At 44.5% G+C, this 72,089-nt stretch overlaps 1 protein-coding gene across 1 annotated transcript; it reads left to right on the top strand.

Moving 5' to 3' along the window:
* Window positions 1–25,975: 25,975 nt before the first annotated feature.
* LOC122922862 (zonadhesin-like) lies at window positions 25,976–46,017 on the top strand. Its single transcript, XM_044273617.1, has 4 exons — window positions 25,976–25,983; window positions 31,325–31,387; window positions 32,041–32,079; window positions 45,569–46,017. The coding sequence occupies exons 2-4, from the start codon at window positions 31,351–31,353 to the stop codon at window positions 45,949–45,951; spliced, it is 459 nt and encodes a 152-aa protein (XP_044129552.1). The 5' UTR covers window positions 25,976–25,983; window positions 31,325–31,350; the 3' UTR covers window positions 45,952–46,017.
* Window positions 46,018–72,089: the final 26,072 nt, after the last annotated feature.

The raw sequence follows: 72,089 nt of genomic DNA, 5'->3' as shown, positions 1-72,089 counted from the left end.
TGTCTCCTCACTGCTGTGCAGCTGAAGGGGTTAAGAATCCTAGCAGAGAGTAAACGGCAGTGAAGGGGGGGGGGGCGTGGCCAGCACAGTGACGTCTCGTTTACAGGCTTGTAAACGACCTTTATTAGAGCAGGGAGAGAAGCTGACATCACAGGTCATGTGACCCTCTGTGAAATCTGAGAAACCAGCCACTGGAGATAAAGTGAGTGAATTGGAAAGCTATTACATTTGCTTAGTTAGGAACATAGAAAGAACAAAAAAAATAACTCGGATAACCCCTTTAAGTCCTGGCCTCGGCCAGAGCGAAAAACAGCTGAGCAGATTCTGGACCGACTCAGTACCACATTTGAAACTAGGACCGCATCTGAACTTAAAGGAAACCTGTCACCTCCCAAACCATCCCAAGCCGCCAGCAGTACCTGTCTGTAGCCAGCAGTGTGTTTCTGATGATGCCTTTCGTCCTAAAGTCAGATTCAGCAAAAGTACTGAAAACGTAGTTTTTTCCCCTGCCCGGCGTGCTTCTCCACACATGCTTGAAGTTAAGGAGGCAGCGGCCTCCTTGCTTCAAGTCACGTTAACCACGCCAGTGGCGGATCCAGAGCCTGGTCTCGGGAGGGGCACTTTCAGATTATTTTCTGTCCGCCGGCACAAAACAATGGTGCTTATAGAACAGACTACACAGTGTATGCTATATGTGTATAACAATCATATTTCACATGAACACTCACAGTTACTTGGCTTGGCCCTTGGGGATCTCGGACGCCACTTCCACACTTTGGCCGGGGGCTCGGCGGAGCTGATGTGTTTTATCCTAATGAGAAAGATTTCATAATAAGTATTTGGAGAAGGGGCAGAGGGATAGCAGAGCAGGGAGAGGATGGTGCTGCTACTAGGGGGCTCATACCATAGGGGAGTAATAAAGCCCACCATAATGCCCCCCCCCCCCAGTAGAAATAATTCTCCTTATAATGTGACAGTGCAAAAAATACCCCCTTGTAATGCCCCCAGTTGAGCTAATGTCCCCATAGTGCCCCATAATGTGCCAGTATAAAATACCCCTATATAGTGCCCCTAGTAAATGCCCCCAAAGTGCTCCACACCCTCCTTCCTCCTAGTGCCCCCCATAATGTACCAGTATAAAATGCTCCAGTAGATGCCCTCAGTGTCCCCCATAATTTGCAAGTATAAAATACCCCTTCTTAGTGCCCCCCGTAGATGACCCCATAGTACTCCTCTCCCCCTTCCCCATAGTACCCACTATAATGTGTCCCAGTATAAAATTGTACTGTACAGAGAGCCCATATAAAATACCCCTTCTTTGTGGCCTCAGTAGATTCCCCTATAGTGCCCCCAATAATGTGCCAGTAATAATAGCCCCCCTGTGCCAGTAATAGCAGCCCCCCTGTGCCAGTAATAGCAGCCCCCAGTAATAACAGCCCCCCCCCTGTGCCAGTAATAACAGCCCCTCTGTGCCAGTAATAACAGCCCCCAGTAAAAAGAGCCCCTCTGTGCCAGTAATAACAGCCCCCAGTAATAAGAGCCCCTCTGTGCCAGTAATAACAGCCCCTCTGAGCCAGTAATAAGAGCCTCCAGTAATAACAGCCCCCAGTAATAAGAGCCCCTCTTTGCCAGTAATAACAGCCCCCCTTTGCCAGTAATAACAGCCCCCCCTTGCCAGTAATAACAGCCCCCCTTTGCCAGTAATAAGAGCCCCCCCCTTTGCCAGAAATAAGAGCCCCCCCTTTGCCAGAAATAAGAGCCGCCCCTTTGCCAGTAATAAGTGCCCCCCCTTTGCCAGTAATAAGAGCCCCCCTTTGCCAGTAATAGCCCCCCCTTTGCCAGTAATAGCCCCCCCTTTGCCAGTAATAGCCCCCCTTTGCCAGTAATAGCCCCCCTTTGCCAGTAATAACCGCCCCCAGGTGCCAGTAAAAGTATTGTATATAAGGAAAAAAAAACTAAAACACATACTTACCTCCATGTCAGCGATGCGATGCAGGCCTCTTCTGGCCTGTGTCCCACGCTGTATGGCTCAGGCAACGCGATGACATCATTGCGCCGCCTGCGCCGGCCTCTGATAGGCTGCAGGCACTAGGCCGGCAGCCTATCAGAGAAAGGGAAAGGGACACGCCTCTCCCTTCCCTGCCGCAGCACAGGCAGGCATCTGTATCGCTGTCCTGAGGACGGCGATACAGATGACTGGAGATGAGCGCTTCCACAATGGAAGCGCTCATCTCCCTGTGCCCCGCTGCCGCCGCCGCCGCCAGCTCGGGGGGGGGCAATTGCCCCGTTGCCCCCCCCCCCTGGATTCACCACTGAACCACGCCCCCTTCACTGCTGCCGGCTTGGGAAGGTTTTGGGAGGTGACAGGTTCCCTTTAAGATGCGCTTCTTTGGGAAAGGACAGCAGTCGGAGAAGACTTTAAGATACTTTGCCCTGTCCCTGCAGGAAGCCCTGCGGGCAGTTATTCACATAGATCCCCGTGAAGCTGAGGGACAAGAGTAGATCCTCAGAGAGCAGTTTAATGAAGGAGTCCTCGACAAATCCCTCAAACGTCAGCTGAAGATACCGTCAGCTCAGCACCCAGATACCCCTTTCTTGGATTTTAAGGAGCTTGCTATCGGCATATTGGGGGAAAGTCCCAATTCTGAATCTCCTGAAGATAGGAAGGCATGGCCTGTCCTACAACCTGCTGCACACAGCCAGATAGTGGAGTGTGGGGCTCAGGCACCTGTCCTGGATGCTGTCACAGCCCTGAAAGCTCAAGTCTCCCTATTAGCTGGGAATTTTTAGAGGATGAGGAACCAGCTAGAGTGACTGGAACAGCAGTCCAAGGCTGAGAAAGAGACTACTACACCAAGAGTACGTCCTACACAGTCCACGAGAAGATCGATGGCGACCGACTGGTTGGTTGTCAGACCATGGCTATTGAGATGCCAGAATGCGTGCATGCCGACATTGTCAGAGGCCTAGACACACTGAAAGGGACTGCTGGCAGTTAAACGGGTATCCCCTGAGTCTAAGGACCTTTCCTCAGGAGGAAAAATAGTAGGTCCTGAAAATCTGGCTTTTATGCATAGATACGTGCGTGCCCGCCCTGTGGTTGAAGTAACCATCAATGGAGTAATGTTTTCTGCTTTGATAGATATGGGAGCTCAAGTGACTACCACCCGTCAATCCGCGTTTGAAAGATTCCGGAACGGAGTCAAGCTGAAGCAACCCCTCAAATCCTGGCTCCACATCATACCTACCAATGGCCAACCAGTGCCTATATTGGGCTATTGGGAACCTACCCTATAGATCGAAGATACCGAACTTCTACACCAAGGGGTAGTCATGATTCAGGTTCTGGAAGATGACAATTGCCCTGTGGTCCTAGGGATGAATTGACTCAGCAACTGTTACACTGAAGTGCTGGAAGCCTTGAGGAAAAGCCTACACCGCACCCTGTGTGACTCAACGTGTCATAAACCAGACTATACAGGTGCTAGCTGCCCAACAAAAATTCAGCAACCGACAGGGTGAAATCTGCTGTGTCCGCATCAAGGATATTCAGCGTATTAGACTCCAGCCTGGAGCAGAGACCCGGATATGGTGCCGGGCTTGCATTGGTGTCTGAGGTCATGGCCCTCGTGGAACTCCTGCAGCTACAAGATCATCCCCTTGTCCTAGTTGCTAGGAGCTTGGTCACTGTGTCGCGCGGAAATATACCCATACACTTGGTCAATCGAGTCTGTATCATGTCCGTCTGCAAGATGTCCTGGATCCCCCTACTGCTGCTGCACAACAATCTCTGCAAATGGTGGATGCAGCTAAAGACCTGCCTGAGTAACCCTGGTGGGCCAAACTACATATTGGAGATGCCACCACCTCTGCAGAACAGATCAAAGGTGTGCTGGACTTAGCCAAGGAACACCACCAAGTCTTCAGCAAACACCCCCTGGACTATGGTCAAACCACCCTAATAAAGCACACTATTTCAACAGGCATTCATCCTCCAATCAAAGAAAGATATAGGCCAGTGCCTCCAGCCCAATACCAGCAGGTAAAAAAGATGGTTCACGATATGAAGACAGCTAATGTCATCCGGGATAGCCACAGCCCATGGGCTGCCCCTCTGGTTCTGGTAAAAAAGAATGATGGAAACATCTGTTTCTGTGTGGATTACTGCAAGATCAACATTACACACAAGGATGCTTACCCCCTGCCACGAATTGAGGCGTCTCTAGAAGCTCTGGGATCTGTTGCTCATTTCTCAACCCTGGATCTAACCAGTGGCCATTGGCAAGTCCCCATGGCATCAGAAGATAAAGAGAAAACAGCTTTCACTCCCCCAACTACATGCCTTTTAGGCTGTGCAACGCCCCTGGGACATGACTTATGGAGAGATGTCTTGGACACAAAAACTTTGAGACTTGGATAATATGATCGTCCACTCAAATACCTACGAAAAGCATTTAACGCACTTGGCAGAGGTATTCCAAACTCTGACCCCGTATGAATTGAAAGTGAAGCCTTCAAAGTGCCACTTACTAAAGCCCCAAGTGAAATACATCTGGAAATGTGAGTGCGGAGGGCGTGAAAACGGACCCCGATAAGATATCTGCAGTACAAAGCTGGCCCGCTCCTAAGACTGTCAAAGAAGTCAAGAGCTTTCTTTGATTTGCAAGTTACTACCAGAGCTTTATCCCACACTTCACTCAAATTGCGGACCCTATCCAGGAGCTTTTGAAGGTTCATCCCAAAGGTGGTCAGACTGCTAAGATACCGGTAGAGTTGAACGAAGAACAAGAGACTGCTTTCCAACTGTTAAAAGAAAAACGTACAGAGCCACCAGTTCTGGGCTACCCTGACTATAGCTTACCATTCTGACCCTATACTGATGCAAGTAAGAAAGGCTTTGGAGCCATACTATCTAAGACACAAGCTGGAACTTAAAGAGTCATCGCCTACGCTAGCAGGTCTTTGCGAGGACCGGAGAGAAATGACCAGAATTATAGCTCTTTCAAATTGGAATTCCCAGCTTTGGTATGGGCTGTAACTGAGAAGTTTAAGGATTATTTGGCAGGCACACCTTTCACTGTCTACACCGATAATAATCCACTGGCTAACTTGAACACTGCACACCTGGGTGCTCTAGAGCAAAGAAGGGCCTCTAGACTGGTGAACTTTAACTTCATCATTAAGTACCGGAATGGAAAAACTAATGACAATGCCGACACCTTGTCCAGACTACCTGCCCAGAAGGAACTAATTTCTAAAGATGATCAGTGGGAAGATGTGGAGATGCCAATGTTCTACTCCCGATTTGCCTGACAGAAAAGCTCTATGCACTAAGCATCGGATATCCAAAGCCACTAGTTCTCCAAATACCTGTGGTCCCTCACCTCCAGTTGAGAAAAAGCTTTGGCTCAAACTACAAGCAGAGTCATCGGAAAACTGATGAATTATTTTTCCAGTAGGCGTGTACAGGAGAGAATTCGGCAGCGGAGAGCCGATTCAGAATTAATTCGCCTCTGGCAACAACGGAAAATGCTTTCTCTACAGAGAGATCTACTCCTCAGGAGAATGCTTGATCCAGTCAACTGTGAGCTCTTCTATCAGATAGTGGTGCCCCGAGGAGATGCTAAGATGGTAATGGACATGTACCATAAAAGGTCTGGTCATTTTGGAACCCATAAAATGCGGAAGCCACCATCAGGCGGCGTTTCTTCTGGACTGGCATGAGAAGTAATATTAAAGCCTGGTGCTGGGAGTGTCCTACCTGTGCTCTGGCCAAATGAGAAAGACATGATCAGCGAGCCCCCCTTCATCCAAAAGTTTAGTAGGAGTCATCTAGAAATCATGGCTATCAACCACGTGAAACTAGAACCCAGCAGATCCGGATACACTTATGCTATGACAATCATAGACCACTACACCAAGTTTGTCGTGGCTGTACCTGTAAAGGAGTTAACTGCTAAAACTATAGGAGCTTCCATATGGAACAGCTTTATTCTGCCATATGGGTGTCCTGACAAGATACTTACTGATCAAGGATCTGCATTCAAGTCTCAGTTGTTCTATGAACTTTGTGCACTGTACAACTGCAAAAAACTTAGGACCACCGCATATAACCCACAGGGAAATGGACTGTGCGAAAAGATGAATCAGACACTGATCAATATGCTCAAGGCTGTGCCATCTCACAAGAGGGCCGAGTGGCCTTTGATTCTCCCTGAATTAGTGTAACTGTACAATAACACCACTCATTGCTCCACAGGGTACACCCCTTACTACTCATGTTTGGAAGACAGAGCCGTTTGTGAGCAGTCCTCGCCCTCGACATCCCTGTGCCAGACTCTGAACCACTCCTTCCCCAATATGAGTGGGTCGAAGAGAATCAGAAGTGCCTAGAGGATGCCAGAGAAATAGTGGACCCAAAAATAGAGAAGGCCCAGCAAAAACAAAAACAGGACTTTGATCTGCATGCACATGCTGAGCCCTTACAACCAGGAGACAAGGTTTGGCTCAGAAACAATCCCAAGTGAGCAAGCTGGATATTCGCTGGGATCACGAGCCATATCGTGTAGTGGCTATACCCTCATCGGAAGTCTATGAGATCCAAAGAAGAGATAAAGGTACTCAGCGAGTACACCACAACAGGCTCAAAAAAATGCCTGCAGGAACCTGTTCAGGAGCAGTCAAGAGAAGTGGATAAGGCACCCGAACTGCCATTGTCTTCAGAAAGTGACACTCCAACAGAATTGCCTTCTGTGCTTGACCCCTTCAGTGGTTACTCCAGACTCAAATTCGAGTCCTGATGCCAGTTGCTGAGATTACTCCAAGTCAGACAGCTGATCCCCCTGCACAAGTCCAGGACTCTACCTCTACCCCTGGAGACTTGGAACTGTTCTTGCGGAGATCCAAACAGACCAATAAAGGTAATCCACCTGCCAGTTATCGGGAATTTTTTGAAACGAGTGTTTAGCTACAGAGACAATAGGAGCCAAGGCATGGACATATCTTGAGAAACTTCCCTCTTGTTTTGTGGTTATATTTTGACAGTTTTCTTTTCCATCTGCCCTTTTGTGCCTGGACTTCATGGACTCCATTCATCATCCTATGCAGTTTGACACCATACCTCATATGGATTACAAATACCAGTTGTGATTTCTACTGTCATATTTTTGCATTAACGTTCTAAAGATTCTGCAACGTTTAAGCACTTTAGCCCATTGTGTGTATTTCTTTTGCAGGTGCTGCAATGTGACTTCGGATGCACTTTTTATATGGCCTTTATACTGTCCTTCAGATAGTTAGCACTGTATTGCTTAGTTATAATAGACTGCCTCTAAGTACGTTAATATACGTCACAAGCGGGTCTAACAACGCCAAGAGTAACCCGCTGCTTATATGTATGTTTAGAGGGAGTAATTAACCCTCAAGGGAGTTTTGGGAGAAAACCGGTATCTCATCCTCCTAATTGATACCTTGTGCTTTGCCAAGGTTATTTGATGTCCTAAGGCCGTGTGCACAGCCATAAGGAAATTTTGTAGCTACCTGTACATATATCAAGCCGTTGTTTTATCAGTTAGTAATAGTGCAAAGTTTAATGCAGCACCTTAACTATTATTCAGTACCCTTAGAGTACCTCCTAAGCCGAGGATGGCTTGCCTCTTAAGTAAGGTAGAATGTAATCGCCCGAGTGGCATTACCTCACCTACGCCCTGTTTATATTTGGATATTCTGGCACCTTAACTATTATTTGGAACCCTTGGATCACCTCCTAAGCACAAGTCAAGTTATATCTGGGTATGCAATCTCAATATCATTTTGTACATTTATTCCAGGTCCCATATATTGTGCATTTCCTGTTATGCATCTGTTTATGTTTAAATGTAATGTGCCTGGCTTACCAGCAGGTGGCAGCGAATATGGCAGAGAAGTATATAGAATAGAATGGAACCTTCCAGTCTATTCTACCCCCCCCCCCAATGGAGCAGTGGGCGTGTCCTAGGTCCTGCAGGAAGGATGGGGACCAGTTAGTTGAGTGCTAGCTGACCCCCTGCTAACGGAGAAGGTCTGTGGTGCTGCGCCCCTCCTGGATGTGTGCTACCCACACCAGCCAGAACACCTCCAGTTCTGCTGGAGCAGAGAGAACAGTTCAAGAAGTCTCATTAGCCAGAACTTGCCCTGTGCCTTGCCATAGAGTTAGACAAAGAGAGAAGTTGCAGCAGAAAGCAAAAGGAAAAGTTCATATTTAATTCTGTCAGCACAGCAGAGCCACAGAGTAGCAGTGCCGAGAGTGTTAGCCTGCCATTTTCATGCTAAAGCTTGCTGGAAACCAAGACCAAGTCTGTAAACCGTTTGAAGAAACGTTTATGCAAAGTAAAGATGCTGTTGAACTATATACAAAGTCTGGTCTCAATCTCTTTCATCATCTTCTCCACCACCTATTCGCCCTATTTGCTCTGCTTCGTCCAGCGATGCCTGTGGTTCCCCGATATCCATATAGGAGCACCGTGACAAGTACACAGCCTCAACACCTAAAGGGACATTATGGACCACCCTTACACCACTCTGGCATTTCTTTACATGGGTTCCACCATCACATTTGAAATGCAACTGGCGTCACAGAAAATTACATTTACCACATTTTAAATGGCCACTATGTTGACTCCTCATGCTTTTGCACCCTCACCACTCAGTCATGGGAGCACTACTTGTTTCATCATTTAACAGAACATGTTCTGTAGAAATCTATGTGGAATCAGCTGATTGCGGTGAAAAAGGAGTGCGCTTCTTATTCACGCTAACATCGACCAATAAAGCTAAGTTTACACTTGAGTTATTTGGTTAGTTTTGGTCTCGTAACTGACTAAATAAGTGAAGTGTACAGTGATTATGAGAGCAACACGGTCATGGTCCATATTGGAACCAATGACAAAGTTAGAGGTAGGTGTAGAATCCTTAAAAATGATTTCAGGGAATTAGGTCAAAAGCTTAGGGCAAGGACCTCAAAGGTAGTATTATCCGAAATACTGCCTGTACCTCGAGACACACAAGGGAGGCAGCGGGAGATTAGGGAGATTAACAAGTGGCTCAAGAACTGGTGTATGAACGAGGGGTTTAGGTTCCTGAAGAACTGGGCCGACTTCTTTATCGGCTACAGGCTCTATCGTAGGGACGGGCTGCCCCTTAATGGGGAAGGGGCAGCTGTGATGGAGAAGAAGATGGCTAGAAGGTTGGAGGAGTGTTTAAACTAGGGATTGGGGGGGGGGGGAATTACATTATAGGATGGGAAGGTAGGGCAGATAGAGACCGGAGGCAAGGTAGTGGGACCTGGGGAGGAATGGAAGGAGGGACTAGAACAGTTCAGAAGGAAAGGTGTAGTGTAAAAAATATACATAAACCTCTCAAATGTATGTATACTAATGCCAGAAGCCTGACTAATAAAACTGGGGAGATGGAATTAGTGATGTGTGAGGAGGACTATGACATAGTGGGAATAACTGAGACACGGCTGGATGATAGCTATGACTGAGCAGTTAATGTACAAGGTTACAGTCTGTTTAGAAAGGATCGTCAAAATCAGAGAGGGGGAGGGGTCTGCCTTTATGTAAAGTCCTGTCTAAAGCCCATTGGATAAATATGTACTCTGCACACCTTGGATCCAGTGTGGGTGCCTGTGAGAGTGGTTTAGACAGTATAAGTTAAATCCACGGCACTCCGAAAGTTGATGCAAGATAATCTCATTTAATTCTTAATAAACAGAATGCTGTTTAGTATACATCCAGTGCAAGTTCATTTACATATTTACAGTTATAACTGCTTTGCTCATTTTTTCTTAATTTAAAACAGCATGTCTATTTTACTCAGAAATCTGTATGATTACATTATATGCATGTTATATATCTCTTTAGACCCCGCTGAAGAAGGTCGCACAGACCGAAACGTTCGGGATATTTTTCTATCTGATATGGCATAAATACTATATGTAAATGAACTTGCACTGGATGTATACTAAACAGCATTCTGTTTATTAAGAATTAAATGAGATTATCTTGCATCAACTTTTGGAGTGCCGTGGATTTAACTTATATTGTCTAAAGCCCACACTCCGTGAAGATATAAGTGAGGGACATGAACATATAGAGTCACTGTGGGTAGAGATACATGAAGCTCAAACCAACAATAAATTACTAATAGGAGTTTACTATAAACCACAGAAAATCTACTACTAAACGAGATAGACGAGGCGGAAAATCATAATAAGGTGGTTATTATGGGGGACTTCAACTACCCAAATATAGACTGGGAAACTGAAACTTGTATATCTCATAAAGGAAATAGGTTCTTGGCAATAACCAAAGACAATTACCTCTCCCAACTGGTTCAGGATCTGTCTAGAGGGACAGCCATACTGGACTTAGTATTAACCAATAGGCCTGACAGACAACGTGCAGGTTGGAGGACACCTGGGAAATAGTGACCACAAAGTTATAACCTTCCAATTATTATTCAAAAGAGCGTTTCTACAGGGAGGAACAAAAATACCAAAACTTCAAAAAAGCTAAATTTAGCCAACTAAGAGAGGCCATAGGCCTAACTAACTGGGACAAAGTCCTCAAAAATAAAAATACAGCCACAAAATGGGATATCTTTAAAAGCATCCTAAAATCTCATTGTGAGAGGTACATACCGTATGGGAATAAAAGGTTAAGGAACAAAAAGAAACCAATGTGGATGAATAGAACTGTAAAGAAACCAATAAATTTCAAAAGGAAAACATATAAATCACTAAAACAGGATGGTAGCACGGAAGCACTGAAAAACTTTAAGAGAATAAAATAGAACATGTAAAAAACTAATAAAAGCGGCCAAACTAGAGACCGAGAGATTAATTGCCAAAGAAAGAAAAACTAACCCTAAAATGTTTTTCAATTATATAATTGGCAAAAAGTATAAATCTGAAGGTGTCGGCCCTTTAAAGATTAATGAGGGGGGAATCGCAGAGAGCGACGAGGAGAAAGCAAAGCTGTTAAATATTTTTTTCTCCAATGTATTCACAGAGGAAAATAAACTGTCAGATGACACGCAGAATGTAAAAATAAATTCCCCATTAAAAGTGTCCTGTCTGACCCAGGAAGAAGTACATCAGCGACTTAAAAAGATTAAAATAGACAAATCACAAGGACCAGATGGCATACACCCCCGCATCCTAAGGGAATTAAGTAATGTCATAGCCAGACCCTTATTTCTGATATTTGCGGACTCTATACTGACAGGGAATGTCCCACAGAATTGGCGCATGGCAAATGTGGTGCCAATATTCAAAAAGGGTCCAAAAACAGAGCCTGGAAACTATAGGCCGGTAAGTTTAACATCTGTTGTGGGTAAACTGTTTGAAGGTTTTCTGAGAGATACTATGTTAGAGCATCTCAATGGAAATAAGCAAATAACGCCATATCAGCATGGCTTCATGAGGGATCGGTCATTTCACACTAATTTAATCAGTTTCTATGAGGAGGTAAGTTCTAGACTTGACAGCGGCGAATCAATGGATGTCGTATATCTGGACTTCTCCAAAGCATTTGACACTGTACCACATAAAAGGTTAGTACATAAAATGAGAATGCTCGGACTGGGAGAAAACGTCTGTATGTGGGTAAGTAACTGGCTGAGTGATAGAAAACAGAGGGTGGTTATTAACGGTACACAATCAGATTGGGTCACTGTCACTAGTGGGGTACCTCAGGGGTCAGTATTGGGCCCAATTCTCTTCAATATATTTATTAATGATCTTGTAGAAGGCTTGCATAGTAAAGTATCAATTTTCGCAGATGACACTAAACTGTGTAAAGTAATTTACACTGAAGAGGACAGTATACTACTACAGAGCGATCTGGATAGATTGGAGGCTTGGGCAGATAAGTGGCAGATGAGGTTTAACACTGATAAATGTAAAGTTATGCACATGGAAAGGAATAATGCAAGTCACCCGTACATACTAAATCGTAAAACACTCAGTAACACTGACATGGAAAAGGATCTAGGAATTTTAATAAACAGCAAACTAAGCTGCAAAAACCAGTGTCAGGCAGCTGCTGCCAAGGCCAAAAAGATAATAGGTTGCATCAAAAGCGGCATAGATGCCCGTGATGAGAACATAGTCCTACCACTTTACAAATCACTAGTCAGACCACACATGGAGGACTGTGTACAGTTCTGGGCTCCTATAAACAAGGCAGACATAGCAGAGCTGGAGAGGGTCCAGAGGAGGGCAACTAAAGTAATAACTGGAATGGGGCAACTACAGTACCCTGAAAGATTATCAAAATTAGGGTTATTCACCTTAGAAAAAAGACGACTGAGGGGAGATCGAATTAATATCTATAAATATATCAAGGGTCAGTACAGAGATCTATCCCATCATCTATTTATCCCCAGGACTGTGACTGTGACGAGGGGACATCCTCTGCGTCTGGAGGAAAGAAGGTTTGTACACAAACATAGAAAAGGATTCTTTACGGTAAGAGCAGTGAGACTATGGAACTCTCTGCCTGAGGAGGTGGTGATGGTGAGTACAATAAAGGAATTCAAGAGGGGCCTGGATGTATTTCTGGAGCGTAATAATATTACAGGCTATAGCTACTAGAGAGGGGTCGCTGATCCAGGGAGTTATTCTGATTGCCTGATTGGAGTCGGGAAGGAATTTTTTATTCCCCTAAAGTGGGGAAAAGTTATTTTTTTGCCTTCCTCTGGATCAACTTGCAGGATGACAGGCCGAACTGGATGGACAAATGTCTTTTTTTGGCCTTATGTAATATGTTACTATGTAACGCTTGTCATCTATGTGTCATACTTTCTCAGTATTGTTTCACAACCACAGCAGACTCCCTATTCGTGTTACTGCAAGGCACAGTGTTCTACATCACTATACAGGCTCTAGCAATTTTTTTAACGTGATTCGTCAGGAATAAATTCGGATCAAATATAATCTTTTTGGGAAATTTGGTGAACCGGTGGAATTTAATTTTTTAGAAATTCTCTCATCTCTTGTTGTAATTTGTAGTATACAAGAAGAAAAAGATTGTTCCACCACTAGGAGCAAAACAGTAACAATGCAGTTACATTACAAGAATCTGCAGAAGTAATCATATGCTAGATAGTTGCAAGTCAATATATCTATGAGATAGCCAAGATGATTGTCTATAAAATGATGGTTGCTTCACAGTCGAAGCTGTAGTGGACGGTGAGATATGGGGCCAGAAAATCAAAAGTTCAAAAATTGTTTTTCTCGTCATGTATATTGGAGGTGCAAGGCAGTAAGCAGTAAGAAGAAGATTAGATGGAGGAAGTGCGAGGAGTGAGTCAGTGAAGTGCAGTATACTGGAGAGCAGTGCAGTGCGGTCAGGTCAGCATATGCTTAGTCTGAAGCCAACAAAACTAACCGCAGAGTCAGACAAAAAGAGCCGGCTAACCAAAGCTAGAGCTGGACCTGCTGCACCCAGAAGACAAGTAAGCGGACAAGTAGAGATGGCCTTGCGGTTTGCCCAGAGGTCGTTTCGCAGTGAACTTTGCGTGTTCGCGATTCGCCCAACATGTGAACATATGGAGAAATTCGCGCCCGCCATATTCTTTTACAATATGAAGAACTTTGACCCATGATGACACATCCATCAGGTGGTACAGGATAGCCAATTGAGACATTTCAGCACATGGACATACTCCCTACCTTATAAATTAACCTGATCTGGCCGCCATTTTACATTCAGTGTTTTGCCAGTGTAGGGAGAGGCTGCTGTGTGGAGCAGGGACAGGCTGTTAGGGACACCAAACGCTAGCTTATAGGGCCACAAAAGTAATTTTAAGGACTAGTATAGGTGCTATCGATATGTGTGATACACAGAGGGGTGCGATATACTTATACTTTTATAATGAGTCAAAAACACATAGATCAATATAGTGATCATCTGGAAGTCAGGGGCCTAGGGTCTAGGAGTTTACTATGGCCATTTTTATATAGGGTAAGGATCCGGATGGGGTCGCTCTTATCAGGGCGGGTGGTTTGTGGTTAGGCTATCAGGGCCAGAATAGCACCCCCTGTAGGGCAATATCAGGGACAGTTCTTTGCCCACCCTGTCCTTCAATACCACATCATCTTCTAGCCCAGGGATGGATGTTTTTTGCTTTCCCTCCAGGATTCATGGATGTGCACTGGAACCCCCCGGATTGTGGTAGGACATATGGTTTCTGATTTGGTGCCGCCGTGCACTTGTTATTGCCTACCACATCTATGCTTTTTGCCTAAAGGTGGTTCTGCACTTTGTTTTAACTGATGATCTATTCTCTGGATAGATCATCAGCATCTGATCAGCGGGGGTCCGACACCCGGGACCCCCGCCGATCAGCTGTTTGAGAAGGCAGTGGCGCTTCAGCAGCGCCGCGGCCTTCTCGCTGTTTACCGCTGGCCCAGTGATGTCACGACTAGTATCAACTAGCGTGGGCGGGGCTAAGCTCTGCTCACAGAGGATAGATCATCAGTTAAAACAAAGTGCAGAACCCCTTTAACTTTCATAATTTAATTTATTTTCATTTTGAGGGATATCTTTTCTATTCACACTTCCGCAAAATGGGTCCGCATCCGTTCCACAATTTTGAGGAACAGGTGCAGACCTATTCATGTTCAATGGGGTGGGAATGTGCTGTCTGCATCCGCATTTGCGGATCCGCACTTCCACATCCGTGCTTCAGTTTCCGCAAAAAAATAGAACATGTCCTATTCTTGTCCGCAATTGCAGACAAGATTAGGCATTTTCCATTATAGTGCCGGCGATGTGCGGTCCACAAATCGCGGAATGCACATTGCAGGTGTCCGTGTTTTGCGGATCCGCAAAACACTTATGGACGTGTGAATGGACCCTCATAGTAACATTATTAAAGGTTACGTTTTATCTTCATGTATATTCTAATAGATTGCCTTCCTTGTACAATGTTATAATACACTTTCTATGTTAGACAGTATATTATAGTGCATTTGTATTGTGCGGCAGGTGTGTGCGGTTCTGCTGCGATACTGCAGGTATATAGAGGGACAAGCGTTATTGGAAGAAATCATTTCTACTGTTGTGATATACCAGTCGTCCCCCCAAAAAACTGATTGAAGCGGGGTGTTATATACTAATATACTTTCTTTATAGTGCATTTGGGACTTGTATAGTGCATTTGCGCATACGCGTACGCGAAAAATATATTGCCGATATTTCGCATTGAAAAAAATTATAAATGGAGATCGCAAATTCGAATACATCTGGTACGTCACTGTCCATGTTGTGGGACTATTTGTGCACTTCTAGAAATTATTTCTTGGCTGCAAATATGAGCTAATGGTTTTTCAGGTTCGCCTGCCAGTAAAATGAATGGGGCCCGCCACAAACTTGCGGTTCGCGAACATTTGATCGTGAGTGGTGGCACAGATTGTGGATTATGTAGTTATACTGGGAGTACTACTGTTCCCATGTTATCAGCTGTGTATACTAGCAACTACCTCTTTTCAGCGTTGGCGGCGCGCGCTGCCAGAATGCTTCTTTCTCTAATCTAATTTTCTCTTAGATGTAACCATAAATCTGTGCCCCTAACTGTACTAAAGTGAAATACTCAAACTCTGCCCCCCCCATCGTGTTTCGCCAAAATCATGCCCGATCCCCTGAAAACGCTGCGTCTCTGGCAACCAATGTGAGACATGAGGTAGCCTACGGTGCCTGTTCACAGTCTTCAGTGAAGTATAAGCTGTGAGCAGAGCCGCTTTCCTATGGACAGTGTGGACAATACTTATGGAAATTGTAAGTAAGCCAGGAAGGTAAGATATATGTACCGGCCGTGTGAAGCAGAGAAGTTTATTAATGTATACTCCACACCTTGAAGATAGACAGTCAGCCAGAAGTTACAGTAACCTTACCCAGGGGTCAAATGGACTCCTCTTTCTTTTACCACTCCATTTGCACCCAAAGGTGATGGCATCACAACATAAGGGACCCTGCATTCCCTGCACCTTAAACCCTATACCATCAAGGGCACCTCAATCAACATCTGGCAGGAGATTCCTTAACACCAGAATGTGCCCCAAAGTAATTTCTTCTCATCACTGCACGCCGGCCCAGGGAGCTGCAGAAACGTGAGTAACAACCACTACACCCATCAGACGACCACACTCACACATTGCCCCTGCGGTCAAGGTCACAGCAATAGGGCTCTGCTTAGCTGTGACATCACAAGGGGATGGCAACCTGAGTACTGGCTGGCCGCACGGCATTATTTGTGATTTTGCGTTATGAGGCTTCTCTCCTCTACACTTACTTTCAATTTCTAACACGTGCAGCCGCCATTTAGGAAAAAATTATTAATTACCCCAAAGTCAGAAGAAATTTGGATTAACCCCTTAAAGACCCATGACGTACATGTACTTCATGAGGTTTGCAGGGCTCTGGGGGAAGATAGGGATGGAATTGCGTCTCGATGGCTGCTCTTACCAGCAGTCAGGCATGCCGGGAAAGAGCAGCATGGTGCCGATCCACCCCCTGCAGCTCCAAGCACAGCGATTGGCCAATTAATGTGTGAACTGGTCAGCACCGGTCACATCCAAGTTGAGGCAAGGACAACAGTGCCAGCGCTGCGATTGGCTGGAACAACGCTCCAGCCAATGGCAGCGCTATTAGCTGCACAGGAAGAGGCAGAACTTCCCTGCAAGCAGCCATTCTAGCTGGTGACTTCTTCTTGAGTGCTCAGTAGCATCTGCACATTTTTTTGTTGTTTTGTTTTTCACATTTTTTTTTGTGTGAAAAAATAACTGCAGTTAGTGGTAGTTAGTTATATATATATATCAATTTCAGTTAGTGTCAGTTTCGATTTTTGCACCAACGCACCATCAGCGAACGTGCATTTTGCAACCACTGAGCACCGATCAGTAGTGTCCAATTGTGATCGCTTCTGCTCAGTTTGGGCTGAAACTTTATTTTTTCTGCAGAAAATCCTTTTTTTTCTATATAACAACTTTTCTTCAAAATTTTATTTCAAATTTATTACAAGCCCCTTCACGTGTAAGAAACACTACATACACACCCCACACTAAATAAAGGTTTACACGTTTCACGCATCACACCTCAATAAAATAAAAATGTCCCATTCATCCCAACGAGTGTACTCAGCTGAAGAGGCATACGCCATCCTTGCCTCCGATACTGAGTCTGCCAGTGAGGGAGAAGAGGATGCCACTTTCCTCTACTCCTCTACCCCCTCATCAGCATCATCATCCGCTGATGAGGGACCCTCTAGAAGGCGCCCCAGAGTAGCAGCAGAGGCAGCCCCCCGAGTGAGCCCACATGGACCCCACCCCTGACGATAATCAGCCCCAAATTCCTGAGTTTGTGGGCAACTCAGGAATTCTGATAGATTGTGCGGACTTCACTGAGCTATATTTTTTCAAAATCATCTTCTCTGAAGATTTTGTAAATCTAATGGTGGCCCAAGCCAATTGCAATTCATTCCACAGAACCCTAGTTCTCCATACGCTAGACCCCTAGGTTGGACCCCAGTAGATGCAGCAGATATGAAGATGTTTTGGGGACTCGTGCTGCATATGGGCGTAGTAAAGAAACCAAACGTTAGGCAATATTGGAGTTTTGACATTTTCTACCAGACTCCAATTTACAGTCAGACCTTGATCCGGAAGCGATTTTAATCAATCCGAACATTCCTACATTACAATGACATTACAGAGTGCCCACCCCAAAATGACCCAACATTTGACAGACTGTTCAAGGTTAGGCCTGTCATTGACCACTTCAGCAACAACCCAGAGAAAAATGTCAGTGTAGATGAGTCCCTATTATTGTTCAAAGGGAGGATTAGATTCCGCCAAAACCTGCCTAGCAAATGGGCAAGTTATGGCATGAAACTATACAAAGTCTGTGAGAGTAGCTCCGGGTTCACCAAGAAATTCAGCGTTTACGAAGGGAAAGATTATAGAATAGAACCCCCAGAATGCCCCCCGTACTAGGAGATAGTGGGAAGATTGTGTGTGAATTACTGCATTCACTGCTGGATAAGGGTTACCACCTCTATGTGGATAACTATTATACCAGCATACCCCTATTTAGGTCCCTAACTGTTAGAGGTACTGGGGCTTGCGGCACAGTATGCAAAAATCAAAGAGGCCTCCCTGGATCCCTGGTAGGGCAACCACTGAGAATAGGTGAAAGTAGGGCTCTCAGCAATGAGAATATGCTGGTGGCTAAGTACAAGAGGGACGTCCTTGTACTGACCACCATTCACACTAATGCCAGCTCCCCTGCTGCTGTACGAGGCACCACTACCACTGTCCCCAAACCAGACTGCATCCTTGATTACAACAGGCACATGGGAGGGGTGGATCTTGCAGATCAACTCATGAAGTCCTACAGTGCAACACGAAAACCAAAAGTGTGGTACAAAAAGCTGACCATACACATTGTACAGATAGCAATGTACAATGCGTACATCTTATTTCAATCTACAGGCCACAGAGGAACTTTCCTTTAGTTCCAAGAGGTGGTAATTAAAGCCCTAATTTTTCAAACCCAGTCGGGGGAGGGTCCAAGTACTTCAGGAAGTCATGGTGCCTGAGTTGTAACAGAGCAACATTTTCCAGGTCAAGTCCCACAAACAGCAAGGAAGGGAAGGACCCCAAAAAAGATGCAGGGTGTGTCACAAAAGAGGGATAAGGAAAGACACCATTTACCAATGCGAAACCTGCCCTGAAAAACCTGGCCTGTGCATGCGGGACTGCTTTAGAATCTACCATTCTTTTATGGAATATTATTTTTTATGCTCCCTGAAATATTTCCATTTTATATCTGATTTTTATTTCTGGGGACCTCAGAATTCTTTTTTAAATGCGACATGGCAGCTAAAATCCATGTCTGCCAATTCAGGCCTGCAAAAAACATATTTTGCACTTTGCCTGTAGAGGCCTACTGTGCGCCAAAACAGCAGCCTACGAGCACATATGGGGTGTTCGCAAAATGGGGAGAAAATGGTGAACATATATTCGGGGGTGCATTTTCTCCTTTAACCCCTTGTGAAAGTGAAAAATTAGGGTCTGCTAGTAATTTTTCATTTTTACAAATGTGTGCTTTGAAATCCTCTCTCTAGTATTTCTGCCTTCTGTGAGACACTTGTTTAGCAAAAAGTACCCTTTCCACCACTTAAAATGTTCGCACGGGGGTGTAGTTTTTGTAATGGGAATGGAATCCACTCTCCTAACCGCCATATGGTGCTCCTTCCACTCTGACGCCTGCCGTGCGGCCATACATAATTTTTTGAGCAAATATAGGGTGTTGGCGGGGAGGAAATGGGTAAAAAAATGTGGGGTGCATTTTGTCCTGTTACCCCTTGTGAAAGTGAAAAATTTGGGTGTAAATCAACTTTTTCTGGAAAAAATTGTCATTTTTTATTTTCACAGCCAAGCGTTTCCTACTTCTGTGAAATGCCTGATGGGTCAAAATGATCACTACACACCTTAAAAATATTCCTTGAGGGGTGTAGTTTCCAGAATGGGGTCACTTTTTGAGGGTTTCCACTCTAGCGTTACCTCAGGGTGTTTTGAATTGCAAGATGGTGTCTTTGAATTATTCAGGTGAAATCTGCCTTCCAGAAGCCATTTGGGACTCCTTTCCTTCTGACCCTTGTGGTAGCCCATATAGCAGTATACAGGCACATATGGGGTTTTGCTGTAATCAGGAGAAGATGGACAATAAATTAGGGCGTACATTTTCTCCAGTTCCCCTGTTTGAAAGTGAAAAATTTGGTCCTAAAGTCTTTTTCTGGAAACAAAATTACTTTTTCATTTTCACAGCCAATCCCATGATTTACCTTTGAGGACAAAGTTATCTCTACACATCTTAAAATATTCCTTGAGGGGTGAAGTTTCCGGAATGGGGTCACTTTTTGGGGGTTTCCACTCTAGGGGTACCTCAGGGTGTCTTCATATGCGACAAAGCTCACAAAAGCAAGTCCTGCAAAATCTGTCCTCAAAAAGCCCTATAGCGATACTTCCCTTTTGGACCCTGACATGCACCCATACATCATTTTTTGAGCATATATTGGGTGTTGGCGTATTCAGGGGGAAATGGGTAACAAAATGTGGGGTGTATTTTGTCCTGCTACCCCTTGTGAAAGTGAAAAATGTGGGTGTAAAGCAACTTTTTCTGCAAAATTTTTTAATTTTTAATTTTCACAGCCACGTGTTTCCTAATTCTGTGAAACGCCTTATGGGTCAAAGTGCTCACTACACACCTTGAATAATTCCTTGAGGGGTTAAGTTTCCAGTGTCCATTGTAGGGCCACCTCAGGGTGTCTTTATATGCGACATAGCTCCCAATTACCATTCCAGCTAAATCCACTCTCCAAAAGCCATATGGTGCTCCTTCCACTCTGAATCCTGCTGTGCGCCCATACTTCGGTTTTTGAGCACACATGGGGTGTTTCTGTAAACTCCAGATTCAGAGTAATAGATTTTGAGCTTTGTAAAAACACAAAATGCAATCGCACACTGCAACCAGCACTCTGCCCTGCCTTTATGCTGGATGTTGAATAAGGCATTGGTGTACATTTTGGCCAAAGCGTAATAAGCCACTCACCACGTCAAGGTCGCCTTCATGAGTGGTCCCTAACACTAGTTCCTACCTTTTATGGGCCATAACAGCCACATAAAGTCCAGGGAGCGCAGGCACAGCATGCACGCCAAGCACACTCTGCTTTTAACCCCGTCCGGTGCCATTACAGCTTTCAACGGATCCAGGGATGCAAGTACTCACTTGCATGCTGAGCCCACTATATACTTCTCCTGGAGCCTAATGGTTACTGGTAGGTGCTGTATAAGCAGACTCAGTTTTATACTGACTTTAAAACCAGCCTCCAGGGGGACGATTAACTGGACAGGTGTGCTTGACTGCTTGGAGATCGCCACGCCTCCAATACGTACTACAAAGAGAAAAATATGGAAAATTCAGCTACAAAGATTTTGAGCTTTGTTTGGCTGTTAACCCTTAATGTATTGAACAAAAAAAATAGATTAAAATGTAAAATCTGCAAAAAAAAGGGAAATTTTTAAATTTCATTCCAATTTTCATTTAATTCTTGTGGGGCACATAAAGGGTAAACAAAGTTTGTTTAATCAGTTTTGAAACGCTTGAGGAGTGTAGTTTCTAAAATGGGGTGATTTATGGGAGGTTTCTAATATGTAAGCCCCAGAAAGTGGAATTTGGAAATGTTCTTAAAAATTTTAAGATTTGCTTCTAAACTTCTAAGCCTTCTAACGTCCTCAAAAAATAAAGTGTCATTTTCTAAATGATTCAAATATAAAGTAGACATATGGGGAATGTAAAGTAATTACTATTTTGAAGGTATTACTAGCTATTATAAAAGTAGGGAAATTGCAATTTGGAAATTTGCAAATTTTTCAATTTCTTGGGTAAATTTGGTATTTTTTTATAAATAAAAATGAAATGTTTTGACTCCATTTATCCACTGTCTTGAAGTACAATATGTGACAAGAAAACAATCTCATAATGGACTGGATATGTAATAGCGTTTTAAAGTTATTACCACATAAAGTGACACATGTCAGATTTGATAAAACTGGCCTGGTCCTTAACCCCTTAAGGACATAGGGCGTACAGGTACGCCCTTGTGCCCTGGTACTTAAGGACACAGGGCGTACATGTACGCCCTGTGTATTTCCGATCACTGCCGTGCGGCTGGCAGTGATCAGAACCCGGTGCCTGCTCAAATCATTGAGCAGGCACCTAGGGCAAATGCGTGGGGGGGGGGGGCCCGTGACCCCCCCATGTCGGCGATCGCGGCAAACCGCAGGTCAATTCAGACCTGCGGTTTGCTGCGATTTCTGCAGTTTCTGATCAGAAACTTTAGTATTCCTAAAACATATCTGTATCCCCCCCCCCTGCACCCCTGAGTGATTTTTGCCTGGTGGAAGGGGCAGGGGGAGGGTTGCGGGTGGTGCGGGCGGTGCGGGAGGCGGGCGGTGCGGCAGGCGGGATCGCGATCCCCCGCCTGCCTCCCCTTGAATAATCGTTGGCGTCTAGTGGGTATACCAGGGTGCCAGCACATTGCTGGCACCCTGGTATAAACGGCTGACATCTGTGCTACGATGTCAGCCGTTTAACCCTTTCCATACCGCGGTCCGTACGGACCGCTGTATGGAAAAGGTTAACAGCGCAGGGAGCTCCCTCCCTCTCCCATCGGGGGGCTGCCCCCCGAATGGAGAGGGAGAGAGCTCCCAGGCAGCCCCCCGAAGCCCCGTTTTTACCCTTCCCCGTCTGCGCAGTTCTGACCACTACTGAGCAGACGGGGAAGGTTCCCATGGCAACAGGACGCCTTCTCAGGCGTCCTGCTGTCCATGGTGCTGAACAGATCTGTGCTAAAAGGCATAGATCTGTTCAGACAAAGTGTAAAATACAGTACAGTACAATATATATTGTTCTGTACTGTATTATACAGACATCAGACCCACTGTATCTTCAAGAGCCAAGTGGGTCTGGGTCAAAAAGAAAGTGAAAATAAAGTAAAAATCAAAAAACACATTTATCACTGATTAAAAATGAAAAAAATAAAATTCCCTACACATGTTTGGTATCGCCGCATCCGTAAGGACCTGATCTATAAAACGGTCATGTTACTTTACCCAAACGGTGAACGCCATAAAAATAAATAATAAAAAACTATGATGAAATTGAAATTTTGCCCACCTTACTTCCCAAAAAAGGTAATAAAAGTGATCAAAAACGTTGTATGTGCGCCAAAATTGTAACAATCAAACCGTCATCTCATCCCGCAAAAATCATACCCTACCCAAGATAATGGCCCCAAAACTGAAAAAACTATGGCTCTTAGACTATGGAAACACTAAAACATTATTTTTTTTGGTTTCAAAAATGAAATCATTGTGTAAAACTTACATAAATAAAAAAAAAGTATACATATTAGGTATTGCCGCGTCCGTATCGACCGGCTCTATAAAAATATCACATGACCTAACCCCCCTCAGATGACCACCGTAAAAAAAAAACGGTGTAAAAAAAGCTATTTTTTGTCATCTTACGTCACAAAAAGTGTAATAGCAAGCGATCAAAAAGTCATATGCACCCCAAAATAGTGCTAATAAAACCGTAATCTCATCCCGCAAAAAATGAGACCCTACTTAAGATAATCGCCCAAAAACTGAAAAAACTATGGCTCTTAGACTATGGAGACACTAAAACTTTTTTTTGTTTTATAAATTAATTCATTGTATAAAACTTACATAAATAAAAAAAATTGTATACATATTGGGTATCGCCGTGACAGTGACAACCTGCTCTATAAAATTACCACATGATATAACCTGTCAGATGAATGTTGTAAATAACAAAAGAAAACGGTGCCAAAAAAGCTATTTCTTGTTACCTTGCCGCACAAAAAGTGTAATATAGAGCAACCAAAAATCATATGTACCCTAAACTAGTACCAACAAAACTGCCACCGTATCCCGTAGTTTCTAAAATGGGGTCACTTTTTTGGAGTTTCTACTCTAGGGGCGCATCAGGGGGCTTCAAATGGGACATGGTGTAAAAAAAAACAGTCCAGCAAAATCTGCCTTCCAAAAACCGTATGATATTCCTTTCCTTCTGCGCCCTGTCGTGTGCCCGTACAGCAGTTTACGACCACATATGGGGTGTTTCTGTAAACTACAGAATCAGGGCCATAAATAATGAGTTTTGTTTGGCTGTTAACCCTTGCTTTGTAACTGGAAAAAAATATATTAAAATGGAAAATCTGCCAAAAAAGTGAAATTTTGAAATTATATCTCTATTTTCCATTAAATATTGTGCAACACCTAAAGGGTTAACAAAGTTTGTAAAATCAGTTTTGAATACCTTGAGGGGTGTAGTTTCTTAAATGGGGTCACTTTTATGGAGTTTCTACTCTAGGGGTGCATCAGGGGGGCTTCAAATGGGACATGGTGTAAAAAAAAACAGTCCAGCAAAATCTGCCTTCCAAAAACCGTATGGCATTCCTTTCCTTCTGCGCCCTGCCGTGTGCCCGTACAGCAGTTTACGACCACATATGGGGTGTTTCTGTAAACTACAGAATCAGGGCCATAAATAATGAGTTTTGTTTGGCTGTTAACCCTTGCTTTGTAACTAGAAAAAAAATATTAAAATGGAAAATCTGCCAAAAAAGTGAAATTTTGAAATTGTATCTCTATTTTCCATTAAATATTGTGCAACACCTAGAGCGTTAACAAACTTTGTAAAATCAGTTTTGAATACCTTGAGGGGTGTAGTTTCTTAGATGGGGTCACTTTTATGGAGTTTCTACTCTTGGGTTGAATCAGGGGGCTTCAAATGGGACATGGTGTCAAAAAACCAGTCCAGCAAAACCTGCCTTCCAAAAACCATATGGCGCACCTTTCACTCTACGCCCCGCTGTGTGGCCGTACAGTAGTTTACGGCCACATATGGGGTGTTTCTGTAAATGGCAGAGTCAGGGCAATAAAGATAGTCTTGTTTGGCTGTTAACCCTTGCTTTGTTAGTGGAAAAAATGGGTTAAAATTGAAAATTAGGCCAAAAAATTAAATTCTCAAATTTCATCCCCATTTGCCAATAACTCTTGTGCAACACCTAAAGGGTTAACAAAGTTTGTAAAATCAGTTTTGAATACCTTGAGGGGGGTAGTTTCATAGATGGGGTCACTTTTATGGAGTTTCTACTCTAGGGTTGCATCAGGGGGCTTCAAATGGGACATGGTGTCAAAAAACCAGTCCAGCAAAACCTGCCTTCCAAAAACCATATGGCGCACCTTTCACTCTACGCCCCGCTGTGTGGCCGTACAGTAGTTTACGGCCACATATGGTGTGTTTCTGTAAACGGCAGAGTCAGGGCAATAAAGATACAGTCTTGTTTGGCTGTTAACCCTTGCTTTGTTAGTGGAAAAAATGGGTTAAAATTGAAAATTAGGCAAAAAAATGAAATTCTCAAATTTCATCCCCATTTGCCAATAACTCTTGTGCAACACCTAAAGGGTTAACGAAGTTTGTAAAATCAGTTTTGAATACCTTGAGGGGTGTAGTTTATAGAATGGGGTCATTTTTAGGTGGTTTCTATTATGTAAGCCTCGCAAAGTGACTTCAGAGCTGTAGTGGACCCTAAAAATTGGGTTTTTGTAAATTTCTGCAAAATTTCAAGATTTGCTTCTAAACTTCTAAGCCTTGTAACATCCCCAAAAAATAAAATATCATTCCCAAAATAATTCAAACATGAAGTAGACATATGGGGAATGTAAAGTCATCACAATTTTTAGGGGTATTACTATGAATTACAGAAGTAGAGAAACTGAAACTTTGAAATTTGCAAATTTTTCCAGATTTTTGTTAAATTAGGTATTTTTTGGTGCAAAAAAATATTTGTTTTTTACTTCATTTTACCAGTGTCATGAAGTACAATATGTGACGAAAAAACTATCTCAGAATGGCCTGGATAAGTCAAAGCGTTTTAAAGTTATCAGCACTTAAAGTGACACTGGTCAGATTTGCAAAAAATGGCCAAGTCCTTAAGGTGAAATAGGGCTGAGTCCTTAAGGGGTTAAGGTGAAAAATGGCAGGGTAGTTAAGGGGTTAATTTAAAATCAAAGTTTTCCTAAACTTTGGACCGAATTCTGCTTCAGACGCTTCGCTTCACTTAACACTACTTATTTACATAAAGTTGCACAAGCTCTTAAGATCATAATGTTCATGTATTCCTGATAAAATAATTGAATATTACATAATGACATCAATGACACATTATACGTCAAAACTAGGTCACAGATCACACATCCTGAACACACCCATACCCTCAATGTATATATAATAGCACACCAGTAGTATCCCTGCATCACCAGAAGACAATACACAGTGCATCATCCAGGTATGTACCAAATCTTCTACTCTTATCTGGAAGAAAAGATAATATATTATTTCACCAATATGATAGGTATGTACTAACATCACAGAGGGGCCTCACTTTGGGGCTGGTTCATACCTCTACATGCACTTCAATACGAAGGATCCAGAGATTGGTTCTACCAACTCTTACAGTAGAAAGCAGGATCAGGCTCCCATTGCTGATTCTTATCCACTATTTTCTTCTATTGCCTTTCAACTGAGGAGGCAAAGTCCTTCCTAAAATCTTATCACCCACTGGAAAGCAGTTTAAAGCCAACCAGAGCTGATAGCTGACTTATCTTTTCTTGTTTCATTGTAAGGTTTGTCCAATCAGTTGGGGTATATGGATAACATGGAGTCTTCTTCGTTATGTGGGACTCAGCATGTCCATGTGTTACATGGATGCATATTTACTTGCATTGCTGACATGTAATTCCACATTTCTCCTGAAGTGGCCACTGCAGGGAAACTGAGCGGCCACATTGTGCTTCCCCTACAGATCACCAGAGATTAGAGAAGCTTCACCCACATCGATCAGTAGATTGTGGATGTGACTTCAATCTGAAATGAAGTTGTCATACTTAGAAAATATCCAACTGATTTACTCAAATGTGCCATCATGGTGTGTGTGTTGGGAGTGGGGAAGCAACTTGAGTGGGGAGTGGGGAAGCTAAATTATATGATACCAATCAGCTTCATACAACTAAACCCTTACCTCTCTATGTTTCTGAAGCTGATGAATCTTCCTTAGTACTAGCTAGGACCAGCAAGGAATACAGCAGTGCCACCAAGTGGATTGTCCTCAAAAGGTGGAACCCACAAAATCATGTCTGATTGGTGAAACTCAATACATTGTAGGAACATATAGTGACATCCCTTAAGTCATTGCCATCTGCTGTAAGAGAAATATAAACCTTCCCGTAACAGACCATAGTCGCTCAAAATTTCTAGTAAAATGTTTGCATCCTTACAGGCAGTGGTACAGTCAACGTCTGGTCCTTGCTGGGCAATGAAAGTATTCAGTAGTCTCATCTCTTCTGTCTGCTCATTAGAAGACAGATACTTCCAAATTTTTATTGAAGGTGAGGCAGGGACATAGCATTATGGATAATTTGCTAACTTTTAACGAGGACCCCTGTGGTGACCAGAACCCATTGCATTTCCTACCTGAGTAGTCCCTCTCATACCCTTCATCTTGTTGGACTGCTGACAGCACTAGGTACCGGTTTCTTAGAAACTCCTCGCGTTCTATATGTTGTTTGAATTTTTCTTTACACGAACTTAGCATTTTTATTTTCATTTTGCAGGTGTGCTCCTTGCTCTGGTAACAGCACAATCAATACCTGGTAAGGATTTGTTACTATAAGTATTCGATTTTACTTTCTCTATATCAAATCTATAGTCCCCGGGTAACAGTCCATTAGTCAAAGTAACAGCTGCTGCTCCGGCCTTAAAATGGGCTCAGAATTGTTGTTTCTTCAAATTGAAACCATCATTCCCAATGAGACTTTCTATTAGTGGTGACATTGTAACATACCAATAAACCATTAACTCTCCCTCACAAAACAACAGATGGGTTAAAGGCAACCAGTGTATAATACTAACATATTGTACTATACTGAGTCGATGAAAGTGTCCAAGGAACAAGAATGAATCTTCTACAGTCTAGTTTAAAGGGTTGTTCATGTTCAGATCTGAGCCCGGACATAACCCCTTCTACCCTCATTCAGCCTAAATGAGTGGAGCATCGGAGCATTTAACGTGCCAATGTTTCCCCTTGTCCTGCAGTGTATAGTGCAGGGCAAGGGCTTTTTCTTTTTCTCCGGTGAGGATAGCCCCTGGCCATATCTTATATAAAGGATGGCCTTATGCCTATCCCATGCATGCTTAAACTCCTCCACTGTATTTGCAGCTACCACTTCTGCAGGAAGGCTATTCCATGCATCCACTACTATCTCAGTAAAGTAATACTTCCTGATATTACTTTTAAACCTTTGCCCCTCTAATTTAAAACTAGGTCCTCTTGTAGCAGTTTTCTTCTTTTAAATATTCTCTCCTCTTTTACCTTGTTGATTCCCTTTATGCATTTAGCAGTTTCTATCATATCCCCTCTGTCTCGTCTTTCTTCCAAGCTATACATGTTAATGTCCTTTAATCTTTCCTGGTAAGTTTTATCCTGCAATCCATGTACCAGTTTAGTAGCTCTTCTCTGAACTCTCTCCAAAGTATCAATATCCTTCTGGAGATATGGTCTTCAGTACTGAGCACAATACTTCAAATGAGGTCTCACTAGTGCTCTGTAGAGCGGCATGAGCACCTCCCTCTTCCTACTGGTAATGCCTCTCCCTATACACCCAAGCATTCTGCTAGCATTTCCTGCTGCTCTATGACATTGTCTGCCTACCTTTAAGTCTTCTGAAATAATGATCCCTAAATCCCATTTCTCAGATACTGAGGTTAGGACTGTATCACTGATTTTTTATTCTGCTCTTGGGTTTTTACTTCACAGGTGCATTATCTTGCACTTATCAACATTAAAGTTTAGTTGCCAGATTTTTGACCATTCCTCTAGTTTTCCATTTGGTGTATCCCTCTAGGAACATCAACCCTGTTACAAATCTTTGTGTCATCAGCAAAAAGACACACCTTACCATTGAGGCCTTCTGCAATTTCGCTGATAAAGATATTAAACAATATGAGTCCCAGAACAGATCCCTGAGGTACCCCACTGGTAACAAGACCTTGGTCTGAATATACTCCATTGACTACAACCCTCTGTTGCCTGTCCCTCAGCCACTGCCTAATCCATTCAACAATATGAGAGTCCAAGCCCAAAGACTGCACTTTATTGATAAGCCTTCTATGTGGGACAGTATCAAAAGCCTTACTGAAGTCTAGATAAGCGATGTCTACTGCACCTCCTCCATCTATTATTTTAGTCACCCAATAAAAAAAATCTATAAGATTAGTTTGAATGATCTCCCTGAAGTAAACCCATGCTGTTTTTCATCTTTCAATCCATGGGATTTTAGATGGTCCACAATCCTCTCCTTAAGTATGGTTTCCATTAATTTCCCTACTATTGATGTCAGGCTTACTGGCCTATAGTTGCCCGATTCCTCCCTACTACCTTTCTTGTGAATGGGCACAACATTTGCTAATTTCCAATCTTCTGGGACGACTCCTGTTGCCAGTGATTGGTTAAATAAATCTGTTAATGGTTTTGCTAGTTCACCGCTGAGCTCTTTTAATAGCTTTGGGTGTATCCCATCAGGCCCCTGTGACTTATTTGTATTAATTTTAGACAGTTGACTTAGAACCTCTTCCTCTGTAGAGACACATGCATCAAAAGATTCATTAGTCTTCTTTCCTAACTGAGGTCCTTTTCCTTAATTTTCCTTTGTAAAAACTGAACAGAAGTGTTCTTGAGGCAGTCAGCTAGTTCTTTATCTTCTTCCATATACCTTCTGTAGAAGAGTCCCCGGAATAATAATGGACGGACGATACGTGCCACCAGAGGTCCTGGTCTCGGTGGAGTAAGAACCGGATCATTGCGGTTACAGTGGCGAATGCTGCTGGCGCAGCGTGTCCGGGCCGGTTCTTACTGGGAACAGGTAAAGAGCTGGGGGGGTGCCTGTTCCTTACGGCCAGCCCAGGTTTTTGGTGGAGCTGGGCCTTTTAAAGAACCCAGCCTGCTGAAGATGGGGGTGGGGTGTGTCTTGCTGTGCTGGAGATTTTCACAGACAGAGTCAGTGTCGTTGAAGGAGAGTCTGGGTGCAGCACACATTGAAGGATAGCCCTGGGACCTGTGGTGCTACGAGCCGAAGGGGCTCTGGCCTGAGGGAGACAAAGGCAGGTAGCTTAAAAGCCTGCAGAACTGCTGTGGTCTGTCCAAAACAAGGTGACTCAAACCTGCTGTTTATTTTCTATGGAAGGACTTTTGTTCTATGCACTATGTGGATATGCACCTGTGTGGTCTGCTCATTGCCTGTTATGCCTTTGGTGTGAATAAAGTCACGGTGTATCACAAAGACTGTCTGTGATTGCCTCAATACTGTCGCCGCTACCGTAGCCTACCACGAGCACATCCCCACACTTCCTTATTTTGTTTTTAATTTGGTAATTCCTTGTTTTAGTTTCCTTTTTTCATTTATGTATCTGAAGAATGTCTTATCTCCTTTTTTCCCTGACTGAGCTAATTTCTCTTCTGCCTGTGCTTCAGAAGCTCTTATAACTTGTTTGGCCTCTCTCTGCCTAATCTTATAAATTTGTCTGTCATCCTCGTTTTTATTTTTATTTTTTATAATTCCTAAATGCTATCTTTTTGTTTTTAATGATTTTGGCCACTTCTGCTGAGTACCACAGTGGTCTCTTCCTATTTTTGCTTTTACTGACAAGCCTAATGCAATTTTCTGTTGCTTTCAATAGTGCCACTTTTAAGTAGTCCCATTTCTCCTGGACTCCAATGAAACTGTTCCAGTCTGATAGGGACTCGTATACCACTAATCTAATTTTAGAAAAGTCAGTTTTTCTAAAATCTAAAACTTTTGTTTTTGTGTGGTGTCACTGTACTTATCGTAAACCACACTGACTGGTGATCACTAGATCCCAAGCTTTCCCCTACAGCAATATCAGATACCAAATTCCCATTTGTGAATACTAAATCTAAAATGGCCTCCTTCCGGGTTGGCTCCTCTACTACTTGCTTTTAGAGACAATCCCAGTAGGGAATTTAGAATATCTGTACTCCTGGCAGAACTAGCTATTTTGGTTTTCCAGTTTACATCTGGAAGATTAAAGTCTCCCATAATGATAACTTCCCCCTTCAATGTCATTTTAGCTATTTCCTCAACTAGGTATACTATATACTGTGTGGGGCTTGGGTGTTATACTATATACTGTGAGGGGCTGGGGTGTTATACTATATAATATGTGGGGCTGGGGTGTTATACTATATACTGTGTGGGGCTGCAGTGTTATACTATATACTGTAAGGTGCTGGACTTGTTATACTATATACCGTGCGGGGCTGGATGTCCCATCTGTGGTCTTCCATCGGCTTCTCCTAGAGCTAACTGCTGATCACCAGGGATTTAGTAAGCTTCTCCCACACTGATCAGCTGATTGTGGAGGTGACTTCATTCTGAGAAGAGGTTGTCATAGTTCAGAAATGTCAATTGATTTCCCCAATGTGCCATAATGATGATGGAGGTGGTGGTGGGGGCTCAACTCAGTTCAAGAACAGACAATGTATGAATCCTATAAATACATTTGCTTACTTCTGAAAGTTTTCCTACTTAATCAGTTTAATTTGTCATTTACAGGAAAAAGGTTAGCCCTCCCAGGTAACATGGCACAAACAATCACATTGCTGCTGATAACCCTTGGTGAGTTGCACATTTTATTGTTAGCGAGGTCTCTCACCTCTAAATCAAGCTCTCAATCAGACTCTAGAAGCTCTTTCTCCCCTTTCAGAGCAGGAAGACTCAGCGCAATCTCGAGCACAAATCATCACCAAAATTAGATTATACCAATCAGCTAGATGTAATTACTCCCATATTTCTCTGTTTTTGAACCTGATGGAACTACCTCAGTCCTAGCTAGGGTTAGCAAGGAATATATAGCCGTAAAACCAACAAACGGTCTTTAAGAAGTGGCACCCACAAAATCATGTCAGATTTGTGAATCTCACCACATTGTAACAACCTACAGGAATGCCACTTAGGCCAGTACCACGTGCTATAGGGGGTAAGAAAGACCTTCCCATAACAGAAAAAAATTATACAAATTCTGAGTCCTGATGGGCAATGGTATAGTCAATGTCTGGTCCTGGGTGGATTCTTAGCTAACATTTAGTGAGGGCCTCTTTGATGACCTGACCTGATTGTAGCCCCAACCTCAGTAGTGCTTTTCATACATGTCATCTTGTTGGACTGCTGATACAACTATATACCAGTTTCTTTATAACCCCTGACATTGTATATTCTTTGGATTTTCTCTACACTATATAGACCATGAATTTGAGATTTCTGTTTTGCAGGTGTGCTCCTCGGGCTCATAACCGTACAAACAGACAAAAGTAAGGATTACACCCCTAAAGACGTATTTATTGTATACAGTTTTGTTCTATGTGATAGTTTACATTATATCATAACTAGAGTTGAGCGAACACCTGGATGTTCGGGTTCGAGAAGTTCGGCCGAACATCCCGGAAATGTTCGGGTTCGGGATCCGAACCCGATCCGAACTTCGTCCCGAACCCGAACCCCATTGAAGTCAATGGGGACCCGAACTTTTCGGCACTAAAAAGGCTGTAAAACAGCCCAGGAAAGAGCTAGAGGGCTGCAAAAGGCAGCAACATGTAGGTAAATCCCCTGCAAACAAATGTGGATAGGGAAATGAATTAAAATAAAAATTAAATAAATAAAAATTAACCAAAATCAATTGGAGAGAGGTTCCATAGCAGAGAATCTGGCTTCCCGTCACCCACCACTGGAACAGTCCATTCTCAGATATTTAGGCCCCGGCACCCAGGCAGAGGAGAGAGGTCCCGTAACAGAGAATCTGTCTTCATGTCAGCAGAGAATTAGTCTGCATGTCATAGCAGAGAATGAGGCTTCACGTCAGCCACCACTGCAACAGTCCATTGGCATATATTTAGGCCCAGCACCCAGGCAGAGGAGAGAGGTCCCGTAACAGACAATCTGGCTTCATGTCAGCAGAGAATCAGTCTGCATGTCATAGCAGAGAATCAGGCTTCACGTCACCCACCACTGCAACAGTCCATTGTCATAAATTTAGGCCCAGCACTAGTGTTGAGCGGCATGTCCCATATTCGAATTCGCGAAATTTTGTGAATATTCGAAAGAATATTCGTAAAATATTCGCGATTATTCAAATTCGTTATTATTTCGCATATGCGATAATTCGAATTTTCGCATCGCATAATACATATGCTATGCAAAATTCACATGTGCGCTAATGAAATCGCCTTACGAAGATTCGCAACTCAATTCAATCACTAATGTATGAATGCAATGCCCTTTGCCTCTGTTCTGGGACAAGTGTAGATATTCGCATGTGCGCTAATAAAATCGCCTTACGAAGATTCGCACCTCAATCACTTTCTAGGGAATGTGAGACTTTTGGGAATCAATCGAGATACAGTGGGGGGTGATGACAGTAGTTGACAGAGTACAGATCAATGTAATCTGTAAGGTGGAAAGTAAAATAAAAAATACGAATATTCGTAAATCGAATTTTACGAAGTTCTACGTATTCGCGAATATGGTGCTATACTATATGAATGCACAGGCCTTTGCCTCTCTGTTCTGGGGACAAGTGTAGATATTTGCATTTGCGTTAATAAAATCGCCTTACGAAGATTCGCAGCTCAATTCAATCACTAATGTATGAATGCAAAGCCCTTTGCCTCTGTTCTGGGACAAGTGTAGATATTCGCATGTGCGCTAATAAAATCGCCTTACGAAGATTCGCAACTCAATTCACTAATGTATGAATGCAAAGCCCTTTGCCTCTGTTCTGGGACGTGCCGATATTCGCATGTGCGCTAATAAAATCGCCTTACGAAGATTCGCGCCTCAATCACTTTCTAGGCAATGTGAGTAAGATCTGAGCTGTTGGACCTTTGGGAAACAATCAATTATATGTGTACTGTAATTTTGTGGGGGGGGGGGAAAAAACAAAAAACGAATATTCGTTTTTACGAATATATAGCACTATATTCGAAATATTCGCGAAATCGCGAAGTTGCGATATTCGCGAAAAAAATTTGCTTTTCGAATATTCGCGCTCAACACTACCCAGCACCCAGGCAGAGGAGAGAGGTCCCGTAACAGACAATCTGGCTTCATGTCAGCAGAGAATCAGTCTGCATGTCATAGCAGAGAATGAGGCTTCACGTCAGCCACCACTGCAACAGTCCATTGGCATATATTTAGGCCCAGCACCCAGGCAGAGGAGGGAGGTCCCGTAACAGACAATCTGGCTTCATGTCAGCAGAGAATCAGTCTTCATATCATAGCAGAGAATCAGGCTTCACGTCAGCCACCACTGTAAGAGTCCATTGGCATATATTTAGGCCCAGCACACACACAGGCAGAGGAGAGAGGTCCCGTAACAGAGAATCTGTCTTCATGTCAGCAGAGAATCAGTCTGCATGTCATAGCAGAGAATGAGGCTTCACGTCACCCACCACTGCAACAGTCCATTGGCATATATTTAGGCCCAGCACACACACAGGCAGAGGAGAGAGGTCCCGTAACAGAGAATCTGTCTTCATGTCAGCAGAGAATCAGTCTGCATGTCATAGCAGAGAATGAGGCTTCACGTCAGCCACCACTGCAACAGTCCATTGGCATATATTTAGGCCCAGCACCCAGGCAGAGGAGGGAGGTCCCGTAACAGAGAATCTGTCTTCATGTCAGCAGAGAATTAGTCTGCATGTCATAGCAGAGAATGAGGCTTCACGTCAGCCACCACTGCAACAGTCCATTGGCATATATTTAGGCCCAGCACACACACAGGCAGAGGAGAGAGGTCCCGTAACAGAGAATCTGGCTTCATGTCAGCAGAGAATCAGTCTGCATGTCATAGCAGAGAATGAGGCTTCACGTCAGCCACCACTGCAACAGTCCATTGGCATATATTTAGGCCCAGCACACACACAGGCAGAGGAGAGAGGTCCCGTAACAGAGAATCTGGCTTCATGTCAGCAGAGAATCAGTCTGCATGTCATAGCAGAGAATGAGGCTTCACGTCAGCCACCACTGCAACAGTCCATTGGCATATATTTAGGCCCAGCACACACACAGGCAGAGGAGAGAGGTCCCGTAACAGAGAATCTGGCTTCATGTCAGCAGAGAATCAGTCTGCATGTCATAGCAGAGAATGAGGCTTCACGTCAGCCACCACTGCAACAGTCCATTGGCATATATTTAGGCCCAGCACACACACAGGCAGAGGAGAGAGGTCCCGTAACAGAGAATCTGGCTTCATGTCAGCAGAGAATCAGTCTGCATGTCATAGCAGAGAATGAGGCTTCACGTCAGCCACCACTGCAACAGTCCATTGGCATATATTTAGGCCCAGCACACACACAGGCAGAGGAGAGAGGTCCCGTAACAGAGAATCTGGCTTCATGTCAGCAGAGAATCAGTCTGCATGTCATAGCAGAGAATGAGGCTTCACGTCAGCCACCACTGCAACAGTCCATTGGCATATATTTAGGCCCAGCACACACACAGGCAGAGGAGAGAGGTCCCGTAACAGAGAATCTGGCTTCATGTCAGCAGAGAATCAGTCTGCATGTCATAGCAGAGAATGAGGCTTCACGTCAGCCACCACTGCAACAGTCCATTGGCATATATTTAGGCCCAGCACACACACAGGCAGAGGAGAGAGGTCCCGTAACAGAGAATCTGTCTTCATGTCAGCAGAGAATTAGTCTGCATGTCATAGCAGAGAATGAGGCTTCACGTCACCCACCACTGCAACAGTCCATTGGCATATATTTAGGCCTAGCACACAGGCAGAGCAGAGAGGTCCCGTAACAGACAATCTGGCTTCATGACAGCAGAGAATCAGTCTGCATGTCATAGCAGAGAATGAGGCTTCACGTCACCCACCACTGCAACAGTCCATTGGCATATATTTAGGCCTAGCACACAGGCAGAGCAGAGAGGTCCCGTAACAGACAATCTGGCTTCATGTCAGCAGAGAATCAGTCTGCATGTCATAGCAGAGAATGAGGCTTCACGTCACCCACCACTGCAACAGTCCATTGGCATATATTTAGGCCTAGCACACAGGCAGAGCAGAGAGGTCCCGTAACAGACAATCTGGCTTCATGACAGCAGAGAATCAGTCTGCATGTCATAGCAGAGAATGAGGCTTCACGTCACCCACCACTGCAACAGTCCATTGGCATATATTTAGGCCTAGCACACAGGCAGAGGAGAGAGGTCCCGTAACAGACAATCTGGCTTCATGTCAGCAGAGAATCAGTCTGCATGTCATAGCAGAGAATGAGGCTTCACGTCACCCACCACTGCAACAGTCCATTGGCATATATTTAGGCCTAGCACACAGGCAGAGCAGAGAGGTCCCGTAACAGACAATCTGGCTTCATGTCAGCAGAGAATCAGTCTGCATGTCATAGCAGAGAATCAGGCTTCACGTCAGCCACCACTGCAACAGTCCATTGTCATAAATTTAGGCCCAGCACCCAGGCAGAGGAGAGAGGTCCCGTAACAGACAATCTGGCTTCATGTCAGCAGAGAATTAGTCTGCATGTCATAGCAGAGAATCAGGCTTCATGTCAGCCACCACTGCAACAGTCCATTGGCATATATTTAGGCCTAGCACACAGGCAGAGGAGAGGTTCATTCAACTTTGGGTAGCCTCGCAATATAATGGTAAAATGAAAATAAAAATAGGATTGAATGAGGAAGTGCCCTGGAGTCCAATAATATATGGTTATGGGGAGGTAGTTAATGTCTAATCTGGACAAGGGACGGACAGGTCCTGTGGGATCCATGCCTGGTTCATTTTTATGAACGTCAGCTTGTCCACATTGGCTGTAGACAGGCGGCTGCGTTTGTCTGTAATGACGCCACCTGCCGTGCTGAATACACGTTCAGACAAAACGCTGGCTGCCGGGCAGGCCAGCACCTCCAAGGCATAAAAGGCTAGCTCTGGCCACGTGGACAATTTAGAGACCCAGAAGTTGAATGGGGCCGAACCATCAGTCAGTACGTGGAGGGGTGTGCACACGTACTGTTCCACCATGTTAGTGAAATGTTGCCTCCTGCTAACACGTTGCGTATCAGGTGGTGGTGCAGTTAGCTGTGGCGTGTTGACAAAAGTTTTCCACATCTCTGCCATGCTAACCCTGCCCTCAGAGGAGCTGGCCGTGACACAGCTGCCTTGGCGACCTCTTGCTCCTCCTCTGCCTTGGCCTTGGGCTTCCACTTGTTCCCCTGTGACATTTGGGAATGCTCTCAGTAGCGCGTCTACCAACGTGCGCTTGTACTCGCGCATCTTCCTATCACGCTCCAGTGCAGGAAGTAAGGTGGGCACATTGTCTTTGTAGCGTGGATCCAGCAGGGTGGCAACCCAGTAGTCCGCACAGGTTAAAATGTGGGCAACTCTGCTGTCGTTGCGCAGGCACTGCAGCATGTAGTCGCTCATGTGTGCCAGGCTGCCCAGGGATAAGGACAAGCTGTCCTCTGTGGGAGGCGTATCGTCATCGTCCTGCCTTTCCCCCCAGCCACGCACCAGTGATGGACCCGAGCTGCGTTGGGTGCCACCCCGCTGTGACCATGCTTCATCCTCATCCTCCTCCACCTCCTCCTCATCCTCGTCCTCCTCGTCCTCCAGTAGTGGGCCCTGGCTGGCCACATTTGTACCTGGCCTCTGCTGTTGCCAAAAACCTCCCTCTGAGTCACTTCGAAGAGACTGGCCTGAAAGTGCTAAAAATGACCCCTCTTCCTCCTCCTCCTCCTCCTCCTCCTGGGCCACCTCCTCTTCCATCATCGCCCTAAGTGTTTTCTCAAGGAGACATAGAAGTGGTATTGTAACGCTGATAACGGTGTCATCGCCACTGGCCATGTTGGTGGAGTACTCGAAACAGCGCAACAGGGCACACAGGTCTCGCATGGAGGCCCAGTCATTGGTGGTGAAGTGGTGCTGTTCTGTAGTGCGACTGACCCGTGCGTGCTGCAGCTGAAACTCCACTATGGCCTGCTGCTGCTCGCACAGTCTGTCCAGCATGTGCAAGGTGGAGTTCCACCTGGTGGGCACGTCGCATATGAGGCGGTGAGCGGGAAGGCCGAAGTTACGCTGTAGCGCAGACAGGCGAGCAGCAGCAGGATGTGAACGCCGGAAGCGCGAACAGACGGCCCGCACTTTATGCAGCAGCTCTGACATGTCGGGGTAGTTGTGAATGAACTTCTGCACCACCAAATTCAGCACATGCGCCAAGCAAGGGATGTGCGTCAAATTGGCTAGTCCCAGAGCTGCAACGAGATTTCGCCCATTATCACACACCACCAGGCCGGGCTTGAGGCTCACCGGCAGCAACCACTCGTCGGTCTGTTGTTCTATACCCCGCCACAACTCCTGTGCGGTGTGGGGCCTGTCCCCCAAACATATGAGTTTCAGAATGGCCTGCTGACGTTTACCTCGGGCTGTGCTGAAGTTGGTGGTGAAGGTGTGTGGCTGACTGGATGAGCAGGTGGAAGAAGAGGAGGAGGAAGCCGAGAAGGAGGAGGTGGCAACAGGAGGCAAAGAATGTTGCCCTGCGATCCTTGGCGGCGGAAGGACGTGCGCCAAACAGCTCTCCGCCTGGGGCCCAGCTGCCACTACATTTACCCAGTGTGCAGTTAGGGAGATATAGCGTCCCTGGCCGTGCTTACTGGTCCACGTATCTGTGGTTAGGTGGACCTTGCCACAGATGGCGTTGCGCAGTGCACACTTGATTTTATCGGATACTTGGTTGTGCAGGGAAGGCACGGCTCTCTTGGAGAAGTAGTGCCGGCTGGGAACAACATACTGTGGGACAGCAAGCGACATGAGCTGTTTGAAGCTGTCTGTGTCCACCAGCCTAAATGACAGCATTTCATAGGCCAGTAGTTTAGAAATGCTGGCATTCAGGGCCAGGGATCGAGGGTGGCTAGGTGGGAATTTACGCTTTCTATCAAATGTTTGTGAGATGGAGAGCTGAACGCTGGCGTGTGACATGGTTGAGACGCTTGGTGACGGAGGTGGTGGTGGTGGTGTTGGTGGTACATCCCCTGTTTGCTGGGCGGCAGGTGCCAACGTTCCTCCAGAGGCGGAGGAAGAGGCCGAGGCGGCAGCAGCAGAATAGGCCGAGGCGGCAGCAGCAGAAGAGGTAGCAGGGGGAGCCTGAGTGACTTCCTTGGTTTTAAGGTGTTTACTCCACTGCAGTTCATGCTTTGCATGCAGGTGCCTGGTCATGCAGGTTGTGCTCAGGTTCAGAACGTTAATGCCTCGCTTCAGGCTCTGATGGCACAGCGTGCAAACCACTCGGGTCTTGTCGTCAGCACATTGTTTGAAGAAGTGCCATGCCAGGGAACTCCTTGAAGCTGCCTTTGGGGTGCTCGGTCCCAGATGGCGGCGGTCAGTAGCAGGCGGAGTCTCTTGGCGGCGGGTGTTCTGCTTTTGCCCACTGCTCCCTCTTTTGCTACGCTGTTGGCTCGGTCTCACCACTGCCTCTTCCTCCGAACTGTGAAAGTCAGTGGCACGACCTTCATTCCATGTGGGGTCTAGGACCTCATCGTCCCCTGCATCGTCTTCCACCCAGTCTTGATCCCTGACCTCCTGTTCAGTCTGCACACTGCAGAAAGACGCAGCAGTTGGCACCTGTGTTTCGTCATCATCAGAGACATGCTGAGGTGGTATTCCCATGTCCTCATCATCAGGAAACATAAGTGGTTGTGCGTCAGTGCATTCTATGTCTTTCACCGCTGGGGAAGGGCTAGGTGGATGCCCTTGGGAAACCCTGCCAGCGGAGTCTTCAAACAGCATAAGAGACTGCTGCATAACTTGAGGCTGAGACAGTTTCCCTGGTATGCATGGGGGTGATGTGACAGACTGATGGGGTTGGTTTTCAGGCGCCATCTGTGCGCTTTCTGCAGAAGACTGGGTGGGAGATAATGTGAACGTGCTGGATCCACTGTCGGCCACCCAATTGACTAATGCCTGTACCTGCTCAGGCCTTACCATCCTTAGAACGGCATTGGGCCCCACCATATATCGCTGTAAATTCTGGCGGCTACTGGGACCTGAGGTAGTTGGTACACTAGGACGTGTGGATGTGGCAGAACGGCCACGTCCTCTCCCAGCACCAGAGGGTCCACTAACACCACCACGACCATGTCCACGTCCGCGTCCCTTACTAGATGTTTTTCTCATTGTTATGGTTCACCACAACAACAAATATATTATTTGGCCCAATGTATTGTATTCAAATTCAGCGGGATATAAATTTGAGGCCTAGTATTTAGGCGCTGGGTGACCGGTATGGATTTAGTGACAGAATTAGACTTGGAAATGCACAGAAGCGTGTGTGTGAAGTTATTCTGAATGACCCTATGTGCACCTTCAATATGATCTACCCTTTTAGGGATAGATTTCAAATAGCTCTGATATAGCAGAAACGACTAAATTATGAAATTGCTAAATTGGGAATTGTATTTCAACCCAGAACAAAAAATGTGCTTTGACGGACACTAAATAACTTTCCCAGCCACAACAGGACAGCGGTAACGAGAGATTTAGCGGGATATAAATTTGAGGCCTAGTATTTAGGCGCTGGGTGACAGGTATGGGTTTAGTGCCAGAATTAGACTTGGAAATACACAGTAGCGTGTGTGTGAAGTTATTCTGAATGACCCAATGTGCACCTTGAATATTATATACCCTTTTAGGGATAGATTTCAAATAGCTCTGATATAGCAGAAACCACTAAATTATGAAATTGCTAAATTGGGAATTGTATTTCAACCCAGAACAAGAAATGTGCTTGAACGGACACTAAATAACTCGCCCAGCTACAGCACTAAGGACAGATTTAGCGGGATATAAATTTGAGGCCTAGTATTTAGGCGCTGGGTGACAGGTATGGGTTTAGTGCCAGAATTAGACTTGGAAATACACAGTAGCGGGTGTGTGTGAAGTTATTCTGAATGACCCAATGTGCACCTTGAATATTATATACCCTTTTAGGGATAGATTTCAAATAGCTCTGATATAGCAGAAACCACTAAATTATGAAATTGCTAAATTGGGAATTGTATTTCAACCCAGAACAAGAAATGTGCTTGAACGGACACTAAATAACTCGCCCAGCTACAGCACTAGGGACAGATTTAGCGGGATATAAATTTGAGGCCTAGTATTTAGGCGCTGGGTGACAGGTATGGGTTTAGTGCCAGAATTAGACTTGGAAATACACAGTAGCGGGTGTGTGTGAAGTTATTCTGAATGACCCAATGTGCACCTTGAATATTATATACCCTTTTAGGGATAGATTTCAAATAGCTCTGATATAGCAGAAACCACTAAATTATGAAATTGCTAAATTGGGAATTGTATTTCAACCCAGAACAAGAAATGTGCTTGAACGGACACTAAATAACTCGCCCAGCTACAGCACTAAGGACAGATTTAGCGGGATATAAATTTGAGGCCTAGTATTTAGGCGCTGGGTGACAGGTATGGGTTTAGTGCCAGAATTAGACTTGGAAATACACAGTAGCGGGTGTGTGTGAAGTTATTCTGAATGACCCAATGTGCACCTTGAATATTATATACCCTTTTAGGGATAGATTTCAAATAGCTCTGATATAGCAGAAACCACTAAATTATGAAATTGCTAAATTGGGAATTGTATTTCAACCCAGAACAAGAAATGTGCTTGAACGGACACTAAATAACTCGCCCAGCTACAGCACTAAGGACAGATTTAGCGGGATATAAATTTGAGGCCTAGTATTTAGGCGCTGGGTGACAGGTATGGGTTTAGTGCCAGAATTAGACTTGGAAATACACAGTAGCGGGTGTGTGTGAAGTTATTCTGAATGACCCAATGTGCACCTTGAATATTATATACCCTTTTAGGGATAGATTTCAAATAGCTCTGATATAGCAGAAACCACTAAATTATGAAATTGCTAAATTGGGAATTGTATTTCAACCCAGAACAAGAAATGTGCTTGAACGGACACTAAATAACTCGCCCAGCTACAGCACTAGGGACAGATTTAGCGGGATATAAATTTGAGGCCTAGTATTTAGGCGCTGGGTGACAGGTATGGGTTTAGTGCCAGAATTAGACTTGGAAATACACAGTAGCGGGTGTGTGTGAAGTTATTCTGAATGACCCAATGTGCACCTTGAATATTATATACCCTTTTAGGGATAGATTTCAAATAGCTCTGATATAGCAGAAACCACTAAATTATGAAATTGCTAAATTGGGAATTGTATTTCAACCCAGAACAAGAAATGTGCTTGAACGGACACTAAATAACTCGCCCAGCTACAGCACTAAGGACAGATTTAGCGGGATATAAATTTGAGGCCTAGTATTTAGGCGCTGGGTGACAGGTATGGGTTTAGTGCCAGAATTAGACTTGGAAATACACAGTAGCGGGTGTGTGTGAAGTTATTCTGAATGACCCAATGTGCACCTTGAATATTATATACCCTTTTAGGGATAGATTTCAAATAGCTCTGATATAGCAGAAACCACTAAATTATGAAATTGCTAAATTGGGAATTGTATTTCAACCCAGAACAAGAAATGTGCTTGAACGGACACTAAATAACTCGCCCAGCTACAGCACTAAGGACAGATTTAGCGGGATATAAATTTGAGGCCTAGTATTTAGGCGCTGGGTGACAGGTATGGGTTTAGTGCCAGAATTAGACTTGGAAATACACAGTAGCGGGTGTGTGTGAAGTTATTCTGAATGACCCAATGTGCACCTTGAATATTATATACCCTTTTAGGGATAGATTTCAAATAGCTCTGATATAGCAGAAACCACTAAATTATGAAATTGCTAAATTGGGAATTGTATTTCAACCCAGAACAAGAAATGTGCTTGAACGGACACTAAATAACTCGCCCAGCTACAGCACTAAGGACAGATTTAGCGGGATATAAATTTGAGGCCTAGTATTTAGGCGCTGGGTGACAGGTATGGGTTTAGTGCCAGAATTAGACTTGGAAATACACAGTAGCGGGTGTGTGTGAAGTTATTCTGAATGACCCAATGTGCACCTTGAATATTATATACCCTTTTAGGGATAGATTTCAAATAGCTCTGATATAGCAGAAACCACTAAATTATGAAATTGCTAAATTGGGAATTGTATTTCAACCCAGAACAAGAAATGTGCTTGAACGGACACTAAATAACTCGCCCAGCTACAGCACTAGGGACAGATTTAGCGGGATATAAATTTGAGGCCTAGTATTTAGGCGCTGGGTGACCGGTATGGATTTAGTGACAGAATTAGACTGGGATATGGCCAAAAAATAAACAGACTATTGCTGGTTAAATGCACTTGGTGTGACAGCTTCACCCTGATGTAGGCTTTAGCCAAAAACAACCACACCATTGAGGGTTAAATGCACTTGGTGACAGGCGCAGCTTGCCCCTGATTTAGTATATGGCCAAAAAATGAACAGACTATTGCTGGTTAAATGCACTTGGTGTGACAGCTTCACCCTGATGTAGGCTTTAGCCAAAAAACAACCACACCATTGAGGGTTAAATGCACTTGGTGACAGGCGCAGCTTGCCCCTGATTTTGTATATGGCCAAAAAATGAACAGACTATTGCTGGTTAAATGCACTTGGTGTGACAGCTTCACCCTGATGTAGGCTTTAGCCAAAAAACAACCACACCATTGAGGGTTAAATGCACTTGGTCGCAGCTTGTGCTGGCGCACCACAAGACACAAAATGGCCGCCGATCACCCCAGAAAAATGTGACTGACAAACGGTCTGGGCAGCCTAAAAACAGTGAGCAATTGAGGATCAGCAGCTCAATGATCCACAGCTGCAGATCGATCAGTTAATCAAGTCCTTTGGAGGAGTTAATCTGCCTAATCTCGCCCTACTGTCGCAGCCGCAACCTCTCCCTACGCTAATCAGAGCAGAGTGACGGGCGGCGCTATGTGACTCCAGCTAAAATAGAGGCTGGGTCACATGGTGCTCTGGCCAATCACAGCCATGCCAATAGTAGGCATGGCTGTGATGGCCTCTTGGGGCAAGTAGTATGACGCTTGTTGATTGGCTGCTTTGCAGCCTTTCAAAAAGCGCCAAGAAAGCGTCACAAAAGCGCGAAGAAAGCGACGAACACCGAACCCGAACCCGGACTTTTACGAAAATGTCCGGGTTCGGGTCCGTGTCACGGACACCCCAAAATTCGGTACGAACCCGAACTATACAGTTCGAGTTCGCTCATCCCTAATCATAACCGTTTCTATATAAGCATTAGATTTTGCTTTCTCCATATGGAGTCTCTAGTTACCGGGTAACAGTCCATTAGTCAATGTGAGCGGCTGCTGCTCCGGCCATAAAATGGGCTCAGAATTGTTGTTTCTTCCCATCACCCACTGACAAGATCGGGAAGGTAGGCAATTTAGGAACAATAGGACATCTGACCAGGGTAGAAAACATTTGGATGCAGCTTCTATCACGAAATGGGACAATGAAATTCCAGTTTAAGGACTATTTTTTTTTTTTTCTTTAAGAGACACTCCAGGCAAAACTGATTTGCTGAGTTATGCTTAGTTACATGGATTCAAAGAAGTCTCTGTGTCATGGTCTTCCCATAAGGTCCTCAGACCCTGCACTAGGCAAATTCTGTAGTGTTCCTTCAAATTCATTCCCAATGAGACTTACTTTTATTGGTGACATTGTACCATACCAAAAATCTATTAAATCCTCGCCCTCATAAAACAAAAGATGCAGTAAAGGGGACCGAGTATAATGTTCAACTACATTATACTACACCGAGTTACAATGAAAGTAACCAAAGAGCAATGATTGATCTTTTACAGCCTAGTTAAAGGACATCTGTCAGCAGTTTTGTACCTATGACACTGGCTGACCTGTTACATGTGCACTTGGCAGCTGAAGGCCTCTGTGTTGGTCCCATGTTCCTATGTGCCCGCATTGCTGAGAGAAATGAAGTTTTTATATATACAAATGAGGCGCCATTACACCTAGAGGCTCTGCTCTCTCTGCAACTGCTGTGCCCTCTGCACTTTCATTGACAGGGCCAAGCAGTCTACAGTTTGTCATTCAAAGTCAGTTGCAAAGAGAGCAGAGATTCTAAGTGTAATGATGACGCCCCCGTTGCTCCTAGAGGCTCATTTGCATATATTAAAACTTCATTTTTCTCAGCAATGCCGGAACTTATGAACATGGGACCAACACAGAAGCCTTCAGCTGCCAAGTGCACATGTAACAGGTGAGCCAAGTGTCATAGGTACAAAGCTTCTGACAGATGTCAGGGGATACTATATCTCCCTATGAGGAGCGCCTATTCGGTTGCATTTATTTTGTGAGGGTTTTATTTTAGTTTTCCCAGCCTAAAATTTATTCAATCTGCTGGAGTGTGTAAATGAGAGAAAAAGAGACAATTATTCAAAGGCTTTCTGTTCAAGCGATGAGGCTCCAGTCTCTGCTCCTTCTGGTCTCCTGTGGGCCAGAAGTGGTCTTCCATCGGCTGACCTCAGCAGTGATGTGACCCCAAGTGACCACTGAGCCTCGGTGGTGGACAAGGGTCTCACCAAACATACAAGACTCTGGCTGCTTTCAGAAACAATGCCTCTCCTGTCCACACATTGTGTCTGGTATTACAACTCAGCTTCTAAGCTGTGAATGGAGCTGATACTACAAACGTCCTCTGGAAAGGTGTGCCACTGTTTTTGTAAGAAAGCCGCCATGTTTTTATAATCCAGGACAATCTTTTATCTTGTTAATAATTCTTCTTCTTTTGCAGTCGGCTGTCCATATGGCAAAGAACCTGGTTGTGGGTTGTGTCGACCAACCTGTGATAACCTGAAGCCTACATGTAATGTTCCTAAAAAATGTGTTCCAGGATGTGTCTGCAAAAGTGGCACTGTAGATAATGGCCGTGGTGAATGTGTGAAAGCGTCGAAGTGTGGACTCTGCAGGAACGCAACATATACCACATGTACAAATCCCTGCCCTAAAGGTGCATTTTGCATAATAGGTTGTATTGAAGGCTGCCTCTGTAAACCCAACTACGTGTGCCTGCCTGACAGCAACAGATGTGTCCTTCCTCAGGATCTCCCCAAAGTGGATCCAACAATTACACCATCCACAGTGTGTCTTATTAGGAAGTCTCAAAATGTAAAGTGACCTCGTCTAATCATATGGAGATGTGTCTGATGAAAATAAAGTGATTGCAGACATTGTTTTTATCTACTTTCATTGATTCATTAAGCGATCAGGATCTCCGACCACTCACTGACCAATTAGATCATAGTCCGTCTAGACTGTTATGAAAATGATCTCCTGATCTGATTGTGATCTGCCTCATCCACAATAATGTCTTTCTGACTTCAGTTTTCTTGGCACTAAACTGCTGACAGACATAGTTGGCGCTGTGAACAGGTGGCGATACATACTTTTCTCCTTTAATTTTCTGGTAGTGCTGAAAATACAAACATAGGGGCACATTTATTAAGACCAGCATTTTAGACGCCGGTCTTAATAAACCCCTATCTGTGGTGGTGGATGTGGCTGGAGTTATGAAAAGGGCGCCGGTCTCCCCATAACTTCGGCACATCCAATGCCAGTCTAAGGCTCCATAGGACTGCCTATTCTTGTCATCAATTGCGGACAAGAATAGAAAAAAAATTCCAGAGCCGCGGACCGGAAGTTCAGGGGCGCGCTCCGGAAATGCGGATGCGGAGAGCACATAGTGTGCTTTCCGCATCCTTTCCTGCCCCATAGAGAATGAATGGGTCTGCACCCGTTCCCCAATTTGCGGAATGGATGCAGACCCATTCTTCGGACGTGTGAATGGACCCTAAATGTAAGACGTCTTCCTTGCTGTCTTACACTTAGACATTTTTCTACGCCTAAAAAGGGCGTAGAAAATGGTGAATGAGACGGGCCTTCCGGCTCCTCCCCTTCCACGTGACGCCCACAATTTTAGGACCTGAATAATAAATGACCCCCTTAGAATCCAGCAAGAGTCCTCCAGAAGAACCAGTCACACTGACCTCTAGCACCTAGTCAAGGTGCCCTCCACATGAGGCCCAGATGAGCCCACTAATACTTCAATGGCTATGGTTAGTGCCAGTAGCGGTCCTCATCCTACCACCATGACTTGGATCTCATGTAATCCATTATAAATGATTCATGTAGGAAAACTGAGTGTGGATATGCATGGCCCTCTGCACTACGGTCTATGGGAGCTATGCATACAGCCACTGATTCTCCCTCATCTGTATGGCCACCTCTGACTGATGTTCTAATGTAATTTCTTGCATCGATAGGATTTGCTAAAGGCAAAAATACACGAGATGAACCAATCTACAGATTATCACAAGGATTGTATGGACTAAGATATCCATTATAGAGCTAAAACTCTTATGGTTTCCAAGTAGACCCATGTATGGAGGGTCAGAACCTCACCCCCAACAGAAGATTGAGGTGCAGTAGACCCAAGACTCAAGTCGAGTGTTTCAAGAGCCAGGGAGAACATTTGCCATGGGAGACATTTAGTAACACTAAGGAAGTGGGTCAGGCATTACGTATAGGCATTACTAATGCACGCCAAATTCCAAAGTGCTGGACCTCTCATTTTTGTTGTGTAGAACCACACCCAGGATAGGCTCAGAGAAGGGCATGAACATTTAAATAAATGAAGTAACTACACGTGGGACTACAGTGCTAACTAGTGATGAAAAGAGTGTAGCACATGCTGCAGCAAAGTCCCATTCACTTCTATGGAGCCAGAGCTGCGTACAAAACACACAATATAGAAGATACTGCGATATTTTCTGAACAATGCATAAAAAACATGAAATGAATGGTTCAGGATTAGAGTTGAGCGGACACCTGGATGTTCGGGTTCGAGAAGTTCGGCCGAACTTCCCGGAAGTGTTCGGGTTCGGGATCCGAACCCGATCCGAACTTCGTCCCGAACCCGAACCCCATTGAAGTCAATGGGGACCCGAACTTTTCGGCACTAAAAAGGCTGTAAAACAGCCCAGGAAAGGGCTAGAGGGCTGCAAAAGGCAGAAACATGTAGGTAAATCCCCTGCAAACAAATGTGGATAGGGAAATGAATAGAAATAAAAATAAAATAAATAAAAATTAACCAATATCAATTGGAGAGAGGTCCCATAGCAGAGAATCAGGCTTCACGTCAGCCACCACTGCAACAGTCCATTGTCAGATATTTAGGCCCAGCACCCAGGCAGAGGAGAGAGGTCCCGTAACAGAGAATCTGGCTTCATGTCAGCAGAGAATCAGTCTGCATGTCATAGCAGAGAATCAGGCTTCACGTCAGCCACCACTGCAACAGTCTATTGGCATATATTTAGGCCCAGCACCCAGGCAGAGGAGAGAGGTCCCGTAACAGAGAATCTGTCTTCATGTCAGCAGAGAATTAGTCTGCATGTCATAGTAGAGAATCAGGCTTCACGTCAGCCACCACTGCAACAGTCCATTGTCAGATATTTAGGCCCAGCACCCAGGCAGAGGAGAGAGGTCCCGTAACAGAGAATCTGGCTTCATGTCAGCAGAGAATCAGTCTGCATGTCATAGCAGAGAATCAGGCTTCACGTCAGCCACCACTGCAACAGTCCATTGGCATATAATTAGGCCCAGCACCCAGGCAGAGGAGAGAGGTCCCGTAACAGAGACTCTGGCTTCATGTCAGCAGAGAATCAGTCTGCATGTCATAGCAGAGAATCAGGCTTCACGTCAGCCACCACTGCAACAGTCCATTGGCATATATTTAGGCCCAGCACACAGGCAGAGGAGAGAGGTCCCGTAACAGAGAATCTGTCTTCATGTCAGCAGAGAATTAGTCTGCATGTCATAGCAGAGAATCAGGCTTCACGTCAGCCACCACTGCAACAGTCCATTGTCAGATATTTAGGCCCAGCTCCCAGGCAGAGGAGAGAGGTCCCGTAACAGAGAATCTGGCTTCATGTCAGCAGAGAATCAGTCTGCATGTCATAGCAGAGAATCAGGCTTCACTTCAGCCACCACTGTAACAGTCCATTGTCATATATTTAGGCCCAGCACCCAGGCAGAGGAGAGAGGTCCCGTAACAGAGAATCTGTCTTCATGTCAGCAGAGAATCAGTCTTCATATCATAGCAGAGAATCATGCTTCACGTCACCCAACACTGGAACAGTCCATTGGCATATATTTAGGCCCAGCACACAGGCAGAGGAGAGGTTCATTCAACTTTGGGTAGCCTCGCAATATAATGGTAAAATGAAAATAAAAATAGGATTGAATGAGGAAGTGCCCTGGAGTCCAATAATATATGGTTAAGGGGAGGTAGTTAATGTCTAATCTGGACAAGGGACGGACAGGTCCTGTGGGATCCATGCCTGGTTCATTTTTATGAACGTCAGCTTGTCCACATTGGCTGTAGACAGGCGGCTGCGTTTGTCTGTAATGACGCCCCCTGCCGTGCTGAATACACGTTCAGACAAAACGCTGGCCGCCGGGCAGGCCAGCACCTCCAAGGCATAAAAGGCTAGCTCTGGCCACGTGGACAATTTAAGAGACCCAGAAGTTGAATGGGGCCGAACCATCAGTCAGTACGTGGAGGGGTGTGCACACGTACTGTTCCACCATGTTAGTGAAATGTTGCCTCCTGCTAACACGTTGCGTATCAGGTGGTGGTGCAGTTAGCTGTGGCGTCTTGACAAAACTTTTCCACATCTCTGCCATGCTAACCCTGCCCTCAGAGGAGCTGGTTGTGACACAGCTGCCTTGACGACCTCTTGCTCCTCCTCTGCCTTGGCCTTCCACTTGTTCCCCTGTGACATTTGGGAATGCTCTCAGTAGCGCGTCTACCAATGTGCGCTTGTACTCGCGCATCTTCCTATCACGCTCCAGTGCAGGAAGTAAGGTGGGCACATTGTCTTTGTACCGTGGATCCAGCAGGGTGGCAACCCAGTAGTCCGCACACGTTAAAATGTGGGCAACTCTGCTGTCGTTGCGCAGGCACTGCAGCATGTAGTCGCTCATGTGTGCCAGGCTGCCTAGGGGTAAGGACAAGCTGTCCTCTGTAGGAGGCGTATCGTCATCGTCCTGCCTTTCCCCCCAGCCACGCACCAGTGATGGGCCCGAGCTGCGTTGGGTGCCACCCCGCTGTGACCATGCTTCATCCTCATCCTCCTCCACCTCCTCCTCATCCTCCTCGTCCTCCAGTAGTGGGCCCTGGCTGGCCACATTTGTACCTGGCCTCTGCTGTTGCAAAAAACCTCCCTCTGAGTCACTTCGAAGAGACTGGCCTGAAAGTGCTAAAAATGACCCCTCTTCCTCCTCCTCCTCCTCCTGGGCCACCTCCTCTTCCATCATCGCCCTAAGTGTTTTCTCAAGGAGACATAGAAGTGGTATTGTAACGCTGATAACGGTGTCATCGCCACTGGCCATGTTGGTGGAGTACTCGAAACAGCGCAACAGGGCACACAGGTCTCGCATGGAGGCCCAGTCATTGGTGGTGAAGTGGTGCTGTTCCGTAGTGCGACTGACCCGTGCGTGCTGCAGCTGAAACTCCACTATGGCCTGCTGCTGCTCGCACAGTCTGTCCAGCATGTGCAAGGTGGAGTTCCACCTGGTGGGCACGTCGCATATGAGGCGGTGAGCGGGAAGGCCGAAGTTACGCTGTAGCGCAGACAGGCGAGCAGCGGCAGGATGTGAACGCCGGAAGCGCGAACAGACGGCCTGCACTTTATGCAGCAGCTCTGACATGTCGGGGTAGTTGTGAATGAACTTCTGCACCACCAAATTCAGCACATGCGCCAAGCAAGGGATGTGCATCAAACCGGCTAGTCCCAGAGCTGCAACGAGATTTCGCCCATTATCACACACCACCAGGCCAGGCTTGAGGCTCACCGGCAGCAACCACTCGTCGGTCTGTTGTTCTATACCCCGCCACAACTCCTGTGCGGTGTGGGGCCTGTCCCCCAAACATATGAGTTTCAGAATGGCCTGCTGACGTTTACCCCGGGCTGTGCTGAAGTTGGTGGTGAAGGTGTGTGGCTGACTGGATGAGCAGGTGGAAGAAGAGGAGGAGGAAGCCGAGAAGGAGGAGGTGGCAACAGGAGGCAAAGAATGTTGCCCTGCGATCCTTGGCGGCGGAAGGACGTGCGCCAAACAGCTCTCCGCCTGGGGCCCAGCTACCACTACATTTACCCAGTGTGCAGTTAGGGAGATATAGCGTCCCTGGCCGTGCTTACTGGTCCACGTATCTGTGGTTAGGTGGACCTTGCCACAGATGGCGTTGCGCAGTGCACACTTGATTTTATCGGATACTTGGTTGTGCAGGGAAGGCACGGTTCTCTTGGAGAAGTCGTGCCGGCTAGGAACAACATACTGTGGGACAGCAAGCGACATGAGCTGTTTGAAGCTGTCTGTGTCCACCAGCCTAAATGACAGCATTTCATAGGCCAGTAGTTTAGAAATGCTGGCATTCAGGGCCAGGGATCGAGGGTGGCTAGGTGGGAATTTACGCTTTCTCTCAAATGTTTGTGAGATGGAGAGCTGAACGCTGCCGTGTGACATGGTTGAGACGCTTGGTGACGGAGGTGGTGGTGGTGGTGGTGTTGGTGGTACATACCCTGTTTGCTGGGCGGCAGGTGCCAACGTTCCTCCAGAGGCGGAGGAAGAGGCCGAGGCGGCAGCAGCAGAAGAGGCCGAGGCGGCAGCAGCAGAAGAGGTAGCAGGGGGAGCCTGAGTGACTTCCTTGGTTTTAAGGTGTTTACTCCACTGCAGTTCATGCTTTGCATGCAGGTGCCTGGTCATGCAGGTTGTGCTAAGGTTCAGAACGTTAATGCCTCGCTTCAGGCTCTGATGGCACAGCGTGCAAACCACTCGGGTCTTGTCGTCAGCACATTGTTTGAAGAAGTGCCATGCCAGGGAACTCCTTGAAGCTGCCTTTGGGGTGCTCGGTCCCAGATGGCGGCGGTCAGTAGCAGGCGGAGTCTCTTGGCGGCGGGTGTTCTGCTTTTGCCCACTGCTCCCTCTTTTGCTACGCTGTTGGCTCGGTCTCACCACTGCCTCTTCCTCCGAACTGTGAAAGTCAGTGGCACGACCTTCATTCCATGTGGGGTCTAGGACCTCATCGTCCCCTGCATCGTCTTCCACCCAGTCTTGATCCCTGACCTCCTGTTCAGTCTGCACACTGCAGAAAGACGCAGCAGTTGGCACCTGTGTTTCGTCATCATCAGAGACGTGCTGAGGTGGTATTCCCATGTCCTCATCATCAGGAAACATAAGTGGTTGTGCGTCAGTGCATTCTATGTCTTCCACCGCTGGGGAAGGGCTGGGTGGATGCCCTTGGGAAACCCTGCCAGCGGAGTCTTCAAACAGCATAAGAGACTGCTGCATAACTTGAGGCTTTTTTAATACTGTATCTTAAGTTTTGTGCCCAACATGTATGTTGTGTTAGGTTTTAATAGACCATGGTGATATGAACACATTTACACATAAATTTTTTTCTCCTTTTCCAGCCTGTGGATGGTGGGTCCCTATGTGTTCCTCTGCGCTCTACGCTTATTCTGGTCTATCCCCGACTGTTGAACTCGTGGTACCTCTCTACAGCTACTAGTCGAAGGTAAAGGGGAATCTGGATACCAATTTGGAAGACTGTGGGATGTTATGCCCAGCTTTGAACGAATTGGGGATGGGTCTGGCTACCCCTGTCTGGAGAGGTGTGTTTGGACTGCCTGCATGTGTGGACACAATCCTGTTCCTATGGCTGGTTGTTATGAGCAGCTGTGGGGCATTTTTTGTGTCCACAATCCCCCTAAATAACGTGACATACGCCACTCCATATATTTGGAATATGGAGGTGTGATCTGTTTCTTGGGGCTGAATACATGGGAACATGGGAACCCCGACTGGGTGTTCAGCCGGCAGTCGCTGGTTGTACCCCTGGGGGGACCATGTTGTCTCCTGGGTGGTCTCTAGCTGATGCATGAGTGGGTGCACTCTCGACCCTGCGGGTGGCTGTTATGGACCACGGGTGTCATGCTTGTGTATCCACATCCCCAAAATAATTGGACACACGTCCAGTCCCGTGGTAGGGACGGGAGCGGTGACCAGTTTCCTGGGGTGGAATGGATGTGAACACAGTTGCCTCAAGGGGGTGTGCAAGTGGCGGTTGCCGATTGTCACCCTGGAGGTAATGTGCTCGATATGATGTATTTACGGCTGGAGATGGATGGATGGATGGTCCATTAAAAACCTCCTGGCAGGTTGACTGACTCCCCCTACTAATAAATGGCTGCAGGTCCGACTGGCCTGGTGTGCCAGATGACATTGAGTGCTCCGTTTTCATTATGGAGCGTCCCTGTCTCCCTGACGACCGGAGCTAGCTGTCCTGCATTGAGTCTGTGTTGAGGAGAGGAGCAATCTCCCCTCCACACAGCAACAGCTGAGGTCACGATAAACCCATTTTTCCTATTGGCTCCAGTCACCTAGCAGAGGAATATTCTTATTTGCTCTGGGAATCGGCAACTAGTGACGTCATCAACAGCCTTTTTTCTTATTGGCCGATGCTGGGGAACGCCTCTGTTGCCTAGGTGCTGTGGCAGGTCCTTGAGCATGCGTATTTGTGAAGGAGGGAACGCCAGTGTCTGGCATGTTACCGGGACTAGCGTGGAGCTCCTCATACACAGGTAATATATAGGGGAATATGTCCACTTCATCACTTTATATGCTGTTTAATTACTTTGATGATAATTAAGTATTTGTTGAATGTTCAGTTAATTGAATCATGTTTTGTGTAAATGGAAATATACTCCCACTGGGGGGCGGAATTATATACATCCATTATTGTATCCACCCATACACACTATTTAAGGCACACTGGGATATGGTCACTCACTGCTTGATAAAGACCAACTGAGGTCGAAACGTCGCTGTATACTGGCTGCTTGAGTGAATAAATCACCACTATTTTCATTATTTACCGGCGAGTGCTGCGGATTATTGAATTGTCTAACTTGAGGCTCAGACAGTTTCCCTGGTATGCATGGGGGTGATGTGACAGACTGATGGGGTTGGTTTTCAGGCGCCATCTGTGCGCTTTCTGCAGAAGACTGGGTGGGAGATAATGTGAACGTGCTGGATCCACTGTCGGCCACCCAATTGACTAATGCCTGTACCTGCTCAGGCCTTACCATCCTTAGAACGGCATTGGGCCCCACCAAATATCGCTGTAAATTATGGCGGCTACTGGGACCTGAGGTAGTTGGTACACTAGGACGTGTGGCTGTGGCAGAACGGCCACGTCCTCTCCCAGCACCAGAGGGTCCACTAACACCACCACGACCAAGTCCACATCCGCGTCCCTTACTAGATGTTTTCCTCATTGTTATCGTTCACCACAACAACAAAAATATTATTTTACCCAATGTATTGTATTCAAATTCAGGCCTTTTTTTAAAAACAACTAACACTATCTGGCTATCTATATAGGTACCGTATTACACTAATACAGGCACAGCAGTAACCACAGATTTAGCTGAATATAAATTTGAGGCCTAGTATTTAGGCGCTGGGTGACAGGTATAGGTTTACTGACAGAATTAGACTTGGAAATGCACAGTAGCGGGTGTGTGAAGTTATTCTGAATGACCCTATCAGCACCTTGAATATTATATACCCTTTTAGGGATAGATTTCAAATAGCTCTGATATAGCAGAAACCACTAAATTAGGAAATTGCTAAATTGGGAATTGTATTTCAACCCAGAACAAAAACTGTGCTTTGACGGACACTAAATAACTTGCCCAGCCACAACAGTACAGCAGTAACGACAGATTTAGCAGGATATAAATTTGAGGCCTAGTATTTACGCGCTGGGTGACAGGTATACGTTTACTGACAGAATTAGACTGGGATATGGCCAAAAAATAACCACACTATTGATGGTTAAATGCACTTGGTGTGACAGCTTCACCCTGATGTAGGCTTTAGCCAAAAAACAACCACACCATTGAGGGTTAAATGCACTTGGTGGCAGCTTGTGCTGGCGCACCACAAGACACAAAATGGCCGCCGATCACCCCAGAAAAAAGTGACTGACAAACGGTCTGGGCAGCCTAAAAACAGTGAGCAATTGAGTATCAGCAGCTCAATGACCCACAGCTGCAGATCGATCAATTAATCAAGTCTTTTGGAGGAGTTAATCTGCCTAATCTCGCCCTACTGTCGCAGCCGCAACCTCTCCCTACGCTAATCAGAGCAGAGTGACGGGCGGCGCTATGTGACTCCAGATTAAATAGAGGCTGGGTCACATGGTGCTCTGGCCAATCACAGCCATGCCAATAGTAGGCATGGCTGTGATGGCCTCTTGGGGCAAGTAGTATGACGCTTGTTGATTGGCTGCTTTTGCAGCCTTTCAAAAAGCGCCAAGAAAGCGACGAACACCGAACCCGGACTTTTACGAAAATGTCCGGGTTCGGGTCCGTGTCACGGACTCCCCAAAATTCGGTACGAACCCGAACTATACAGTTCGAGTTCGCTCATCCCTATTCAGGATTCAGTCCGGACGCTATGGGTTCACTATATGCATCACATCTGGACGGAAAACCTGCTTGTGTGTAAGAGGCCTAAGGCTAGCCAATAAATAGCAAATATGATTGTAATGGCATACGGGTAAATGTAGCAAATAGTATTATTCCCTGTCATCCATGACTCTGCATAGACACTAGCAATGGAGGATTTTAACAGGGACATTTGGGTCTGTAGCCCAGGGCCAGAAGGTTCTGTGGGGTGCCTCACCACCGACAACGCCTGTTACAAGGAAGGAGAGCATGATGCTGATAAGAGAAGGAGGAGGACACCCCTCAAGAAGATGACTACTACCTGTAAGTAGGCCGGCCACTATTTGTTCCAAGTGGTGCCTTGGATCCGAACCCGAGTTCGGGAAAGTTTTATGTGAATCGACTTCAGATGTTTCATCCTAAGTCGATTCACTCATCCCTAACTTTGATATAAAAATACTACTGTGTTTGGATAAAAAATATACAATACCCCAAATCAGGGATGGACTATGCCTTTGAGTGCTTTATCATGGACTATCTGTAAAGAATAAATCAAGGCAACTGGAAAACGTTTCACTCGTTCTTCCAACAAACTTTCTCAATTCTGAGAATTCTGAGAAAGGTCGTTGGAAGAACGAGTGAAACTTTTTCAAGAAATCTACAGTACGTCCAGTTGCCTTGATTTATTCCTTACAGATATACCATGACCTGGATAAATGAGAACCTTCACAGACATTTATCATGGACTGCATGCCCTAAAAATAAGATCAACTCCCAAATTTTTCACCATCAAGCACCGAAGTTACTACGCCTGAATTCACCCTGCGTCATGAAAGATGGAAGATATATCTGCTTATTGATGAGGTGTATTGTTATGCATAACCCTTTGCCTATATGTAGTTATCTAAGTGACATACAGTAATAGAACTGTGCAACCTAGATTTCTAGGCATTGGTATTTTTGGGTATCAATTTATATTTTTCAGGTATCTTCAGAGAGATGCAGAGCTTCAATCAGGTCCAACGACGGGGGAGGATTACTTTTAAGTGGGGGCGGATGTAGTGTCCCACTCTGTAATAGTAGTGGGGCCCTGTGTATATATATATATATATATATATATATATATTTGCAGAATGTTATTTTATAGGATGTATGCATATTGCTGTAATTCCTTCTAACAGGCAGTTTACACCTTGCATGTAGACACAGCCAGTCACCCCTAGGTGGTGTTTGCCCCACATAAATGGATATAGATATATATATATATATATATATATATATATATACATTGATGAACAAAAGGGTAACAATGTTTTGCACTTTCGACTTTTAGGATCCATATCTTACCAGCCACTACAGCTTTGAACATGAGACTACCATCATTTTATAGACCATCATCTTGGCTATCTCATACATAAATTGGACTTGCAACTATTTAGCGTATGATTAGTTATGTCTCTTCTTGTCATGTAACTGCATTGTTACTGTTTTGCTCCTAAAATTCTATATTTTTTGGGGGGGATTATTTTGCTAGTATTTTGTAAATCCACCTTTTGGCTTTCAAGATTTCCTGAATCCATTTGGACATGCTCTTCATCAGATTCAAGCATGTCTCGACGAAAATCTGTTCCCAGGTCTCTTCTACACCTTCCCAATGTTGGTGCATACTGGTCAACTCACAGCTTTTTCTTCAACTCTACCCACAAGTGTTCGATTGGGTTTAGCTCTGGAGACTGTGGGGGGCAATCCAGCACCTCTACTTCATTGCCATTGAACCATTTCTTCACCAATCTTGACGTATGCTTCAGGTCGTTGTCCTGCTGGAACACTATGTCATCCTTCTCATACCCATAGTACTCGAGTGTACGAGGATACTCACATATAGCTCAGCATTGAGACCACCATTGATCCTGGTCAAATATCCAACGCCTTTGGGTGCGAAACAACCCCATATAATAAGGCTTCCTTCTTCCACCAAACTTGACAGTCCCTTCAATTTCTCGTTCCGTTAGCCCCCTTTTCTCTTTTTTTCTTCCAGACCCATTTGCACCCATCAGAGTCCAGTCTATTGACATTCGTCTCATGGCTCAAATCACCAGTTTCCAATCTTCTACTGTCCATTGTTTGTACTTTTTTGCAAACTTGAGCGGACGCTTCTTATGACGATATTAAAATCAAGGCTCTTCACCTTTTTTTGGGCCACAATTCCAGACTTGTGTAATGCGTGTCGCATGGTGCTTCCATGGACGTCTGTGATCTCACTATTACGAAGCATACGAGCCGCCTCCACTGCCGTGTTTGTCGCGCCAGAACTGACAGACCTTGTGATGATCCGACTTGTTGACTCCGATATTTTGCCTGGATGTCCACCTCTTGGCTTTGGAATTCTTCATTTCATATTCTTTCAGCAGTTTGGCAATTTTCTTGGCCGAGATATCGCTATCAATGAGCTGGATGATGCTGTTTCTATTTTCTTGGGAAATCTTCTTCATGGCTGTGCTAGGATTTGAATCAGTGACCTTTTGCATGGAAATAAATCTAATAAGTCTCTGAGCTAATAAGGAATGTGAGCACAGGTTGTATTAGAGATGAGCAAATCGAAGTTGACAAAGTGGAATTTGAACCAAATTTCAGAAACATTGTGCTGGAGCAATGGGTAAACATGGTGCCCCACTCGCAATAATGCCAAACCCGGTAATTAAATGCTTTAGATGCCGTGACCAAGTGAGGTCACAACATCAAAATGCACAAAAACCAGGAAACTTGTGCTTCCCGGCTTGCTGCTGTTGCCCCTGGTGGCCAAAGTGGGCATCGCTGACGAAGCTGAAAGTATTCATGCTGCAATTCTTTTTTTGGCCACCAGATGGCAGGCCAGGATAAGAAATGAGCAAAATAGGGTTTCAATGTCAAATTAAAAATCCCTGATAGAACAAAATAAAAAATTTAAAAAACATTATTTATAGGCTCATACAAGACCTTCAAAATGATCGCGGAAAAAAATAAATGTTTAAATCAACCCCCTTTCCGTATAATTAATAAAATAAATACCTAAATAACAATAAATATAAACATCATGGGTATCATCGCGACCAAAATATTTGAAAACATTTCCAATACGGCGAATGGCGTAATGGAAAAAGGGTCAAAATGGCCGATTCGCCATTTTTTCATCTCTTCTCTTACCCAAAAAATGTTTATAAAATGTGATTAGAAAGTCACGTACACTCCAAAATGGTATCAATAAAAACGACAGATTGTTCTGCAAACAATGAGCCCCTAAACAGTTCAGTAGACATACAGTACAGACCAAAAGTTTGGACACACCTTCTCATTCAAAGAGTTTTCTTTATTTTCATGACTATGAAAATTGTAGATTCACACTGAAGGCATCAAAACTATAAATTAACACATGTGGAATTATATACATAACAAAAAGTGTGAAACAACTGAAAATATGTCATATTCTAGGTTCTTCAAAGTAGCCACCTTTTGCTTTGATTACTGCTTTGCACACTCTTGGCATTCTCTTGATGAGCTTCAAGAGGTAGTCACCTGAAATGGTTTTCACTTCACAGGTGTGCCCTGTCAGGTCTAATAAATGGGATTTCTTGCCTTATAAATGGGGTTGGGACCATCAGTTGCGTTGTGGAGAAGTCAGGTGGATACACAGCTGATAGTCCTATTGAATAGACTGTTAGCTACTTTTTTCTTGCCATAATACAAATTCTAAGTAATGAAAAACGAGTGGCCATCATTACTTTAACCCCTTAAGGACACAGGGCGTACATGTACACCCTGTGTATTTTCGATCACTGCCGTGCGGCTTGCAGTGATCGGAACCCGGTGCCTGCTCAAATCATTGAGCAGGCACCTAGGCTAAATGCGCGGGGGGGGGGGGGTCCTGTGACCCCCCCATGTCGGCGATCGCGGCAAACCGCAGGTTTCTGCAGTTTCTGATCCCCAGCGGTCTCTGACCGTGGGGATCAGAAACGTTAGTATTCCTAAACTATATATGTTTCACCCCCCCCCCCTGCACCCCTGAGTGATTTTAGCCCGGTGGGAGGTGCAGGGGGAGGGGTGCGGGTGGTGCGGGAGGCGGGCGGCGGGCTTTGCGGCAGGCGGGATCGAGATTCCCCCGCCCGCCTCCCCTTGAATAATCGTTGGTGGACAGTGGGTATACCAGGGTGTCAGCACATTGCTGACACCCTGGTATAAACGGCTGACATCTGTGATGCGATGTCAGCCGTTTAACCCTTTCCATACCGTGGTCCGTACAGACCGCTGTATGGAAAAGGTTAACAGCTCAGGGAGCTCCCTCCCTCTCCCATCGGGGGGCTGCTATGCTTTTGCCTTTGCCCTCAGACAGCCCCCCTCCTTACCCTTCCCCGTCTGTGCAGTTCTGGCCACTACTGAGCAGACGGGGAAGGTTCCCATGGCAACAGGACGCCTTCGCAGGCATCCTGCTGTCCATGGTCCTGAACAGATCTGTGCTAAAGGCATAGATCTGTTCAGACAAAGTGCAATTAAAATACAGTACAAAACACTATATAGTGTACTGTACTGTAATATACAGACATCAGACCCACTGAAAAATAAAGTAAAAATCCAAAAACACATTTATCACTGATTAAAAATGAAAAAAAAAAAATCCCTACACATGTTTGGTATCGCCGCGTCCGTAATGACCTGATCTATAAAACGTTCATGTCACTTTTCCCGAACGGTGAACGCCATAAAAATAAAAAATAAAAAACTATGATGAAATTGAAATTTTGCCCACCTTACTTCCCAAAAAAGGTAATAAAAGTGATCAAAAAAGTCGCATGTACGCCAAAATTGTAACAATCAAACCGTCATTTCATCCCGCAAAAATCATACCCTACCCAAGATAATCGCCCAAAAACTGAAAAAACTATGGCTCTTAGACTATTGAAACACTAAATCATGATTTTTTTTTGTTTCAAAAATGAAATCATTGTGTAAAACTTACATAAATAAAAAAAAGTATACAAAATATCACATGACCTAACCCCTCAGATGACCACCGTAAAAAAAAAAAAACGGTGTAAAAAAAGCAATTTTTTGTCATCTTACATCACAAAAAGTTTAATAGCAAGCGATCAAAAAGTCATATGCACCCCAAAATAGTGCCAATAAAACCGTAATCTCATCCCGCAAAAAATGAGACCCTACTTAGGATAATCGCCCAAAAACTGAAAAAACTATGGCTGTTAGACTATGTAGACACTAAAACTTTTTTTTGTTTTAAAAATTAATTCATTGTGTAAAACTTGCATAAATAAAAAAAATTGTCTACATATTGGGTATCGCCGTGACCGTGACAACCTGCTCTATAAAATTACCACATGATCTAACCTGTCAGATGAATGTTGTAAATAACAAAAAAAAAACGGTGCCAAAAAAGCTATTTCTTGTTACCTTGCCGCACAAAAAGTGTAATATAGAGCAAACAAAAATCATATGTACCCTAAACTAGTACCAACAAAACTGCCACCGTATCCCATAGTTTCTAAAATGGGGTCACTTTTTTGGAGTTTCTACTCTAGGGGCGCATCAGGGGGCTTCAAATGGGACATGGTGTAAAAAAAAACAGTCCAGCAAAATCTGCCTTCCAAAAACCGTATGGCATTCCTTTCCTTCTGCGCCCTGCCGTGTGACCGTACAGCAGTTTACGACCACATATGGGGTGTTTCTGTAAACTACAGAATCAGGGCCATAAATAATGAGTTTTGTTTGGCTGTTAACCCTTGCTTTGTAACTGGAAATAAAATATTAAAATGGAAAATGTGCCAAAAAAGTGAAATTTTGAAATTGTATCTCTATTTTCCATTAAATATTGTGCAACACCTAGAGGGTTAACAAACTTTGTAAAATCAGATTTGAATACCTTGAGGGGTGTAGTTTCTTAGATGGGGTCACTTTTATGGAGTTTCTACTCTAGGGTTGAATCAGGGGGCTTCAAATGGGACATGGTGTCAAAAAACCAGTCCAGCAAAACCTGCCTTCCAAAAACCATATAGCGCACCTTTCACTCTACGCCCCGCTGTGTGGCCGTACAGTAGTTTACGGCCACATATGGGGTGTTTCTGTAAATGGCAGAGTAAGGGCAATAAAGATACAGTCTTGTTTGGCTGTTAACCCTTGCTTTGTTAGTGGAAAAAATGGGTTAAAATTGAAAATTAGGCAAAAAAAATTAATTCTCAAATTTCATCCCCATTTGCCAATAACTCTTGTGCAACACCTAAAGGGTTAACGAAGTTTGTAAAATCAGTTTTGAATACCTTGAGGGGTGTATTTTATAGAATGGGGTCATTTTTAGGTGGTTTCTATTATGTAAGCCTCGCAAAGTGACTTCAGAGCTGTAGTGGTCCCTAGAAATTGGGTTTTTGTAAATTTCTGAAAAATTTCAAGATTTGCTTCTAAACTTCTAAGCCTTGTAACATCCCCAAAAAATAAAATATATTTCCAAAATAATTCAAACATGAAGTAGACATATGGGGAGTGTAAAGTCATCACACTTTTTAGGGGTATTACTATGAATTATAGAAGTAGAGAAACTGAAACTTAGAAATTTGCTAATTTTTCTAAATTTTTGTTAAATTAGGTATTTTTTGGTGCAAAAAAATATTTGTTTTTTTACTTCATTTTACCAGTGTCATAAAGTACAATATGTGACGAAAAAACAATCTCAGAATGGCCTGGATAAGTCAAAGCGTTTCAAAGTTATCAGCACTTAAAGTGACACTGGTCAGATTTGCAAAAAATGGCCTGGTCCTAAGGTGTAATAAGGCTGTGTCCTTAAGGGGTTAAGGTGAAAAATGGCAGGGTAGTTAAGGGGTTAATTTAAAATCAAAGTTTTCCTAAACTTTGGACCGAATTCTGCTTCAGACGCTTCGCTTCACTCAACACTACTTATTTACATAAAGTTGCACAAGCTCTTAAGACCATAATGTTCATGTATTCCTGGTAAAATAATTGAATATTACATAATGACATCAATGACACATTATACGTCAAAACTAGGTCACAGATCACACATCCTGAACACACCCATACCCTCAATGTATATATAATAGCACACCAGTAGTATCCCTGCATCACCAGAAGACAATACACGGTGCATCATCCAGGTATGTACCAAAGCTTCTACTCTTATCTGGAAGAAAAGATATTATATTATTTTCACCAATATGATAGGTATGTACTAACATCACAGAGGGGCCTCACTTTGGGGCTGGTTCATACCTCTACATGCACTTCAATACGAAGGATCCAGAGTTTGGTTCTACCAACTCTTAGAGTAGAAAGCAGGATCAGGCTCCCATTGCTGATTCTTATCCACTATTTTCTTCTATTGCCTTTCAAATGAGGAGGCAAAGTCCTTCCTAAAATCTTATCACCCACTGGAAAGCAGTTTAAAGCCAACCAGAGCTGATAGCTGACTTGTCTTTTCTTGTAAGGTTTGTCCCATCAGTTGGGGTATATGGATAACATGGAGTCTTCTTCGTTATGTGGGACTCAGCATGTCCATGTGTTACATGGATGCATATTCACTTGCATTGCTGACATGTAATACCACATTTCTCCTGAAGTGGCCACTGCAGGGAAACTGAGCGGCCACATTGTGCTTCCCCTACAGATCACCAGAGATTAGAGAAGCTTCACCCACATCGATCAGTAAATTGTGGATGTGACTTCAATCTGAAATGAAGTTGTCATACTTAGAAAATATCCAACTGATTTACTCAAATGTGCCATCATGGTGTGTGTGTTGGGAGTGGGGAAGCAACTTGAGTGGGGAGTGGGGAAGTTAAACTATATGATACCAATCAGCTTCATACAACTAAACCCTTACCTCTCTATGTTTCTGAAGCTGATGAATCTTCCTTAGTACTAGCTAGGACCAGCAAGGAATACAGCAGTGCCACCAAGTGGATTGTCCTCAAAAGGTGGAACCCACAAAATAATGTCTGATTGGTGAAACTCAATACATTGTAGGAACATATAGTGACATCCCTTAAGTCATTGCCATCTGCTGTAAGAGAAATATAAACCTTCCCGTAACAGACCATAGTCGCTCAAAATTTCTAGTAAAATGTTTGCATCCTTACAGGCAGTGGTACAGTCAACTTCTGGTCCTTGGTGGGCAATGAAAGTATTCAGTAGTCTCATCACTACTGTCTGCTCATTAGAAGACAGATACTTCCAAATTTTTATTGAAGGTGAGGCAGGGACATAGCATTATGGATAATTTGCTAACTTTTAACGAGGACCCCTGTGGTGACCAGAACCCATTGCATTTCCTACCTGAGTAGTCCCTCTCATACCCTTCATCTTTTTGGACTGCTGACAGCACTAGGTACCGGTTTCTTAGAAACTCCTCGCGTTCTATATGTTGTTTGAATTTTTCTTTACACGAACTTAGCATTTTTATTTTCATTTTGCAGGTGTGCTCCTTGCTCTGGTAACAGCACAATCAATACCTGGTAAGGATTTGTTACTATAAGTATTCGATTTTACTTTCTCTATATCAAATCTATAGTCCCCGGGTAACAGTCCATTAGTCAAAGTAACAGCTGCTGCTCCGGCCTTAAAATGGGCTCAGAATTGTTGTTTCTTCAAATTGAAACCATCATTCCCAATGAGACTTTCTATTAGTGGTGACATTGTAACATACCAATAAACCATTAACTCTCCGTCACAAAACAACAGATGGGTTAAAGGCAACCAGTGTATAATACTAACATATTGTACTATACTGAGTCGATGAAAGTGTCCAAGGAACAAGAATGAATCTTCTACAGTCTAGTTTAAAGGGTTGTTCATGTTCAGATCTGAGCCCGGACATAACCCCTTCTACCCTCATTCAGCCTAAATGAGTGGAGCATCGGAGCATTTAACGCGCCAATGTTTCCCCTTGTCCTGCAGTGTATAGTGCAGGGCAAGGGCTTTTTCTTTTTCTCCGGTGAGGATAGCCCCTGGCCATATCTTATATAAAGGATGGCCTTATGCCTATCCCATGCATGCTTAAACTCCTCCACTGTATTTGCAGCTACCACTTCTGCAGGAAGGCTATTCCATGCATCCACTACTATCTCAGTAAAGTAATACTTCCTGATATTACTTTTAAACCTTTGCCCCTCTAATTTAAAACTAGGTCCTCTTGTAGCAGTTTTCTTCTTTTAAATATTCTCTCCTCTTTTACCTTGTTGATTCCCTTTATGCATTTAGCAGTTTCTATCATATCCCCTCTGTCTCGTCTTTCTTCCAAGCTATACATGTTAATGTCCTTTAATCTTTCCTGGTAAGTTTTATCCTGCAATCCATGTACCAGTTTAGTAGCTCTTCTCTGAACTCTCTCCAAAGTATCAATATCCTTCTGGAGATATGGTCTCCAGTACTGAGCACAATACTTCAAATGAGGTCTCACTAGTGCTCTGTAGAGCGGCATGAGCACCTCCCTCTTCCTACTGGTAATGCCTCTCCCTATACACCCAAGCATTCTGCTAGCATTTCCTGCTGCTCTATGACATTGTCTGCCTACCTTTAAGTCTTCTGAAATAATGATCCCTAAATCCCATTTCTCAGATACTGAGGTTAGGACTGTATCACTGATTTTTTATTCTGCTCTTGGGTTTTTACGTCCCAGGTGCATTATCTTGCACTTATCAACATTAAAGTTTAGTTGCCAGATTTTTGACCATTCCTCTAGTTTTCCTAAGTCCTTTTCCATTTGGTGTATCCCTCTAGGAACATCAACCCTGTTACAAATCTTTGTGTCATCAGCAAAAAGACACACCTTACCATTGAGGCCTTCTGCAATTTCGCTGATAAAGATATTAAACAATATGAGTCCCAGAACAGATCCCTGAGGTACCCCACTGGTAACAAGACCTTGGTCTGAATATACTCCATTGACTACAACCCTCTGTTGCCTGTCCCTCAGCCACTGCCTAATCCATTCAACAATATGAGAGTCCAAGCCCAAAGACTGCACTTTATTGATAAGCCTTCTATGTGGGACAGTATCAAAAGCCTTACTGAAGTCTAGATAAGCGATGTCTACTGCACCTCCTCCATCTATTATTTTAGTCACCCAATAAAAAAAATCTATAAGATTAGTTTGAATGATCTCCCTGAAGTAAACCCATGCTGTTTTTCATCTTTCAATCCATGGGATTTTAGATGGTCCACAATCCTCTCCTTAAGTATGGTTTCCATTAATTTCCCTACTATTGATGTCAGGCTTACTGGCCTATAGTTGCCCGATTCCTCCCTACTACCTTTCTTGCAAATGGGCACAACATTTGCTAATTTCCAATCTTCTGGGACGACTCCTGTTGCCAGTGATTGGTTAAATAAATCTGTTAATGGTTTTGCTAGTTCACCGCTGAGCTCTTTTAATAGCTTTGGGTGTATCCCATCAGGCCCCTGTGACTTATTTGTATTAATTTTAGACAGTTGACTTAGAACCTCTTCCTCTGTAGAGACACATGCATCAAAAGATTCATTAGTCTTCTTTCCTAACTGAGGTCCTTTTCCTTAATTTTCCTTTGTAAAAACTGAACAGAAGTGTTCTTGAGGCAGTCAGCTAGTTCTTTATCTTCTTCCATATACCTTCTGTAGAAGAGTCCCCGGAATAATAATGGACGGACGATACGTGCCACCAGAGGTCCTGGTCTCGGTGGAGTAAGAACCGGATCATTGCGGTTACAGTGGCGAATGCTGCTGGCGCAGCGTGTCCGGGCCGGTTCTTACTGGGAACAGGTAAAGAGCTGGGGGGGTGCCTGTTCCCCACGGCCAGCCCAGGTTTTTGGTGGAGCTGGGCCTTTTAAAGAACCCAGCCTGCTGAAGATGGGGGTGGGGTGTGTCTTGCTGTGCTGGAGATTTTCACAGACAGAGTCAGTGTCGTTGAAGGAGAGTCTGGGTGCAGCACACATTGAAGGATAGCCCTGGGACCTGTGGTGCTACGAGCCGAAGGGGCTCTGGCCTGAGGGAGACAAAGGCAGGTAGCTTAAAAGCCTGCAGAACTGCTGTGGTCTGTCCAAAACAAGGTGACTCAAACCTGCTGTTTATTTTCTATGGAAGGACTTTTGTTCTATGCACTATGTGGATATGCACCTGTGTGGTCTGCTCATTGCCTGTTATGCCTTTGGTGTGAATAAAGTCACGGTGTATCACAAAGACTGTCTGTGATTGCCTCAATACTGTCGCCGCTACCGTAGCCTACCACGAGCACATCCCCACACTTCCTTATTTTGTTTTTAATTTGGTAATTCCTTGTTTTAGTTTCCTTTTTTCATTTATGTATCTGAAGAATGTCTTATCTCCTTTTTTCCCTGACTGAGCTAATTTCTCTTCTGCCTGTGCTTCAGAAGCTCTTATAACTTGTTTGGCCTCTCTCTGCCTAATCTCATAAATTTGTCTGTCATCCTCGTTTTTATTTTTATTTTTTATAATTCCTAAATGCTATCTTTTTGTTTTTAATGATTTTGGCCACTTCTGCTGAGTACCACAGTGGTCTCTTCCTATTTTTGCTTTTACTGACAAGCCTAATGCAATTTTCTGTTGCTTTCAATAGTGCCACTTTTAAGTAGTCCCATTTCTCCTGGACTCCAATGAAACTGTTCCAGTCTGATAGGGACTCGTATACCACTAATCTAATTTTAGAAAAGTCAGTTTTTCTAAAATCTAAAACTTTTGTTTTTGTGTGGTGTGACTCAGTCACTGTACTTATCGTAAACCACACTGACTGGTGATCACTAGATCCCAAGCTTTCCCCTACAGCAATATCAGATACCAAATTCCCATTTGTGAATACTAAATCTAAAATGGCCTCCTTCCGGGTTGGCTCCTCTACTACTTGCTTTTAGAGATAATCCCAGTAGGGAATTTAGAATATCTGTACTCCTGGCAGAACTAGCTATTTTGGTTTTCCAGTTTACATCTGGAAGATTAAAGTCTCCCATAATGATAACTTCCCCCTTCAATGTCATTTTAGCTATTTCCTCAACTAGGTATACTATATACTGTGTGGGGCTTGGGTGTTATACTATATACTGTGAGGGGCTGGGGTGTTATACTATATAATATGTGGGGCTGGGGTGTTATACTATATACTGTGTGGGGCTGCAGTGTTATACTATATACTGTAAGGTGCTGGACTTGTTATACTATATACCGTGCGGGGCTGGATGTCCCATCTGTGGTCTTCCATCGGCTTCTCCTAGAGCTAACTGCTGATCACCAGGGATTTAGTAAGCTTCTCCCACACTGATCAGCTGATTGTGGAGGTGACTTCATTCTGAGAAGAGGTTGTCATAGTTCAGAAATGTCAATTGATTTCCCCAATGTGCCATAATGATGATGGAGGTGGTGGTGGGGGCTCAACTCAGTTCAAGAACAGACAATGTATGAATCCTATAAATACATTTGCTTACTTCTGAAAGTTTTCCTACTTAATCAGTTTAATTTGTCATTTACAGGAAAAAGGTTAGCCCTCCCAGGTAACATGGCACAAACAATCACATTGCTGCTGATAACCCTTGGTGAGTTGCACATTTTATTGTCAGCGAGGTCTCTCACCTCTAAATCAAGCTCTCAATCAGACTCTAGAAGCTCTTTCTCCCCTTTCAGAGCAGGAAGACTCAGCGCAATCTCGAGCACAAATCATCACCAAAATTAGATTATACCAATCAGCTAGATGTAATTACTCCCATATTTCTCTGTTTTTGAACCTAATGGAACTACCTCAGTCCTAGCTAGGGTTAGCAAGGAATATATAGCCGTAAAACCAACAAACGGTCTTTAAGAAGTGGCACCCACAAAATCATGTCAGATTTGTGAATCTCACCACATTGTAACAACCTACAGGAATGCCACTTAGGCCAGTACCACGTGCTATAGGGGGTAAGAAAGACCTTCCCATAACAGAAAAAAATTATACAAATTCTGAGTCCTGATGGGCAATGGTATAGTCAATGTCTGGTCCTGGGTGGATTCTTAGCTAACATTTAGTGAGGGCCTCTTTGATGACCTGACCTGATTGTAGCCCCTACCTCAGTAGTGCTTTTCATACATGTCATCTTGTTGGACTGCTGATACAACTATATACCAGTTTCTTTATAACCCCTGACATTGTATATTCTTTGGATTTTCTCTACACTATATAGACCATGAATTTGAGATTTCTGTTTTGCAGGTGTGCTCCTCGGGCTCATAACCGTACAAACAGACAAAAGTAAGGATTACACCCCTAAAGACGTATTTATTGTATACATTTTTTGTTCTATGTGATATTTTACATTATATCATAACCGTTACTATATAAGCATTAGATTTTGCTTTCTCCATATGGAGTCTCTAGTTACCGGGTAACAGTCCATTAGTCAATGTGAGCGGCTGCTGCTCCGGCCATGAAATGGGCTCAGAATTGTTGTTTCTTCCCATCACCCACTGACAAGATCGGGAAGGTAGGCAATTTAGGAACAATAGGACATCTGACCAGGGTAGAAAACATTTAGATGCAGCTTCTATCACGAAATGGGACAATGAAATTCCAGTTTAAGGACTATTTTTTTTTTTTTCTTTAAGAGACACTCCAGGCAAAACTGATTTGCTGTGTTATGCTTAGTTACATGGATTCAAAGAAGTCTCTGTGTCATGGTCTTCCCATAAGGTCCTCAGACCCTGCACTAGGCAAATTCTGTAGTGTTCCTTCAAATTCATTCCCAATGAGACTTACTTTTATTGGTGACATTGTACCATACCAAAAATCTATTAAATCCTCGCCCTCATAAAACAAAAGATGCAGTAAAGGGGACCGAGTATAATGTTCAACTACATTATACTATACCGAGTTACAATGAAAGTAACCAAAGAGCAATGATTGATCTTTTACAGCCTAGTTAAAGGACATCTGTCAGCAGTTTTGTACCTATGACACTGGCTGTCCTGTTACATGTGCACTTGGCAGCTGAAGGCCTCTGTGTTGGTCCCATGTTCCTATGTGTCCACATTGCTGAGAAAAATGACGTTTTTATATATACAAATGAGGCGCCATTACACCTAGAGGCTCTGCTCTCTCTGCAACTGCTGTGCCCTCTGCACTTTCATTGACAGGGCCAAGCAGTCTACAGTTTGTCATTCAAAGTCAGTTGCAGAGAGAGCAGAGATTCTAAGTGTAATGATGACGCCTCCGTTGCTCCTAGAGGCTCATTTGCATATATTAAAACTTCATTTTTCTCAGCAATGCGGGAACTTATGAACATGGGACCAACACAGAAGCCTTCAGCTGCCAAGTGCACATGTAACAGGTGAGCCAAGTGTCATAGGTACAAAGCTGCTGACAGATGTCAGGGGATACTATATCTCCCTATGAGGAACGCCTATTCGGTTGCATTTATTTTGTGAGGGTTTTCTTTTAGTTTTCCCAGCCTAAAATTTATTCAATCTGCTGGAGTGTGTAAATGAGAGAAAAAGAGACAATTATTCAAAGGCTTTCTGTTCAAGCGATGAGGCTCCAGTCTCTGCTCCTTCTGGTCTCCTGTGGGCCAGAAGTGGTCTTCCATCGGCTGACCTCAGCAGTGATGTGACCCCAAGTGACCACTGAGCCTCGGTGGTGGACAAGGGTCTCACCAAACATACAAGACCCTGGCTGCTTTCAGAAACAATGCCTCTCCTGTCCACACGTTGTGTCTGGTATTACAAATCAGCTTCTGAGCTGTGAATGGAGCTGATACTACAAACGTCCTCTGGAAAGGTGTGCCACTGTTTTTGTAAGAAAGCCGCCATGTTTTTATAATCCAGGACAATCTTTTATCTTGTTAATAATTCTTCTTCTTTTGCAGTCGGCTGTCCATATGGCAAAGAACCTGGTTGTGGGTTGTGTCGACCAACCTGTGATAACCTGAAGCCTACATGTAATGTTCCTAAAAAATGTGTTCCAGGATGTGTCTGCAAAAGTGGCACTGTAGATAATGGCCGTGGTGAATGTGTGAAAGCGTCGAAGTGTGGACTCTGCAGGAACGCAACATATACCACATGTACCAATCCCTGCCCTAAAGGTGCATTTTGCATAATAGGTTGTATTGAAGGCTGCCTCTGTAAACCCAACTACGTGTGCCTGCCTGACAGCAACAGATGTGTCCTTCCTCAGGATCTCCCCAAAGTGGATCCAACAATTACACCATCCACAGTGTGTCCTATTAGGAAGTCTCAAAATGTAAAGTGACCTCGTCTAATCATATGGAGATGTCTGATGAAAATAAAGTGATTGCAGACATTGTTTTTATCTACTTTCATTGATTCATTAAGCAATCAGGGTCTCCGACCACTCACTGACTAATCAGATCATAGTCCGTCTAGACTGTTATGAAAATGATCTCCTGATCTGATTGTGATCTGTCTCATCCACAATAATGTCTTTCTGACTTCAGTTTTCTTGGCACTAAACTGCTGACAGACATAGTTGGCGCTGTGAACAGGTGGCGATACATACCTTTCTCCTTTGGTTTTCTGGTAGTGCTGAAAATACAAACATAGGGGCACATTTATTAAGACTAGCATTTTAGATGCCGGTCTTAATAAACCCCTATCTGTGGTGGTGGATGTGGCTGGAGTTATGAAAAGGGCGCCGGTCTCCCCATAACTTCGGCACATCCAATGCCAGTCTAAGGCTCCATAGGACTGCCTATTCTTGTCATCAATTGCGGACAAGAATAGAAAAAAAATTCCAGAGCCGCGGACCGGAAGTTCAGGGGCGCGCTTCGGAAATGCGGATGCGGAGAGCACATAGTGTGCTTTCCGCATCCTTTCCTGCCCCATAGAGAATGAATGGGTCTGCACCCGTTCCCCAATTTGCGGAATGGATGCAGACCCATTCTTCGGACGTGTGAATGGACCCTAAATGTAAGACGTCTTCCTTGCTGTCTTACACTTAGACATTTTTCTACGCCTAAAAAGGGCGTAGAAAATGGTGAATGAGACGGGCCTTCCGGCTCCTCCCCTTCCACGTGACGCCCACAATTTTAGGACCTGAATAATAAATGACCCCCTTAGAATCCAGCAAGTGTCCTCCAGAAGAACCAGTCACACTGACCTCTAGCACCTAGTCAAGGTGCCCTCCACATGAGGCCCAGATGAGCCCACTAATACTTCAATGGCCATGGTCAGTGCCAGTAGCGGTCCTCATCCTACCACCATGACTTGGATCTCATGTAATCCATTATAAATGATTCATGTAGGAAAACTGAGTGTGGATATGCATGGCCCTCTGCACTACGGTCTATGGGAGCTATGCACACAGCCACTGATTCTCCCTCATCTGTATGGCCACCTCTGACTGATGTTCTAATGTAATTTCTTGTATCGATAGGATTTGCTAAAGGCAAAAATACACGAGATGAACCAATCTACAGATTATCACAAGGATTGTATGGACTAAGATATCCATCATAGAGCTAAAACTCTTATGGTTTCCAAGTAGACCCATGTATGGAGGGTCAGAACCTCACCCCCAACAGAAGATTGAGGTGCAGTAGACCCAAGACTCAAGTCGAGTGTTTCTAGAGCCAGGGAGAACATTTGCCATGGGTGACATTTAGTAACACTAAGGAAGTGGGTCAGGCACTACGTATAGGCATTACTAATGCACGCCAAATTCCAAAGTGCTGGACCTCTCATTTTTGTTGTGTAGAACCACACCCAGGATAGGCTCAGAGA

This window comes from Bufo gargarizans, unplaced genomic scaffold, assembly GCF_014858855.1.
Source record: "Bufo gargarizans isolate SCDJY-AF-19 unplaced genomic scaffold, ASM1485885v1 fragScaff_scaffold_96_pilon:::fragment_2:::debris, whole genome shotgun sequence".
Lineage (NCBI taxonomy): Eukaryota > Metazoa > Chordata > Amphibia > Anura > Bufonidae > Bufo > Bufo gargarizans.
This window is presented reverse-complemented; position numbering and strand designations above follow the sequence as displayed.

Bases quoted from the DNA above. Each gene is read 5' to 3' on its own strand.
- LOC122922862 (XM_044273617.1), top strand. From the start codon at position 31,351: ATGGCACAAACAATCACATTGCTGCTGATAACCCTTG. The intron at 31,388-32,040 runs GTGAGTTGCACA...TCTGTTTTGCAG, and splicing joins ATTGCTGCTGATAACCCTTG to GTGTGCTCCTCGGGCTCATA. The intron at 32,080-45,568 runs GTAAGGATTACA...CTTCTTTTGCAG, and splicing joins AACCGTACAAACAGACAAAA to TCGGCTGTCCATATGGCAAA.